At 43.0% G+C, this 72,089-nt stretch overlaps 2 protein-coding genes across 3 annotated transcripts in view; both read right to left on the reverse strand.

The window, feature by feature from the left end:
• Positions 1-945: 945 nt before the first annotated feature.
• LOC139376463 (proline-rich protein 12-like) lies at positions 946-59,533 on the reverse strand. Of its 2 annotated transcripts, XM_071119084.1 has the most exons (15): positions 58,646-59,533; positions 40,491-40,645; positions 39,987-40,151; positions 35,373-39,715; positions 34,576-34,806; positions 33,722-34,379; positions 24,525-24,973; positions 24,256-24,372; positions 23,322-23,452; positions 20,969-21,423; positions 17,543-17,662; positions 10,202-10,299; positions 6,545-6,676; positions 3,329-3,424; positions 946-2,446 (listed from the first exon to the last, which is right to left on the reverse strand). In XM_071119084.1, the coding sequence occupies exons 1-15, from the start codon at positions 58,726-58,728 to the stop codon at positions 2,312-2,314; spliced, it is 7,368 nt and encodes a 2,455-aa protein (XP_070975185.1). In that variant the 5' UTR covers positions 58,729-59,533; the 3' UTR covers positions 946-2,311. The 2 variants fall into 2 exon arrangements, 1 of the variants encoding a protein (XP_070975185.1); XR_011627932.1 differs by lacking the exons at positions 946-2,446; positions 3,329-3,424; positions 6,545-6,676; positions 10,202-10,299; positions 17,543-17,662 and adding an exon at positions 21,525-21,617 and having other exon boundaries at positions 21,256-21,423; positions 58,646-58,955.
• A 12,257-nt stretch (positions 59,534-71,790) lies between these two features.
• The window catches only part of LOC139376464 (26S proteasome regulatory subunit 8-like), a 21,706-nt gene continuing 21,407 nt past the window's right edge, over positions 71,791-72,089 (reverse strand). The window contains exon 12 of the mRNA XM_071119085.1: positions 71,791-71,991. Coding sequence (XP_070975186.1) covers positions 71,938-71,991 — 54 coding nt within the window. The 3' untranslated portion in view covers positions 71,791-71,937. The remainder of the gene's footprint in view (positions 71,992-72,089) is intronic.

The following is a 72,089-nucleotide window of genomic DNA, read 5'->3' on the forward strand; positions in this document are numbered from 1 at the left end:
CTAATAAGATTAGCATGAGGTTGTAAGTAATAAGAACATTTCCCAGGACATAGACATATCTGATATTGGCAGAAAGCTTACATTCTTGTTAATCTAACTGCACTGTCCAGTTTACAGTAGCTATTACATGGAAATAATACCATGCTATTGTTTGAGGAGAGACAGTTTTGAACATGACAAGTTATTAATAAACAAATTAGGCACATTTGGGCAGTCTTGATACAACATTTTGAACTGAAATGCAATAGTTCATTGGATCAGTCTGACACTTTGCACATACACTGCTGCCATCTAGTGGCCAAAATCTAAATTGCACCTGGGCTGGAATAATACATTATGACCCGTCTCTTGCATTTCAAAGATGGTACAAAAAAAAGTAGATTTTTTCTTTGTATTATCTTTTACCAGATCTAATGTGTTATATTCTCCTAAATTCCTTTCACATTTCCACAATCTTCAAAGTGTTTCCTTTAAAATGTTACCAAGAATATGCATATCCTTGCTTCGGGGCCTGAGCTACAGGCAGTTAGATTTGGGTATGTAATTTTCGGTGAAAATTGAAAAAAAGGGGCCGATCCTTAAGAGGTTTTTAATAACATTGACTTGGACGATAGCATCCAAAAAAAGTATTACCAAATAAAAAAAAAAGTAAAACATGCAGCCAGAAAAGACTGACATTGTAATTTTACCCACCCCATGACAGATGGGCTTCTTTGCTGGACATGCACAATCAGGACATGCGCAATCAGATAGCACATGTCGTGTTTCGCTTAACAGGTTGTACGAGGAAAGTCGCTGTATGTTATACCTGGTTTAAACGCCCCATGAGCAAAAATGCTGCGTCTTCAATTTATTTTTCCAGCTTCTACGTCACCAACAGCTCTGGGTAACTTCCCTTCTGTAATCTAATCTATTTCATATACATTAATGGACTTCAACAACAAATTGTTCTTTGCCGTTTTTATTTGTGTTTCAAATACAGGAGAGTTATTTAAGGTAGACTCAGCGATATGACGTGGATGCAGAAAGTAAACAGCATAGTGGGTCAATTTCCGCACCAACTAAAAGGGTTGAAGCGCGAGGCTCAACTTCTCCACTGTTTTGGTCCCGTGGCTACCAGGCTGCAACAGTGTGAAGCGAACCCGTTCACATGCTCAGATACTGTATATGACAGAGAGAAGTCTTGCATCTCACTGATCTCAATATCTGCGATGCTGCTCGTGGCAAAACATTTCGCTGAGTATCTAATGTATAAACAAAGATTTGTCAAGAACTGTACAATATTTACAGACTGTCTTTCCAAGGAAAAATGCCCCCCCCCCAAAATATATCATCGTAATATGCAAAACATCACACATAAAAATGAAATGACCATTTTCTCTTTAAATATTACTAATTTATAACCATTCCTGTAAGGGAACTTGATAATGTTTCTCTCTCTTTGCAGCTGCATGATTCTGATGACCTAAAGCACTACAATGTCGGTTTTAAATATACCCATTCTCTACAGACAAAGTTGATGCCACGTTTCCGTCTCATCCACCCATCTTTTGTGTCAAAGAAAAAAACAAGACAGCTCGGATATGTGGGTGTACGTACAATAGAACGTTTAACGTGAAAAATGTTAATGCTAAGGCGGCATCCCAGCACTTGTGAGAGTTTGTTAAAATCCTCCTCATATAAATAATTGAAATGGGTTTATATATTATCACATAGCTCACCGGTGCCGCTGCCTACTGTCGCATAGAACGAGTGAGAGAATTAACACCGTTATGTTGCATCCTTTCCACAGACAAGCCATATATTCACACCGCTCACTGCACTCCTCTAATGCAATGTTTAAAAACAAATCATTTATGTAAAAACAGACAGTAATAGATTCTCCGAAACGTTTCTGTCTGACGCACAGTTTTACGATGTCTGTGAGGCAATCCACGTGACTAGGTGCAATAGCTCCTCCTTCTGCCTTCGGTGTATTTTCTCACCTTGGTCTTTGCCTCCTGATTGGTCAGTACAATCAGGTACAACACCAGCTCCTGTGGGGTCATCATCCATTCTCAAGGTCAAGTCAATTAATTGCTAGATTTTTGTCAATGAACTAAGGAGGTCGCTCTCCAAGGTCACACCTACCGACCCTCTTGTTCCTCGAGTTTCAAGTTGTCCGTCGGACCCACACGACTCCAGGTGGGATGGGACCTCTTACCCCGTTCCCCTTGTTCGCCCACCTCACCGTTCCTGGGGCCTAGTTTCTGTGCCTTTTGTTCTTTCGCTTTCTCTTTTCTTTCTGTCTTCCATCCCCTCTGTCTGTGGCTCAGGCCTTGGCGCTGAGTGTGAGCAGCTCGATGAAGGAGTTGAAGAGGGTGTCCAGCCAGCCCTGGTTGGCCATACACTGCTGCACCACCTCCTCCTGCCCAGGGTCCTCAGCTGCCTGCTCTATAGTGTTGGTCTGCCAGGGAAACACAAACACAATATACAGTATATTTAGACTATGGTAACATGTCTATTTGGTAAAATAGAAGTACATGTGTCAAGGCTATGGTGTGTCTACCCATGGAATAAACATTATCTATGCTGGGTAAACACAATATTAATATAAACTAGAGCTGTCAAGGTTTATGTGTTAATGTGTTACAGCTTGTGACTAGTTCATGTTGAAGAACATGGATAACCTAGGCCTGGCTGATCTGTCGTCTTCTGTAGAACTGACAAACATAGTTGGACATGTTGATATGCTCCTCGTTTCAGAAATTGGGAGAACACTCATTTAGAATGCCTGAAGCTATAACAGTGTGTGTGTGACTATGTGTAAGTCTTAAACTTCAAGAACATTGATACGAGGGAGTAAGCCTACTGAAACATTGAGAGCATTTTGTTTCTGATACAAATAATTGTGTGTTTCTGGCACTTACAATCAAAGTATAGTATGCCTGTAACTCAATGAATGCCCTGCTTTTTAGAGCCAAATTTGATCAATTTCAAAAATTGCAATTAAATCGTGATTAACTACTGAAAGATCATGCAATTATTTGTGTTTGTTTGACAGCGTTAATATAAAGACAATATTTAGAATTCCTATCAACCATTGTTGATTAGCAAATAATTTACTCTGTCAGCAGGGGATTTCAACCACAATATATCTGGTGTGTTTAAGCAAGGATAAAAGAATAAAAGACATTTGGGTAATATTTCTGCTGGGTAAATTGAAACAATATTTAAATAAACCACAGTAGGGGGAGACACAAATAACTGTTCTTGATACAATATCAACAAGAGAAATATATATCAAATAGGTGTATCTAATACAATAATATAAAATACATGTCCTTACCTCTTTCTTGCAGTGTAAGAAAGTATGATATTTATAATGATGCAGGGAGTGATAGAGGCTGTAGATCCGACATGATTCTGTTGACAGTTTAAGGTCCTGGGGGAAGACAGATTGAGAATAAAATCCACCTATATAGTCAATGTTCAACAGTGCGTCATGAGAATGCACATGACACGCACACCTGCAAACACCTACAAACAAACTATCAACTTATGGGAGAGATGGGCAACACAACCTAGCAGCTGTTGAACTGATTGTTGGTAATGCCTTTAACACAAAACACCCACTCACTGCAAATACCCACAAACACACCCGCCCCCTCAAAAACACATACACACAAAATACTTGATTTGAATCCACAAATTACATTACAATTCAACGGACAAACAGTGCCTTCAGAAATGATCCACACCCCTCAACTTATTCCACATTTTGTTGCATTACGGACTGAATTCAAAATTGATTACATATATTGTTTTTCCTCTCACTCATCTACACACAATACCCCATAATGACAAAGTACAAAAATGTTTTTATTATTTTGTGCAAATGTATTGAAAATTAAACGCACATCTCAAACACCCCTGCCTCCAAACATGTTAGAATCACTGTTGGCAGCGATTACAGCTGTGAGTATTTCTGGCTAAGTCTCTAAGAGCATTGCACACCTGGATTGTACAATATTTGCACATGATTCTTTTTAACATTTTTCAAGCTCAGTCAAGCTGGGTGTTGATCATTGCTAGACAGCCATGTTCAAGTCTTGCCATAGATTTTCAAGCCGATTGAAGTCAAAACTGTAACTCGGCCACTCAGGAACATTCAATGACGTCTTGGTAAGCAACTCCAGTGTAGATTTGGCCTTGTGTTTTACGTTTTGTCCTGCTGAAAGGTTAATTTGTCTCCCAGTGTCTGTTGGAAAGCAGACAACCAGGTTTTCCTCCAGGATTTTGCCTGTGCTTAGCTCTATTCCGTTTCTTTTTTATCTTAAAAAACATCTCCATAGTCCTTGCCGATGACAAGCATACCCCATATCATGATGCACCCACCACCATGCTTGAAAATATGATGAGAGGTACTCAGTGATGTTTTGGTGTTGCCCCAAACATAAGGCTTTGTATACACATTTTCTGCCTTATTGCAAACAGGATCCATGTAGTATTTGTATTCTGTACAGGCTTCCTTCTTCTCACTCTGTCATTTAGGTTAGTATTGTGCAGTAACTACAATGTTGTTGATCCATCCTCAGTTCTCCTATTACAGCCATCCAACTCTAACTGTTTTAAAATTCAGCATTGGCATCATGGTAAAATCCCTGAGCGATTTCCTTCAGCTCCGGCAACTGAGTTAGGAAAGACGCCTGCATCTTTGTAGTGACTGGTTGTATTGATACACCATCCAACGTGTAATTCATATCTTCACCATGCTTAAAAGGATATTCAATATCTGCTTTTTTATTTCTACCAATAAGTGCCCATCTTAGCAAGGCATTGGAAAACCTCGCTGGCCTTTGTTTGAAATTCACTACTCCACTAAGGGACCGTACAGATAATTGTATGTGTGTGGGGTACAGAGATGAGGTAGTCATTCAAAAATCATGTAAGACAGTATTATTGCACACAGAATGAGTCCATCTAACTTATGTGATTTACGCACATTTTTACTCCTGAACTTATTTAGGCTTGCCATAACAAAGCGATTGAATACTTATTGACTGAAGACATTTCAGCTTTTTATTTTGAATTAATTTGTAAAAGATTCTAAAAACATAACTCCATTTTGACATTATGGGGGTATTGTGTGTTGGCCATGACACAAAATATCAAATGAATCCATTTTAATATTCAGGCTGGAACAACAAAATCTGAAAGAAGTCTAGGGTTGAGAATACTTTCTGGAGTCAATGTATATGGACACTCGGGGATACAGAAAGCACATTTCCAATACAGCTTAGCTGCCCATGACAGCTGACACAGAGCAGTATCTAGCTAGCTGCTTTGTCTGTCTTATGCAGGCCTGCAATCTGAAGGCCATGTACACGGCCGAGGCTCCCAAATATCAGTACCACCACTTTGCACTGGTAACTGGTGTACAAATTACCTCGACTAACCTGTACCCCTGCACATCGACTCAGTAGTGGTACCACCTATATATAGCCTCGTTCTTGTTATTGTGTTACTTTAGTTTATTTGGTAAATATTTTCTTAACTCGTTCTTGAACTGCATTGTTGGTGAAGGGCTTGTAAGTAAGCATTTCACGGCGCATGTGACAAATAAAGTTTGATTTGAACGTTTCAACAAAATTGGGATCCTTAACGTTAAGAAGAATCCCTAACCCAATAATCAAAAAATAAAATGTACGTAGATGCAGAAAGTAAACATCATAACATCACAACACAGTGGGTCAATTTCCGCAATTACTAAAAGGGTTGACGCGCAAGGCTCAACTTCTCCTCTGTTTTGGTCCCATGGCAACCAGGCTGTGAAAAGCGTGAAGCGAACCTGCACACATACTGTGTGTGAAATGTTGTATCTCAATATCCTAGCCTATTCATTGATGATAGGCCCCGCTTTACAGAAGTTGAGACATTGTGAGATAGAAACTGTGAGATACAGCTATTGATTGCCAATAGACAGGCCTAGTGCACAGTTCTGAATGTCTGCCTGGTGGCCGACCTGACTCTATCGTGACCCTCCCCTCTCTCCGTCCCTCGCTAGCTCGCTATGAAAGATGCAAGTATTTATGTTCTCGAAAGTACACCATCTAAATTTGCCTACTCTGTTAAACAAATACTGGATCTTGACACTTGGGAGTTGACGTCGGAAGGCGACGTGCAAGGAGTCGAGGAATCAATTATTTTGGAGACGACTCCACCACTACGTCATCGTCGGTAAGAGTTGGAAAAATGGCTGAGAAAGGCAAGCGACAGCAGCAAAGTCCTGTGTGGCAATACTTTTATACATTTCTATCGTTTTAATGGAAAACCGATAAAGCAGTTTAAACATTAAATAAATGTTTTCCATTTGTCACATCTCTACTGGTAATCAAGGCGGGTGATAATTCAGCAACTTGGCAGCAAAGGTCTGCTCCATATAGGAATCAAAAGAGCAACCCACCTCCAAAATGAGCAACTCCCTCTGGCCTCCCCACACAACAACATCTGGCATATTTGGCATGCAAAACCAGCCACATCAGAACTGCCGACAAACACACACCTGTGGTTTGGGTAGGCTCTTCTTGACTCTGTTAAGGGTCTTGCGGTTGTAGCCCTCCCCACTGAGCCGCATCCACACAGCTCCTGAATCCAGGGGGTCTGCCGCCATGTGAGGATACATGTGCAGGGTCTCCTAAGAGAGAAAATGGAAGGAAACCACACACACAACCAGTCAAAGGTCTGGACATAAAAACTATTGAATGAGTAGATATTTGTACTATTGTCTAAACTAGAATAATAGTGAAGACATCAAAACTACAAAACCCATGGAATCATGTAGTAACCAAAAAAGGTGTTAAACAAATCAACTAAATATTTTAGATTGGAGATTCTTCAAATTAGCCATCCTTTGCCTTGGCAGCTTTGCACACTCTTGGCATTCTCTCAACCACCTTCTTGAGGAATGATTTTCCTTCCGTCTTAAAGGAGTTCCCACAAGTGCTGAGCACTTGTTGGCTGCTTTTCCTTCACTCTGCGGTCCAACTTATCCCAAACCATCTCAGATTGGGTTGAGGTTGGATGATTGATGGAGTGCTGCATCAGATGACACTCTCCTTGGTTAAATAGCCCTTACACAGCCTGGAGGTGTGTTTTGGGTCATTGTCCTGTTGAAAAACAAATGATAGTGGGACTAAGAGCAAACCAGATGGGATGGCGTACGGCTGCAGAATGCTTTGGTAGCCATGCTGGTTAAGTGCGCCTTGAACTCTAAAAAAAAATCACAATCAGTGTCACCAGCAAAGCACCCCCACACCTCCTCCATGCTTCACGTGGGAACAATTGATGCGGAGATCATCCGTTCACCTACTCTGCGTCTCACAAAGACACGCGGTTGGAACCAAAAATCTCAAATTTGGACTCATCAGACCAAAGGACAGATGTCCACGGGTATAATGTCCATTGTTCGTGTTCCTTGGCCCAAGCAAGTCTCTTCTTCTTATTGGTGTCCTTTAGTAGTGGTTTCTTTGCAGAAACTCGACCATGAAGGCCTGATTCACACAGACTCCTCTGAACACTTGATTTTGAAATGTGTCTGTTACTTGAACTCTGTGAAGCATTTATTTTTGCTGCAATTTCTGAGGCTGGAAACTCCAATGAACTTATTCTCTGCAGCAGATGTAACTCTAGGTCTTCCTTTCCTGTGGCAGTCCCCTCATGAGAGACAGTTTCATCATAGCGCTTGATGGTTTTTGCAACGGCACTCAAAGAAACTTTCAAAGTTCTTGAAATTTTCCGTATTGACTGACCTATAATCTACTGGTCCATCATTTAAGCCGTCAATCATGTAATGTGTTGGTCCATCATAAAAGTAATGAAGAAGGAAATACATTTCACAAATTAACTTAAGGCGCACCTGTTAATTTAAATGCATTCCAGGTGACTACCTCATTAAGCTGGTTGAGAGAATGCCAAGAGTGTGCAAAGCTGTCATCAAGGCAAAGGGTGGCTACTTTGAATATATACATACATACATACATACATACATATACATACATACATACATACATACATACATACATACATACATACATACATACATACATACATACACACACACAGTTGAAGTCGGAAGTTTACATACACTTGGGTTGGAGTCAATAAAACTCATTTTTAAACCACTCCACAAATTTCTTGTTAACAAATTATAGTTTTGGCAAGACAGTTAGGACCTCTACTTTGTGCATGACACAAGAGGTTTTTCCAACAATTGTTTACAGACAGATTATTTCACTGTATTACAATTCCAGTGGGTCAGAAGTTTACATACACTAAGTTGACTGTGCCTTTAAACAGCTTGGAAAATTCCAGAAAATGTCATGGCTTTAGAAGCTTCTGATAGGCATCATTGACATCATTTGAGTCAATTAGAGGTGTACCTGTGGATGTCTTTCAAGGCCTACCTTCAAACTCAGTGCCTCTTTGCTTGACATCATGGGAAAATCAAAAGAAATCAGACAAGACTTCAGAAAAAATATTACAAGTCTGGTTCATCCTTGGGAGCAATTTCCAAACGCCTGAAGGTACCACGCTCATCTGTACAAACAATAGTACACAAGTATAAACACCATGGGACCACGCAGCCGTCACACCGCTCAGGAAGGAGACACCTTCTGTCTCCTAGAGATGAACGTACTTTGGTGCGAAAAGTGCAAATCAATCCCAGAACAACAGCAAAGGACATTGTGAAGATGCTGGAGGAAACAGGTACTAAAGTATCTATATCCACAGTAAAATGAGTCGTATATCGACATAACCTGAAAGGCCGCTCAGCAAGGAAGAAGCCACTGCTCCAAAACCGCCATAAAAAATCCAGACTACGGTTTAGAACTTTTAGGAAAAATGTCCTCTGATCTGATGAAACAAAAATAGAACTGTTTGGCCATAATGACCATCATTATGTTTGGAGGAAAAAGGAGGAAGCTTGCAAGCCGAAAAACACCATCCCAACCGTGAAGAACGCGGGTGGCAGCATCATGTTGTGGGGGTGCTTTGCTGCAGGAGGGACTGGTGCACTTCACAAAATAGACGGCATCATGAGGCAGGAAAATGATGTGTATATATTGAAGCAACATCTCAAGACATCAGTCAGGAAGTTAAAGCTTAGTCGCAAATGGGTCTTCTAGATGGACAATGACCCCAAGCATACTTCCAAAGTTGTGGCAAAATGGCTTAAGGACAACAAAGTCAAGGTATTGGAGTGGCCATCACAAAGCCTCGACCTCAACCCCATAGAAAATTTGTTGGCAGAACTGAAAAAGCATGTGCGAGCAAGGAGGCCTACAAACCTGACTCAGTTACACCAGCTCTGTGAGGAGGAACGGGCCAAAATTCACCCAACTTATTGTGAGAAGCTTGTGGAAGGCTACCCAAAACATTTGACACAAGTTAAACAATTTAAAGGCAATGCTACCAAATACTAATTGAGTGTATGTAAACTTCTGACGCACTGGGAATGTGATGAAATAAATAAAATCTGAAATAAATCACTCTACACTATTATTCTGACATTTCACATTGTTAAAATAAAGTGGTGATCTTAACTGACATAAAACAGGATTTTTTTTACTAGGATACATTTCAGGAATTGTGAAAAACTGAGTTTAAATCTATTTGGCTAAGGTGTATGTCAACTTCCGACTTCAACTGTAAACATATTTTTTTCGTTTTAGAACACCTTCATTCAAGGGTTTTATATTTTTACTATTTTCTACATTGTAGAATAATAGTGAAGAGACATTACAACTATGAAAAATAACGCACATGGCATCATATAGTAACTTTTACAAAGTGATAAACAAATCCAAATATATTTTAGATTCTTCAAAGTGTGTGCGTGCATGTATTCTTGCCCACTACCGTTCAAAGGTTAGGGGTCATTAAGAAAGTGGTAGGCATGCTGTGTAAATCAAATGATACAAACCCCCCCAAAATCTATTTTAATTCCAGGTTGTAAGGCAACAAAATAGGAAAAATGCCAAGGGGGTGAATAATTTCGCAAGCCACAGTAAAAACTATAGATTAGGGCCATTTATTTATTTTTTTTACTGATTTTCTTATATGAACTGTAACTCAGTAAAATCTTTGAAATTGTGGCATGTTGCTTTTATATTTTTGTTCAGAATATATACACATTTACAGTATATTCAGAGCAGGTTACCTGGTGCTGAGTACTCATGTTTACTCTCCTCATCAGTCTCCTCTTCTGTTCCACAATGATGCCATCAATCTTCCTCATTCCAGGGAGGTACAGCTCATCTGAGGGAACCAATGGAGATGGAGAGGAAAGCCTGATTAAATGGATATGTTTCAAATGACTGTCAATCATTCCAAACCTGGGGAGGCTAACCAGGGGCATATTCAGGTGATGAAATGTTTTGCTACATAGCGGAACGGTTTGTACTGAACCTAACGCTTTCCCACAATGCTGTGCACTGTTCAACATTCCTCAATGTATGTTTGCTCCTGTTTGGTGTGTGTGGCCTGATCAATATGGGTGTAGGGTTGCACATTTTGGGGAATATTCAGAGGTGGAAACTTTCCGTGGGAATATATGCAAATTAATATTAATACCATTTAAAATGTAGATGTTTTTTGCATTGGCTATAATTTACCTATATTAAAACTTTCCCTTATCATAAGTAGACAATTGCAAATAATTAAATCCTTCCAATAGAAATTAAAAAACAAAACAATTTAGCTACGTATTGAACTTTAATTAAATTAGTTGACTCTTCACATGGGATGACTTCACTGAACAACAACAAAGGGAATATTGAATGATACCCAATGATCCATCGCATCTCCCAAAAACATTTAACATACATCTGTAAAATGATAGTCTAGAAACTAAAGCTTTGGCTGTCTTCCTCTCAGGTTTCTATATCTTCTCCCTGGACCACCTCAATGTCCACCTCTTGAACATCAGACTCTGAGGCCTCATCTTCACTGTTACTTTCCAACCTTGTTGAGGATGGCTCGTTGTCAGGCTCAAAACAACTCAAATTTGCCCTATAGCCACCAATTTTTCAACCCTTGTATTGGTCAGCCTGTTGGGTGCTTTGGTGTGTGTTCCCAAACAAGGACCAGTTGCACTCTGAGGTGGCTGATGTTGGTGGGAATTGGAGGATGATGGAGGCAACAGGGGAAAGAGCCTCAGATCCACACAGTCCCTTCCACCAGGTGGCTGATGAGATACATTGGCCCGACTGCCATATTGCATCTCCATCCCAAAGCCCTTGCTTGGAAGTGTACTTCGCCAGACTGCCAAGAACATTGCCCTCATCCAGGCCACAGTAGTGATGACACCATAGGCCTTGGTGATCTCTGCACCAGACAGGATGCTCTTGCCAGCATATTTGTGGTCCAACATGTATGCATTGTTTATGGGCTTCAGGCAGAAGTCTTCACGCTTTTTGATCATTTCAGAACTGCAGTTTCCTCTGCTTAGAGCACCAGTGTAGTGGGCAAGGCAGGTATCTTCTCTTACATCTGAAAGCAGAGTCTGAACATCAGACAAGATGGCATTTTCTCCCTTAATCCGTGCAATGGCTACTGCTATAGGTTTCAGGAGTTTCAGGCTGCTTACCACTCTCTCCCAAAATACATCATCCAGGAGGATCCGCTTGATGGGGCTGTCCATATCGGCAGACTGATACAGCTTGGAGAGACTCCTTCCCCTCCAGGAGACTGTCATGATGACAACACCACCCCAACGGGTGTTGCTGGGCAGCTTCAATGTGGTGTTCTTACTCTTCCCACTTTGCTTGGTGAGGTAGATAGCTGCTATAACTAGATGACCCTTCACATACCTAACCATTTCATTGGCTCTCTTGTAGAGTGTATCCATTGTTTTCAGTACCATGATGTCCTTGAGGAGCAGATTCAATGCATGAGCAGCACAGCCAATGGGTGTGCTATGAGGGTAGGACTCCTCCACTTTAGACCAAGCAGTCTTCATGTTCGCAGAATTGTCAGTCACCAGTGCAAATACCTTCTGTTGTCCAAGGTCATTGATGACTGCCTTCAAATCATCTGCAATGTGGAGACTGGTGTGTTTGTTGTCCCTTGTGTCTGTGCTCTTGTAGAATACTGGGTGAGGGGTGGAGATGATGTAGTTAATTATTCCTCTCCCACGAACATTCGACCACCCATAATTGATGATTGCAACAGTCTGCTTTCTCTATCATTTGCTTGAACTCTGTTGAACTCTGTTGAACTCTGCGTCCAGCATATGAGTTGTTAAAGCATGTCTGGTTGGAGGAGTGTATGCTGGGCGAAGAACATTCACAAATCTCTTACAATACACATTGCCTGTGAGCAGAGGTGAACCAGTTGCATACACAGCTCGAGCAAGACATTCATCAGCATTTCTCTGACAACCTTCCTCCATTGAGTAAAAAACAACATCTGATTCAAGGAGGACCATGAGCTGTTGCTATCGATAAGGTGTCTGAGTCATCATTTTCACCTCGAATAGAAGTAGAGGGACATTTGTCAGAGGTTGGTTGTTGTGAGCACAGAGGGAACTTTATGCACTTGGCCAGATGATTCTGCATATTTGTTGCATTCTTCACATATGATTTGGCACAGTATTTGCAAATGTACAGTTTTTCCTTCTACATTAGCTGCAGTGAAATGTCTCTACACATCAGATAGTGCCCGTGGCATTTTCCTGTAAAGATTTGAAAAAAAAACAAGTAAAAAAAAATATATATACAGATAAAAAGTTAAGCAGTTAGATGAAACAACTCCTTTGTAAGATCTTTATTTTTTATGAAACATGTATGGAAACAGGTGAATTAACACTCAGTTAGCAGGCTCAAGCAAGCTAAAACCCACATAGTGGCAACAACTAACTAGCAGAAATTGTTAACAAGTTATAAATTATTTAAACACTTTGCTGAAGGCTACTATTTACTAGTTCACAAAAACAATCATGCATGTCGTATAAAATATATTCACCCCACCCAGTATTGTAATCAAAACTTACCCGAAAGCATGTAGTCCTTGGCTCAGACAGTGTAATAGTGTGGGCTCAATAGCATCTCATTAGTGTGCAAGATCTTGAGAATCAGCTGTACATGTGATGAAAGAATGCACTGTGCATGCAGAGGGTTGCAATTCCATTGAATTGGGGATAGTTTAACCAAAATATGCCACAAGACCTAGAATTGCCTTATGTGTATCCCACAAAAAAAGGTTCACTGTTATAATTTAAGCAACATTCCAGGGCTTAACTTCCCATGGAAAATTTCCGACCCTTTGCAACCCTATATGGGTTTGAGCATTTGAAATCTTAAAACCAAACACAATCACAACATTCACCTGGTCGTTCAAAACAGCACTGTTTCCATTCAAATGAACGTTGCACGTTTGGCACTGCCTTCCCTTATCAAACTCTTTACCGACATATTACAGCAGATATGACAACACTAGTTGCTTTTCAGAAATGAGCACGAAACAATCAAGGGAAAAGGTCAGAAACGATCCCTAACCTTATTTACACTGTATGGCCGACCCAAATAACACTGTGCTGACTCAGATACTTTCTTCTCGCCTTGTCCTTTCTAGAATGGTTCCAGCAGCTACGGTGAATGAGTAACCAGGCTAGCCCAGTTCAGCTCGGGTCTTTAGTGTGAATCGGGCTACAGTGTCCCTTTATATCAATTACATCTAACTCTTAACAAGAATGACTTAGGGCCAAACCCTCAACTTGGGATACGCACGAGGCAACTTGTGCTTGACAAAAAACTTTGACGTATTGCAAGATTAATGTCCATTGCTTCAGTGTTGAACCTTTCTCTGCCCCAAGGGGCATAGGAAAGTTAGGGTTTGTCCAAAGGGTGGCGGGTAAGTTAGACGTTCTGCACCTGTTCGGGACAAATCCTAACTTTAACTCTCTGGATGCCACTGGGATGTGAGGTGAATGAGGTGAAATGTTATGAATAGATCAGACATGATAGATCATCATATCTGAACACTAACTTTGAGCGCTCCTGAACAGGGCTGTCCGTGTTTATTAGGACACACCGAGATCAGTTCCAAATTGTCCCTACCCATGTCAGTCCAATTTCTTCCATTTGGAGCCAAATGAACATGACCTAGGCTAGGGCTACAAAAAATCGAATTGCTATTTATTTTACCAAATATAGCGGTCTGATTTGCGATATAGATCGAAACACGAGTCTACTGTTGGAATCATAGAAGTAGAATGGCATTTAAGAAGCAAAGTGGAAAGCAGCATTGTTCTTATTTGGAACAATCGGTTAACTGCATTTGACCTAACAGAGCAGCATGCTTATTTTGAATCTAACAGTGGGGAGGAGGAACTGCGCAGCTTGAGTGCGCTGCAAAGCTTTTTGTGTGTGGGAAGCAGCTGCAACAGGAGACAGGGAAAGAGACGACAGAATAAACTATGACGATATTGACAAAAATCCATATCACGATAAAATACATTTTTTGCAATACTGATAAATATTTTTTTGGGAAGGTGCTCTCTGCCTTTTTTACATAATCTCAAAGAAATGTCCATAATATAAGTAAGCCTAAGTAATTTGGTTATCAGGTGGATCCAGCAAAAGGCTGCAAAGGAAGGCATAATAAATATTTTCCCCAACTCAACTTTATTCAAAAAAGTGTCACTCACATTAAATTGAGATGTGGACAATTGACATGGACAAAGTTCCCAGCGTTATGTCAAAATCCTTCTGGGTAACTTTACCTTTCATTGTAAACAAAAAATACATTTTCCAAACCCCTGATTACAATCTCAACTGTATTAGTTCTTTAGTTTCAACCATTTGAAATGAGTAGCTAAATAACAAAAATATTAAAGCATTTTGAATAATAGGCTGAATATTATCCTAAATAATAAATATATCAGCAACAAAAAGCGCTTCTCTTAAATACACTGACCAAAAATATAAAAACACAACTTATGTTTTATGAGCTGAAATAAAAAAAGACTGCAGATATTTTCCAACAAAAATGAGCACAAATGTGTTTACATCCCTGTTAGTGAGCATTTCTCCTTTGCCAAAATAATCCATCCACCTGACAAATGTCAAGAAGCTGATTAAACAGCATGATCATTGCACAGGTGCACCTTGTGCTGGGAACAATGAAAGGCCACTAAAATGTACAGTTTTGTCACACAACACAATGCAACAGATGTCTCAAGTTGAGGGAGTGTGCAATTGGCATGCTGACTGCAGGAATGTTCACCAGAGCTGTTGCCAGATAATTTCATGTTCATTTCACTAACATAAGCCGCCTCTCGTTTTAGAGAATTTGCCGTACGTCCAACTGGCCTCACAACCACAGACCACGTGTAACCACGTCAGCCCAGGACTTCCACCCGGACAGCAGATGAAACTGTGGGTTCGCACAACCGAATCATTTCTGCACACTGTCAGAAACCGTCTCAGGGAAGCTCATCTGCTTGCTCGTCATCCTCACCAGGGCCTTGACATCACTGCAGTTCGGCGTCATAACTGACATTAGTGGGTAAATGCTCACCTTTGATGGCCACAGGCACGCTGGAGAAGTGTGCTCTTCACAGATGGGTCCCTGTTTAACTTCTTCGATATAGGGGGCGCTCTTTTAATTTTTGGATAAAAAAGTTCCCGTTTTAAACAAGATATTTTGTCACGAAAATATGCTCGACTATGCATATAATTGACAGCTTTGGAAAGAAAACACTCTGACGTTTCCAAAACTGCAAAGATATTGTCTGTGAGTGCCACAGAACTAATGCTACAGGCGAAACCAAGATGAAATTTCATACAGGAAGTGCCCCAGATTTTGAATGCGCTGTGTTCCAATGTCTCCTTATATGGCTGTGAATGCGCCAGGAATGAGCCTACACTTTCTGTCGTTTCCCCAAGGTGTCTGCAGCATTGTGACGTATTTATAGGCATATCATTGGAAGATTGACCATAAGAGACTACATTTACCAGGTGCCCGCTTGGTGTCCTCCGTCGAAATTATTGCGTAATCTCCAGCTGCGAGCATTTTTCCATTTGGTTCAGAGGAGAAACCCAACTGCCACAAATGATTTATCATCGAATAGATATGTGAAAAACACCTTGAGGATTGATTCTAAACAACGTTTGCCATGTTTCTGTCGATATTATGGAGCTAATTTGGAAAAAAGTTTGGCGTTGTAATGACTGAATTTTCGGGTTTTTTTCTTAGCCAAACGTGATGAACAAAACGGAGCGATTTCTCCTACACAAATAATATTTTTGGAAAAACTGAACATTTGCTACCTAACTGAGAGTCTCCTCATTGAAAACATCCGAAGTTCTTCAAAGGTAAATAATTTTATTTGAATGCTTTTCTTGTTTTTGTGAAAATGTTGCCTGCTGAATGCTAGGCTTAATGCTATGCTAGCTATCAATACTCTTACACAAATGCTTGTGTAACTATGGTTGAAAAGCATATTTTGAAAATCTGAGATGACAGTGTTGTTAACAAAAGGCTAAGCTTGTGAGCCAATATATTTATTTAATTTGCGATTTTCATGAATAGTTAACGTTGCGTTATGCTAATGAGCTTGAGGCTATGATTACGCTCCCGGATACGGGATTGCTCGACGCAAGAAGTTAAACTGTACCAGGAAGATGGCAGACAGCTTGTATGGTGTTGTGTGGGCGAACAGTTTGCTGATGTCAACGTTCTGAACAGAGTGCGCCATGGAGGCGGTGGGGTTATGGTATGGGCAGGCATAAGCTATGGACAACGAACAAATTGCATTTTATCAATGCCAATTTGAACGCGCAAAGATACCGTGACGAGATCCTGAGGACCATTGTCGTGCCATTCATCCCCCAGTCATTCATTTTACGAAATGAAAATGAAAGACAGGTTATCCTGCAAATTCAGCAGGATATGGTGGGAAATAGGCTATTAGAAGTGCCATCATTATTTAATGAATTATATTGTTAATGTGGTCTTTGGTGTGCTTATCAATGTCCTTTTCCCCCACTCTTAATTAAAATAATTATAATATTGATAGGAAAGTTTTACAGCGCATGAAGTTTCAAATGCATGTATTTTAATATGACTATTTTTAGTAACAAAAGAACACCTGACTAATAAAAATATTTTAAAAATCAGTCATCTTCCTCAAATATGGTCCAGAGAAAATGGCCCATTTTTTGCGAGAGTGATGGAATCTAATTTGAATGGTCCTCAACTCAAACCTTAAACACTTCATTCAGGATGAAGAGTTAGCAGGTTAAAGCTAAAGCATTCGTTGTCATAGAAATGTAGTAAAAGGTGAGCCACCTTCATGTCAACGGTTATCCCAAGTTAAACAAGGAATTGACCAAAAGTAAGCACAGTAACTTCTCTATCTTCGTGGTTCACCCCTCAGGGCTGTTTGTGTATTGTGTGGTGTGCGGGTTCTGCTCCCACCGTCTGTGTCCTCCAGGGTTTGGATCATGTCGAGGTCAAGGGCCGTGTGCATGTGTGTGTGTGTGTGTTGAGCGCTCACCTTCTGTATCCTCCAGGGCTTGGATCATGTCGGGATCCAGGGCCGTGCTGACCAGCATCTCCACATAGCTCCTGAACATCTCCCGCATGGCCCGGTTGTTCACCCTGCCTTGCACTGTCACTGCATAGAGGTTACACACACACACACACACACACACACACACACACACACACACACACACACACACACACACACACACACACACACACAGGGTTGTCACAATACCTGTAGCAGAAAAAACAGGCATAATGGTTTCTTATGTTGTAACTAGAGGTCGACTGATTAGGATTTTTCAACGCCGATACCGATTAATCTGCCAATTTTTTTAATTTATTTGTAATAATGACAATTACGACAATTACAACAATACTGAATGAACACTTATTTTTTACTTAATATAATACATCAATGAAATCAATTTAGCCTCAAATAAATAATGAAACATGTTCAATTTGGTTTAAATAATGCAAAAACAAAGTGTTGGAGAAGAAAGTAAAAGTGCAATATGTGCCATGTAAAAAAGCTAACGTTTAAGTTCCTTGCTCAGAACATGAGAACATATGAAAGCTGAAGGTTCCTTTTTAACATGAGTCTTCAATATTCCCAGGTAAGAAGTTTTAGGTTGTAGTCATTATAGAAATTATAGGACTATTTCTCTCTATACAATTTGTATTTCAAATATCTATGACTATTGGATGTTCTTATAGGCACTTTAGTATTGCCAGTGTAACAGTATAGCTTCCGTCCCTCTCCTCGCTCCTCCCTGGGCTCGAACCAGGAACAGATCGACAACAGCCGCCCTCGAAGCATCGTTACCCATGCAGAGCAAGGGGAACAACCACTCCAAGTCTCAGAGCGAGTGACGTTTGAAACGCTACTGGCGCGCGCTAACTAGCCAGCCATTTCACTTCGGTTACACCAGCCTCATCTCGGGAGTTGATAGGCTTGAAGTCATAAACAGCGCAATGCTTGACGCACAACGAAGAGCTGCTGGCAAAACGCACAAAAGTGCTGCTTGATGAATGCTTACGAGCATGCTGCTGCCTACCACCGCTCAGTCAGATACTTGTATGCTCAGTCAGATTATATGCAACGCAGGACACGCTAGATAAACTAGTAATATCATCAACCATGTGTAGTTAACTAGTGATTATGATTGATTGATTGTTTTTTATAAGAAAAGTTTAATGCTAGATAGCAACTTACCTTGGCTTACTGCATTCGCGTAACGTAACAGGCAGTCTCCTCGTGTACAACGAGAGGCAGGTGTTTATAGCGTTGGACGAGTTAACTGTCCAAGATTGACATTTTGATTAAAAATCGGCCCTAACTAAATCTGCCATTCCGATTAATCAGTCGACCTCTAAACAAATGTGACACTGGGTTACTACTAAACTCCACGCTATAGCACATAATGTAACATAACACTCCTAAATGGCCAAAGAGCTTAGTCTGCATTCTGTTTTCCTTTTTGCCATGGAAAATGTTGTACCGTATTATCATGACAACCCTACACACACAGCTCTACCTATCTGCCAAATACATTCCTGAAAGCTTCTCTTTTCACCTTCCCTTCTATTCACTGCCTGGCGCACCCAAACAAATATATTCACACCCCTTGACTTGTTCAATATTTTGTTGTGTTACAGCCTGAATTTAAAATTGATTAAATTGAGATTTTTGTCACTGGCCTACACACAATACCCCATGAAGTGTGTGTTTTGAAAAAAATTTAAAGCTTAAATTTCTAGAGTAAATAAGTATTCAATCCCTTTTGTTACGGCAAGCCTCACCCAGTCACTACAAATATACAGGCGTCCTTTCTAACTCAGTTGTCGGAGACAAAGGAAACCGCTCAGGGATTTCACCATGAAGCCAATGCAATAATAGTGTTTAACATAAATGTTGAATGACTAACTCATATCTGTAACCCGCACACACAGATAATTTTAAGGTTTCTCAGTCGAGCAGTGAATTTCAAACAGATACAACCAAAGACCAGGGAGGTTTTCCAATGCCTCGCAAAGAAGGGCACCTTTTGATAGATGGGTAAAATTTGTATAAGCAGACAATTAATATCTGTTTGAGTATGGTGAAGTTACTAATTACACTTTGGATGGTGTATCAATACACCCAGACAAAAATACAGGTGTCCTTCCTAAATCAGTTGCTGGAGAGGAAGGAAACCGCTCCGGGATTTCAGCATGAAGCCAATGGTGACTTTAAAAAAACTACAGTGTAGGATGGCTATGATAAGAGAAAACTGAGGATGGATCAACAACATTGTTGTTACTCCACAATACTAACCTAATTGACAGAGTGAAAAGAATGAAACTTGTACAGAACCAAAATATTCGAAAACATGAATCCTGTTTGTAACAAGGCACTACATTTAAAAAAAATGTTGCAAAGAGGCATTCAAATAATATTGCAAAAAATGGGGCAAAGAAATTAACTTTTTGTCCTCAATTGTTGTTTGGGGCAAATCCAATACAACGCATTACTGAGTACCTCTCTCCATAATTCCAAGCATAGTGGTGGCTGCATCATGTTATGGGTATGCTTGTAATCGTTAAGGACTGGAGAGTTTTTCAGGATAAAAATAAATAAACAGAATGTAGGCAAAATCCTAGAGGAAAACCTAGTCCGTCTGCTTTCCACCAGACACTAGGAGATGAATTCTCCTTTCCGCAGGACAATAACCTAAAACACAAGGCCAAATCTAAACTGGAGTTGCTTACCAAGAAGACAGTGAATGTTCCTGAGTGGCCGAGTTACAGTTTTGATTTAAATCTACTTGAAAATCTATGGGAAGACCTAAAAATGGTTGTCTAGCAGGGATCAACAACCAATTTGACAGAGCATGAAGAATTTTGAAAAAAATAAATGGTCAAATGTTGCACAATCAAGGTGTGGAAAGCTCTAAGAGAGACTTACCAGGAAAGAGTCTAAGCTTTAGTCACTGCCAAAGGGTGCTAATACAAAGTATTGACTAAAGTGTGTGAATACTTATGTAAATCAGATATTTCTGCATTTAATTTTCAATGAAATTTGCAAACATTTCTAAAAATATGTTTTCACTTTTTCATAATGAGATAGATGGGTGAGAAAAATATAAATGTAATCCATTTGAATTCAGGCTTTAAGAGTATGAATACTTTGAAGGCACTACGTTCCAATTGGCACCGTAATCCCTTTATAGTGCAATTGTTTTTTACGGGGGCCCATAGGGCTCTGGTCAAAAGTAGTGCACTATATAGTGTAACAATCAATAATCAGTACAAGACTGCTTCACAAAATAATAAAGTATTACAGTGGAAATAGCTTTTTACTCAGAGAATCTCCATTGAGAATGCGTTTTAGTCCTGGACTAGGCTTAATCTGTGTCTAAGAAACTGGCCCTACAGGCAAAAAAAAGCTTCTTACTCTCATCCTCGCTGGCTGCCTCCTCAGAGGAGTCAGAATCAGATGACGAGGGGACCCCCTTCAGCCACTTCATCTTTTTCGGAAGAGGTTCCGCCTTGACCTTGGCTGGCTTCGACTTGGGAGGGCGCTCTACCGTCTTCCCTTTCTCCACTCCCCCTTTCTTCTCCTTCCCTCGTTCTGTCGTTGTCACTGCGGCGGCCCGTTTCTCGGGCTTCTGAGACGGCTGCACCCTCTTCTCTTTCCCTCTCTGCTTCTCTTTCTCCAACTCCTCTTTCACTACCGCAGCCGCCTTCTCCTTCTCTCGCTGTTCGTTCTTTGCCCTTGTTCTCTCCCTGGGCTCACGCTGCACCGGCTCTCGCGCCGGTGCCACTCGCTGCTCCCTCTCCTCCTTCTCAGCTCGGGGCGGGGTCTGGGTGGTGAGAGGCGGAGACGCCATTTTGGGGAGGACCTGTTGCCTGTTGAAGAAGAGTAGAGAATTGAATAAAGAGAAAGCAACCATATTTCAGATGCCCAGTTCTATAACCACCCACTTCCAACCAAATAGATGACTACTAACCCTAATTTTGTGGGGGTCATGCCCTCTCACCCCCCTAGCTGGCAACTTTTTTCAGAATGCTGGCTACTTCAGATTTTTGGGAACACTGGATGGCTAGATGGAAGTACAAACACCATGTTAGCTCTTTAGGCTAGTATTTTCCTCTTATGCCTTGTCCTTGGACATTGAACAGGACAGCACGCTCTGAAAAGTAATACAATTTCGGACAACACTGTCCTATGAACTGTTCAATGACAAGGTGGAAGAAAACCTGAGAAGTGAAGGCATATACAATGTACAGTTGAAGTCGGAAGTTTACATACACTTAGGTTGGAGTCATTAAAACTTGTTTTTCAAACACTCCACACATTTCTTGTTAACAAACTAAAGTTTTGACAAGTCGGTTAGGACATCTACTTTGTGCATGACACAAGTCATTTTTCAACAATTGTTTACAGACAGAATATTTCACTTATAATTCACTGTATCACAATTCCAGTGGGTCAGAAGTTTACATACACTAAGTTGAATGTGCCTTTAAACAGCTTGGGAAATTCCTGAAAATGATGTCATGGTTTTAGAAGCTTCTGATAGGCTAATTGACATCATTTGAGTCAATTGGAGGTGTACCTGTGGATGTATTTCAAGGCCTACCTTCAAACTCAGTGCCTCTTTGCTTGACATCATGGGAAAATCAAAAGAAATCAGCCAAAAAATTGTAGACCTCCACAAGTCTGGTTCATCCATGGGAGCAATTTCCAAACACCTGAAGGTACCACGTTCATCTGTACAAACAATAGTACGTAAGAATAAACACCATGGGACCACGCAGACGTAATACCGCTCAGGAAGGAGACGCGTTCTGTCTCCTAGAGATTACTTTTTGGAGAAATGTCCTCTGGTCTGATGAAACAAAAATAGAACTGTTTGGCCATAATGACCATCGTTATGTTTGTAGGAAAAAGGGGAAGGCTTACACGCCGAATAACACCATCCCAACCATGAAGAACGCGGGTGGCAGCATCATGTTGTGTGGGTGCTTTGCTGCAGGAGGGTCTGGTGCACTTCACAAAATGGATGGCCTCATGAGGAAAGACAATTATGTGGATATATTGAAGCAACATCTCAAGACATCAGTCAGGAAGTTAAAGCTTGGTCGCAAATGGGTCTTCCAAATGGACAATGACCACAAGCATATTTCCTATGTCGTGGCAAAATAGCTTAAGGACAACAAAGTCAAGGTATTGGAGTGGCCATCACAAAGCCCTGACCTCAATCCTATCCTAAATTTCTTGCCAGAACTGAAAGTGTGTGCGAGCAAAGAGGCCTACAAACCTGACTCACTTACACCAGCTCTGTCAGGAGGAATAGGCTAATTGAGTTTGTAAACTTCTGTCCCACTGGGAATGTGATAAAGAAATAAAAGCTTAAATAAATCACTCTACTATTATTCTGACATTTCACATTCTTAAAATATAGTGATGATCCTAACTGACCTAAGACAGGGAATTTTTACTAGGATTAAATGTCAGGAATTGTGAAAAACCGAGTTTAAATGTATTTGGCTAAGGTGTAAGTTAACCTCCAACTTCAACTGTACATGTCTAAAATAAAGCCATTTTCACGCAAGACCGACGGCTATAGGCATGTATATTATTGTTCTGGCTTTATCTAGCTCTATTTGTGATTTTACCTTAACTGACTGGCTTGCTAGGTAATCAATCGTCTGACGATAACCATCTGATTATGTGTTAACTTGCACGAGGTGCATTTGAACTTTTCATGACGCAGTCAGGAAATAGGTGTATAGATGGGTACCTCAGTCCGGATGGTCTGTGCCAGGGTCGTCGAGAGCACACTCTCACATAGTCCTTCTTGTTGATGTTCTCCAGGAACTTGACGTACAGGCGCTGGTATCGCCTCTTGGCGTCACCAAAGTAGCCCAGATACTAAGAAAAAGAAAGAGCAGCCATTTTGTTTATTGGGATGCCTAAGAGCTACTTATTTAACAGATAGTCATCCTGGTGTCCACACAAATCAGTGGGTCTGCAGTTTATTTGGTTCTATATTCATAGTGTCTCAGAGTAGGAATGTTGACCAAGGACCAGGTTCCCACTGTCCATTTCTTATCATCCAAAACAAAAAATAGTCAGCATGCTGATCTAGGAACAGTTTTAGATCTCAGGAATCACGTTAATATGATATAGCACTCGTAAGATGCTCAGCGACTGCAATTAAGAAGACCTGAAACCTACAATCACACAGTCGGGGAAAGCAGTGATCTTGATGTGGAACGTCAGTGGAACCTTAGGCACTTAATTGTGGAAAGGGTACTGGGAGAGACTATCCGAACTTGTCCTATGCAACGCTCATTTTCATTTACGAAATGTTTAAGACATTTTCCGATGCGTGCCCGCCCTGCTGATAGACAGAAACATGCATTCTGTGTTGACATTGAGCAGTGATCTTCATGTGTTGGGTCAGTGGAACACAAAATTAAGAGTACAGATTATTGTATGGGAAAATATACAAAAGTTTCTGAGAAAGATCATTTGAAAAATACAATCGTATTGAGTGAATGTATTTATTGAGATGAAAATGCAATGAATTGATGGTTCTATGTTGATTTAAAAATATACATTTACAGATTAAGGTTGAGAGGTCTGGCGACAAGAAATTCTTTGAGGGGAAAAAAATGGGGTATGAATAGTATGAATACCACTGTGCCGGGTGGACAGACCGACTGACTCACATTGCTGGTGGCACAGAACTGCCTCTGTCCGTTCTTAATCTCAGGGCTGAACTTCTGCAGCAGGGCTTTCTGCACCCTCCAGATGGGGGGAGGTTCTCGACCGGTCTTCAGGGCCAGCTATGGAAAGAGGGGTGAGGGATTTAATGCATACTGAACACACACACAATCAACTTATGGAACAGATGGACTACATTGAGAAACAATCTAACTGTTGATCTGGTGGTTAGTGATGCCTTTATTATGTTAAAAACTGCAACACACACAAATACCTTCATAGTTCCGATGTCTTCTACGCGCACCACAAACTCGTCCCTCTCTCGGAAAATGCCTTCCCCTCCACTCTCGCTCTTGTCATCCTCGCTCTCTCCAGCAATGGCGGCGTCCTCCTGCTTCTGGGCCACGTGCAGCGAGGTGACCTGAGGGGCGGGGGCGTCTTCCGGGGACGCGGGGGGCTCCAGTGCTGGCTCGGGGGAATCCGAGGCCGGGGGAGTCTGGGAGGAGGGAGGGAGGGTGGCGGGAGCAGGAGGAAGAGAAGGAATGGAAGGAGGGAGGGGGCTCGGAGGTTGAGACTGCTTCTGTTGTGCCGCCTCTTGTGGGGGCAGGGGTGATGAAGGGAGAGAGAGGAGAAGTAAGGGGGAAGGTGGGGGAGAGGGAGAGAAGGACTGAGCAGGGGAGGCGGAGAGAGGTGAGGGACCGACTGGTGCCACTGGTGCTGAGGCTGGAATAAAAGGAGATAAGTGGTGATTTTTCTTCAAGAATCAAAATGCAATTCCACACCATATTCCACAAAATATTTTTCAGATCATAGAATATGAGGAGGGATGTTAAACATGCTTTTCACATTTGTAACAAACACACCAAAACAACTAAGAAAATCATGATGAAAGTGGCCATTTTAGGCCCTTTTTAGACCTCTACAGTGCAGTCGGAAAGTTCAGATCCCTTGATTTTTTCCACATTTTGATATTTTACAGCCTTATTCAAAAATTTATTACACCCCCCCCCCCTCAACAAACTACACACAACACCCCACAATGACAAAGTAAAAAACATTTTCTATAAAGTTTTACAAATGTATATTTTAAAAAAAATTCTGAAATAACATTTGCATGAGCATTCAGGCCATTTACTCAGTACTTTGTTGAAGCATCTTTGGAAGTGATTACAGCCTCGAGTCTTATGGGGTATGACGCTACAACCTTGGCACACATGTTTTTGGACAGTTAGTTTTTAAAATGTATTTAACTAGACAAGTCAGTTAAGTGCAAATTCTTATTTACAATGACGACCTACAATACCTCATAATGACAAAGCGAAAACACTACACGCTTGGCGCACCTGTAGTTGGGGAGTTTCTCCCATCCTTCTCTGCAGATCCTCGCAAGCCCTGTCAGATTGGATAAGGAGCGTTGCTGCACAGCTATTTTCTGGTCTCTCCAGGGATGTTCGATTCGGTTCAAGTCCAGGCTCAGGCTGGGCCACTGAAGGACATTCAGTGACTTGTCCTGAAGCCACTCCTGTGTTGTCTTGGCCGTGTGCTTAGGGTCATTGTCCTGTTGGAAGGTGAACCTTCGGACCAGTCTGCGGTCCTGAGTACTCTGGAGCAGCTTTTCATCAAGGATCTCTGTACTTTGCTCTAGTCATCTTAGCCATGATCCTGCCTATTCTCCCAATCCCTGCCAATGAAAAACATCTCCACAGCATGATGCTGCCACCACAATGCTTCACCAAAGGAATGGTGCCATGTTTCCTCCAGACGTGACACTTGGCATTCAGGCCAAAGACGTCAATCTTGGTTTCATCAGACCAGAGAATCTTGTTTCTCATAGTCTGAGAGTCTTTAGGTCCCATTTGGAAGACTCCAAGTGAGCTGTCATGTGCTTTTTACTGAGGAAATGGCTTACGTCTGGCCACTCTACCATAATGGCCTGATTGGTGGAGTGCTGCAGAGATGGTTGTCCTTCTGGAAGGTTCTCCCATCTCCACAGAGGAACACTGTCAGAGTGAACATTGTCAGGGTCAACTCCATGAATAAGGCCCTTCTTTGGGACCACCAGCTCTGTGTTCTTCAGGACCTTCAATGCTGCAGAAATGTTATGGTACCATCCCCAGATCTGTGCCTCGGCACAATCCTGTCTCGGAGCTCTACGGAGAATTCCATCGACCTCAGGGCTTGGTTTTTGCTCTGACATGCACTGTCAACTGTGGGACCTAAACACATGTGTGCCTCTTTCCAAATCATCTGAAGGATGAACAATGGAAACAAGATGCACCGGAGCTCAATTTCGATTCTCATAGCAAATGGTCTGAGAACTTATGGAAATTAGGTATTTTTTTAATACATGCAGTGGGGCAAAAAAGTATTTAGTCAAGTTCTCCCACTTAAAAAGATGAGAGGCCTGTAATTGTCATCATAGGCACACTTCAACTATGACAGACAAAATTAGAAAAAAATTCCAGAAAATCGCATTGTAGGATTTTTTATGAATTTATTTGCAAATTATGGTTGAAAATAAGTATTTGGTCAATAACAAAAGTTTCTCAATACTTTGTTATATACCCTTTGTTGGCAATGACAGAGGTAAAACGTTTTCAGTAAGTTTTCACAAGGTTTTCACACACTGTTGCTGGTATTTTGGCCCATTCCTCCATGCAGATCTCCTCTAGAGCAGTGATGTTTTGGGGCTGTTGCTGGGCAACATGGACTTTCAACTACCTCCAAAGATTTTCTATGGGGTTGAGATCTGGAGACTGGCTAGGCCACTCCGGGACCTTGAAATGCTTCTTACGAAGCCACTCCTCCATTGCCCGGGCAGTGTGTTTGGGATCATTGGTCATTGTCATTGCCAGCCTGGTGCAGGTCTACAATTTTGTTTCTGGTGTCCTTTGACAGCTCTTTGGTCTTGGCCATAGTGGAGTTTGGAGTGTGACTGTTTGAGGTTGTGGACAGGTGTCTTTTATACTGATAAGTTCAAACAGGTGCCATTAATACAGGTAACGAGTGGAGGACAGAGGAGCCTCTTAAAGAAGAAGTTACAGGTCTGTGAGAGTCAGAAATCTTGCTTGTTTGTAGGTGACCAAATACTTATTTTCCACCATAATTTGCAAAATCATACAATATGATTTTCTGGATTTTTCTCTCTCATTTTGTCTGTCATAGTTGAAGTGTACCTATGATGAAAATTACAGGCCTCTCATCTTTTTAAGTGGGAGAACTTGCACAATTGGTGGCTGACTAAATACTTTTTTGCCCCACTGTATGCAAAAAAATATTAACCGTTTTCATTTTGTCATTATGGGTTATTGTGTGTAGATTGACAACAAATGTGTTTTATTTAATCCATTTTAGAATAAGGATGTACCGTAACAAAATGTGGAAAAAGTCAAGGGGTCTGAATACTTTCCGAAGACACATTACATGCTTCCTGTAAGACACTATGAACCGTGACCGTACATGATACAGACAACATCTTTGTGTCGTTATAGTGTTTTCTAACATATGGAGTACATCTAGATTCGGAAATATAATTTATCACGTTCATTTATTCAACATTAAAAATATTAATATCTCAAAAGTACCCGATTTGATTCTGTTCATTTTATGGAACAATAAACTTTACGGGTACATCATTTCCAGAATGGGCTCTAATTTTGAAGTTATGATAAATGGTATGTGAACGGGAAAATTGATTAAAAGGAAACATCTTCTGTTGGCGATTTGCCGAATGTGCAATCCTAAGGGCTGTGACTGGTTAATGACCTATAAATGTCCATTTCTATGTATGAAATGGGTCATAAGTACCAGAGCCCACTTTAGAAATGGAGTGTTTGAAGAGTATATTGTTCCAAACAATGGTTTAAAAACGGTACGTCTGAGATATTAAATATGTTGAAAAAAATGAATGTGAAAAATTGTATTTCAGAATTAAGACATACTCCATTTTAGAGCCCACTATAAAGGCAGGATTCCCCAAATGGCAGCCTGAATTTGGCCCACTGGGGATTTTATTTGGTCCCCGCAAGTTTAGCAAAAAAGTATTAATTAGTTGTTTTTAAAAAATTGTTGGACAGAAGACTGTAAAAACAGCAAATCAGCTCCAAGTGATTAACATTTTGGAAATCTGCTCCAAAGTATTACGTTTTAGTCAAATATTAAAGCCGTTTGGACTTCTTGCAGTCAATTTGCGGTCTACAAATACATTTACATTTAACAGACACTCTTATGCAGAGCGACTTACATGAGCTATTAGGGTTAAGTGCCTTGCTTAACAGACAGCTCAGGGATTAGGTCCAGCAACCTTTTGATTACTTGTCCAACACTTCTAAATGATTGGTAATCATGTTCCTGCCCCCTGACCATCCGCTCAAGAAAAGGAACAGCTGAATCTAGTCGATGATCCTTGCTATAAGGAGTATAATTACACAAAGATGTCTGTATGATGTATGGTTCGGTTCACAGATCATAGGGTCTTACAGAAGGCTGAGGTCTAAAATGGGCCTAAAATAAACCATGTTTGTGACACAAATGTAAAAAGCATGTCAAAGATCCTTCCTCCCGATGAAGCTTCTGTGTGACAATTTCCAGAACAATCTGAGACACAAAACATATTTTTGGGCTGCCTTGGTGTGGAATAGCTCAGTGGGTATCTATCATTCCTTTAAATAACCAAAAACAGCTGTAAACATCAGTGGGTCTGATTTAGTTCAAGCTATCAGAAATATAACAATTGGGCTATCGTTTCTTTTAATCAGTTCTTTACTATGTGTGCACAGGAAATGGAATCAATGACTGAATTCTACAGCAACTGCTAAGCCAGAGGCTAAAATAATTATTTTTCATGAGCTGTGCCGTGAAATTAATTCTAAGAAAATTGGGGCATGAGCTGAAACAACAAGACTATGAAGAAAAGTATTGTAATAAAGAAATACTTTGTGGTTCCACAAAGAGATGCACAATGTAACAGCCTACATACATTCTCTTCCAATAAAACATATAGGCTATCAGTACCAGACGACAGTCGATATTATAGGACAGTTATGTATACTATTACATCTCAGACAAAATAGTGAATGTGGGGAATGTCCCAAAAATGACTACTAAGTGATCGTTTGCAACATCCACTACCTGAACAAAAGTAATGAAAAGTACATCTCGAACATCTGATTCCAAAATCATGGGCATTACTATGTCGCCGGTCGCCTCTTTTCTACCATAATAGCCTCCACTCTTCTGGGATGACTTTTCACTAGATGTTGGGACATTGCTGTGGGGACTTTCTTCCATTCAGCCACAAGAGCATTAGTGAGGTCGGGCACTGATGTTGGGTAATTAAGCCTGGCTCGCAGTCGGCGCTGAAATTCATCCCAAAGGTGTTCGATGGGGTCGAGGTCAGGCCTCTGTGCAGGGTGACCTTAGGCTTGTGTGCAGCTGCTCAGCCATGGAAACCCATTTCAGGAAGCTACAGACAAAAAGTTATTGAGCTGACACTGCTTTCAGAGGCAACTTGGAAATCGGTAGTGAGTGTTGCAAACGAAAAGACGATTTTTACACTCTATGGGCTTCAGCACTCTGCGGTCCCGTTCTGTAAGCGTCTGTGGCCTACCACTTCACAATAACAGCACTTACAGCTGACCGGGGCAGGGTAGAAATTACACTAACTGAATTGTTGGGAAGGTGGCATCCTATGACGGCGCCACGTTGAAAGTCACTGAGTTATTCAGTAAGGCCATTCTACTGCCAATGTTTTTCGATGGAGATTGCGTGGCTGTGTGCCCAATTTTATACACCTGTCAGCAATAGGTGTGGCTGAAATAGGCGAATCCACTAATTTGAAGGGGTGTCCACATATTTTTGTATATACTTCGGAAAGTATTTAGACACCTTGACTTGTTCCACATTTTGTTACATTACAGTCCAATTCTAAAATTGATTTTTTTTAAATACAATCTACCCACAATACCCCATCATGACAAAGCAAAAGCAGGTTTAAATGTTTGGCTAATTTATCATTTAAAAAAAAACAGAAATACCTTATTTACATAAGAATTCAGACCCTTTACTAGACTCGAAATTGAGCTCAGGCGCATGCTGTTTCCATTGATCATCCTTGTTTGTTTCTACAACTTGATTGGAGTTCACCTGTGGTAAATTCAATTGATTGGACATGATCTGGAAAGGCACACACCTGTCCATATAAAAAGGTGCCACAGTTGACAGCGTATTTCAGAGCAAAAACCAAGCCATGAGGTCGAAGGAATTGTCCGTAGAGCTCAGAGACAGGATTGTGTCGAGCTCGGCACAGATCTGGGGAAGGGTACCAAAACATTTTTGCATCATTGAAGGTCCCCAAGAGCACAGTGGCCTCCATCAATCTTAAACGGAAGAAGTTTGGAACCACCAAGACTCTTCCTAGAGCTGGCCGCCCAGCCAAACTGAACAATCAGGGGAAAAGGGCCTTGGTCAGGGAGGTGACCAAGAACCCGGTGGTCACAGAGAGTTCTAGAGTTTCTCTGTGGAGATGGTTTTCCTTCTGGAAGGTTTTCCCATCTCTGATGCACCAAATCAGGCCTTTATGGTAGAGTGGCCAGACGGAAGCCACTCCTCAGTAAAAGGCACATGACAGCCTGCTTGGCATTTGCCAAAAGGCACCTAAAGACTCTCAGACCACAAGGAACAAGAGACTCTGGTCTGAAGAAACCAATATTGAACTCCTTGCCCTGAATGCCAAGCGTCAAGTCTGAAGGAAACCTGACACAATTCCTACGGTGAAGCATTGTGGTGGCAGCATCATGCTGTGGGGATGTTTTTCAGCGGCAAGTACCTGGGAGACCAGTCAGGATCATGGCTAAGATGACTAGAGCACAGAGATCCTTGATGAAAACCTGCTCCAGAGTACTCAGGACCGCAGACTGGGCCGAAGGTTCACCTTCCAACAGGACAATGACCCTAAGCACACGGCCAAGACAACACAGGAGTGGCTTCAGGACAAGTCACTGAATGTCCTTGAGTGGTCCAGCCAGAGCCCGGACTTGAACCCGATCCAACATCCCTGGAGAGACCTGAAAAAAAAGCTGTGCAGCAACGCTCCCCATCCAACCTGACAGAGCTTGAGAGGATCTGCAGAGAAGAATGGGCGTAACTGTCCAAATACAGGTGTGCCAAGCTTGTAGCGTCATACCCAAGAAGACTCAAGAATGTAATCAGTGCCAAAGGTGCTTCAACAAAGTACTGAGTAAAGGGTTTGAATTAGGGATGCACGATATACCGGTGAACATACCAGAAATTGACCAATATTAGCTAAAAATGCCAACATCAGTATCGGCCCAATGTCTAGTTTAATGCCGACGTTAAAAACCGATGTCAAAGGTCCCATGCATACCTATATAACCTAACCTAGCCCACAAGATCTGCTGTGTGGATCGAGCAGTCAGCAAGTCATGCAGTCATTTGAAAGAGTAAGAACATTTCGGCGAGGCAACTCAAAGGCGAAATCCAATCAAGCCAAGATAATGGAATTCAGTTCTCTGTCGTGGGTGATGTTGACTTTCGCCGACTGGTCGAGCACCTGTACACACTACCAAGCACGCCATTTTTCAGATGTTGCCCTACCGGAGTTACACAGTAATCAGTAAGCGTCACTGGAATTAGTAAGCGTCACTGCAATTAAGCGTCACTGCAATTAGCTTCACAACATACATACATACTGTGGAATGCGTCACTGCAATTAGTAAGCGTCACTGCAATTAGTAAGCGTCACTGCAATTAGCTTCACAACATACATACATACTGTGGAATGCGTCACTGCAATTAGTAAGCGTCACTGCAATTAGCTTAACAACATACATACATACTATGGAATCCCATTTCTTTGTGTCTCAAAAAAGATACAGTAGCACTGTCAAAGCTGTACAAAAACGTCTGCAAACAAGCGAACACCGGCCACGAACTATGTGTTTACAATACCACGTTGGTAATAAAGTATAATTTGTTTGACTGCAACTTCTGGGGTAGCTAGCTTTAGCTTGGTACCTAGCTAGCACCAATACAACCAGCCTGAAAACAATGACCAGTAGAAACTGCAGCCAGTTAGCTTTATCTGGCTAGTGACGCTCGACCGGACCGGGTTGTGAAGCTAGCCACAATAAGGCACAATAGTGGAATTTGCGGTTTTGCTGTGAAAATAAAAGTACATCATTGACAGTGATGCAAATGAACACAAATTGTAGAATTATTTCATGCTTTTATTTTGAAGGCTAACCGCAAAGTCCATTATTGTGCCTAATCCTTATTGTGGCTAACTTCACATAGCCTGGGTCAGACCACCATTAATCAAATAAGAACTGTCTTATAAATTAGGGTTATTTTAGATTATACCTAGCTAACTATAGCTACTGAAACAGATTGTTTGCATCCATGAGCTAGCTGGCTTTTTTTTTTAATGACCAGCACTGTAGGTGTGTGAGACAACTTTACCAGCATCATAGCATAGATATCATTGTGACATATGAAATACGAGTGAAACTGTAATCAATGTGTAATAATTACGTAAAAAATTATTACCGCTTTAAATTATTGTGTGACGTGCAGTCATAGTCAGGCCGTGATTGGTCAACAAGCGTATTTGGCACGTCAAATAGTGTAATTTGACGTGTAGCTTTTTTGACACGCGAAGACCCAAACGGCGTTCCAAAAAAATTCTGGTTGAGAATGAAACGACTGAATAAATGAACAATGACACAGCACTGCAAGTAAGTGAAATAAATAGGTTTTGATTATGTTTTACTGGTAATGGGGGCACACGTAAATGCCAACGAAATAACTTTTTGGTCAGTGTGTATTTGACTAGGCAAGTCAGTTAAGAAAAAATTATTATTTACAATGACGGCCCGGACGACGCTGGGCTAATTATGCGCCGCCCTATGGGACCCTATGGGACCCTATGCCCTATGGGAACCAGGGACTGTAGTGATGCCTCTTGCACTGAGAAGCAGGGCCTTAGAATGCTGAGTCCATGTGTAGGTGATAACTATTTAACTGTACTAGAATGGTTAAAAGGCCACTAAATTTGTAAATGTCTATCGTTTTTTTAGGCAAGGAAAATATTGGATATCGGTCAAAAATGGCAGATCAGTGCATCACTAGTCTGAACAATTATGTAAATATGATATTTCAGTTTATTTTTCATAACTTTGCACAATTTTCTAAAAACAGGTTTTTCGTTTTTCATTATGGTAGTGTGTAGTGTGTAGATTGATGGTGAAAAAAACAATTTAATCCATTTTAGAATAAAATAACAAAATGTGGAAAAATCAAGGGATCTGAATATTTTCCAAATGCACTGTATAATAATGTATTTTCTGCTGCAATAACTTTCATTAAAAAGTTTATTCCCCTTTTGTAATACCTGTATTGGCAATCATCGACAACAAGATCATATGATCTGTATCGACCCGGTATTTCCCTTACCTTCCAATCTGGGCGCACCAAGCATCTCCAACTCTGGCTCCTCCTCTTCCATATCATTCACTTCACTCTCCTTATCACCCCCTCCATGGACCTTCCTCTCTTCCTCATTCTCCTCCATCTCCTGGTCCTCTCGCTGTAGTACTGCCGGCTCGGCCGCCTGGGGCTGGGAGTGAGGGTTGAGTGAGGGAGGCTGGGGGCTAAGGGCTGGGGGCTGCAGGGTGGTTGGTGTGAGCGGGGCCTGGCTGGGTTGGTCTTGGGACTGGGGTGGGGGAGAAGGTGGGGGCTGCTGAAGCGAGGCCAGCTGCGGCGTGTCGTAGAGAGCCGAGATGGCAGAGGAGATGCTTTTCTGCAGGTCCTGGTTCTTGCCCACCGAATCCTCCTCGTCTGAGGAGAACGAGGGCAGCGTCTCCAAGTTCCTCTTCAGCTCGTCGTCCAGAGTGCGCTTGCAGGGACTGGGGCAGCCCCCTAGGCCGCTGTTGCTCTTGCCCTCACCGAACTGAGGCAGTGTTGGAGGGGGTGCCGGGGACAGGGGACAGAGCCCGTCAGATTTGAGAGGGGAGACGTCACTGTTTCCTGATTGCATATCCAAACCCGGAGGTCTCTTTCCCGACTTGAGGAAGTCCATGAAGGAGGCCATGCAGCCTGATTTCTCATTCCCCTGAGAGAGACAGAGAGGGAGAGGTTACGGGGGGAAATAGAGAGTGAGAGAAAATAGACAATTCATGAGAGAGGGAAATACTGGTTTCCCTCTTCATTTGACAAGCTAAGGCTAACATTTTGTCACATACAACATGCAGGATTAACCATAATTGCTGACTGATTGAGTGGCCAAACAGAGAGTAATTGTCCCTTACCCTTCCATCCATCCCCTCGCCATCCACTCCGTCACTCTGTATCTGGCTCTTCTGCTTGCTCTTGTCCTGGGTCCTGTTGGAGTCGACCCCTTCACACAGGGGTCCAGGACTTAGGCCAAGGGAGGGAGCAGAGCCCACTGAGCCGTCTGATAGAGCGGGGTCCGTGCCGGACAGAGAGTCGGTCCTCAGCAGAGCTTCGGAAGAGGACATGGAGCCAATGGGCAGTTTGATCTAAGACAGGAAAAACGGCGGAAATGTTTGATTAAAATGCCAATAGAGTAAAGTACAATACAGAAAACGTGGCTATTCCCACCACCTAAAGGAACATTACACTCAAGTTAAAAGTTGTCAGATGTATTTGGAACTCAAACGGAGTCTGATGTCCTGATGCAATCGCATCCCATGTCATCGGTTATGTTGATCCATATTCACAAGATGTGGTTTAATCTTGACAGACTACTTTAAAGATCTGAAACCATTTGACCAACTTTGATTTAAAAGTGTAATGTCCCTTTAAGTATAAGCCTGCAATGACATGGGACAGAAGGTAGCCTAGTGGTTAGAGCGTTGGACTAGTAACCGAAAGGTTGCAAGATTGAATCCCCGGGCTGACAAGGTAAAAATCTGTCGTTCTGCAACTGAACAAAGCAGTTAACCCACTGTTCCTAGGCTGTCATTGAAAATAATAATTTGTTTTTAACTGACTTGCCTAGTCAAATAAAGGTAAAATAAAAAAAATGACATCTACATTTCCCCCTAAGGAATTAACAAAGTTCAGTTCCATTATCCACGCTCACCTTGAGATGCGGTATGGGCTCCTGATGCTGTGGGGGTGGAGCCTGGTGGTGAAGTTGATGCTGTTGCCGATTAAGGTGGTGTTGCTGCATCTGCTCCTTCCCAGTTATCTCCATAAACATGTCGTCCCTCCTCCCTCTCCCTCGGCCACCACCACGGCCCCTGCTCCGTTTAACCTCAATTTCTCCTCCATACCCACTTCCTGCTTCAGTTCCTCCTCCCATCTCACCTCCCATCATTCCACGGGGGGCGTGCTGCTCGGGCTGCGGGCGAATGCGAGGCCTACCCCTGGGCCTTGGAGGCCCTGCTCTCTTTGGCTTGGTGGGCTTACGGCCCCTCTTCTTGGGCCCGTCCTGCGGCAGGAGCTGGGGAGGGGGGCAGAGGGAGTGGTAGAAGTCGAGGTCGCCCATGAGGGGGCTGAGCGTGCCTCCTCCTCCGGCCCCCCCTCCTGTCTTACGGCAGCTGGAGACCAGGTCGGGGAGGTGGTCAGGGAGCCGGCGGCTGTTCAGACGGATGTCCGCTGGCTGGTTGTCCTTGTCCTCATCATCCTCAAACTCGTACTCCTGCGCGTAGCTCTTTTTGGGCAGTGTGTTGGGGTCTCGGCGCTCCTTGAGCAGGTGGAACGAGCTGGACTTGAGGAGCTTCTTGGGGCGCGACGAGCAGAAGATGGGCGAGGTAAGGCCTCCAGGCCCGGTGCCAGTTCCACCGGTGCACCCGCCTGGACTAGAGGACTGGATCAGGCCCAGCTGCGCCGTGTTAACAGTGGACGGCAGCTCATCCAGGTCCAGGGTGCGGTTGCCGGACTCGGGAAGCCTGTGGCAGTACTGCCCATAGCCCTGGTCGCCCAGCATTTCATACCCGACTCCTCCGCTTCCCCCTCCTGAATTATCCTTCATGGGCTCCTCATGGCTCCCTCCTGGTCCCTCCTGGTTCATCTCCTCCTGCACTGGGCCAGCGCCTCCGGCACAGCTCGACTTGGAGAAGTCGTCTGAGCAGAACATGTCCTCCATGCCGGGGAAGAAGGAGCGGTCCTCGTCCTGCAGGAGCGAGTCCGGGAAGCAGATAGAGGTGAGTGTGACAAAGCGGTTCTGGCTCTGGCCACAACTTTTCTCCACAGGGCTGACCGTGTCGAATGGGTGCTGCTCGGTGCGCTGATGCTGGTCTATTTGGACCTGCTGGCCTGGGGTGAGCTGGGACGGGTGGGACTGGGACTCCTGTTGCTGGGAGTGGGTGGAGGGAAGGGGCTGGGGGTGAGTATGAGCATGGGGGTGAGCGTGGCCATGGGAGTGGGGGTGATGCCCTGAGTGGCTTTGCTGGTGGTGGGAGTTGGGGTGTTGATGGTGTTGGGGGAGGTGGTGCACGTGCAAGGGGGCGGATAAGCCCATGTCGGGCTCAGAGAGGAACGAGTGGAGCTCCGAGGCGGAGTGTTGAGGGTGATGGGACGAGAGCCTCTGCTGCTCTTGCTGCTGCTGCTGCCTGTGGCGCTCTCCGCTCCCTCCACCTCTTCCTCCTGCACCACCACCACCTCCTCCTCCTCCTCTCCTCTCCCCCACTCCTCCTCCGTCCACACTGGAGGTCTGGGAGAGCGAGCGGTCAAGCATGTCATGGGAGGATACCACCGAGCTCTGCTGTCGCTGCTTGGACTGGCTCTGGTCTTGCCGAGGAGGTCCGTGGTTGTAGTGAGCCGCTGCCGCTGCAGCCTCCAAAGCCTGGGACTGGAGTTGTAGCTGAAGCTGGGAGGCCTGCTGGGTCTGGGACTGGTGTTTGCCCGCGCCCATTCTCCCTCCGGCTCCATCCATCATAGCTTGTTGCTGGCTCACTGAATGCTGCTGCTGATGGGGCTCCATCTTGTTGCGAGTGGTGTGGGCCAGCACAGACTGGAGCAGGTGGGGCGGCTGGTGGGACTGGTCCGTGGGGGAATCCATGAGGGAGGCCGAGGATTGAGAGTGCTGTTGCGCCGAGGATTGAGAGTGCTGTTGCACCTCGGGGTTCTTGCGAGGGTACACCAGCTCAGAGCGCTCTTGTGGATTCTTCTGCAGCTCCATGTGAGCATGGGACTGTAGGTGGGTGTGGGAGGCGGCGTGTTGCTGCTGCGTGTGGGAGGAGTGTTGGGGGCCCAGGGAGTGCTGGGAGTACGGGTCGCTCCGGCCGTAGTGCACCACCGACTCCAGGGAGTCGTGGTGGTGTAGATGGGGGTGGCTTTGCTCGGCACCTCCTCTTCCACCACTCCTGCCACCGCCTTCACTGTCATTCCTCTGTTGTTGATGTTTCTTGAGAGACATCTCCAGCTGGCTGTCTAGGCCCGTGACCGCGCCCCCAGATCCAGCACCGGCATTGGAGGTGGCGCTGTGGGTGCGGATGACGCTCTGGAGGTGGTACTTCTCCTCAGAGCTCTTGCCGAGCTCGTAGGACGACAGCCCCTTGCCGCCGTCCGTGGTAGAGGGGACAGGCTGCAGAGGTGCCTGTTGTTGGGCCGTCTGTTGAGGTTGTTGCTGCTGGGAGTGGTGATGGGACGCCTGGGGTGTGGGACTGGCCTGGGCTTGGAGAAGGTGCTGGATCAAAAAGTCGTCATCATCGTCCACATCCTCTTGAGACCTCTGGGAGCCCACACCTAGCATGCGGCTGGAGTCGGACTTGGTCTTGTTGGCGGTGGGGTGGTAGGACTGGGACTGGGGACCTCTGGTGTCGGGGTAGCCCTGAGGGGAGGAGATGAAGGTGGGAGAGAGGACAGAGGAGATGTATTTGTTGGAGGCTGTTCCTCCCGGGGACTGGGTGGGGCAGGCAGGGGTGGGGGAGTGCAACCCTGGACGGATGATCCCAGAGTTAGCCGACGGAGAGGGGATAGACTCAGGGATATGGTAAGGCCCTACTCTGGCGCCACCTCCTCTCTCATTGGCCATACTGCTCCCAGCTCCTCCAGAACCGGAGTTCCCGCTTCCTGCGGTGCTGCTACCACCGCCTCCTGAGGTTCCGCCCACCGACGACCCGCTCGACTGTAAAAGAGCTGGGGAGTGGCCTGGGCCGTAACCCAGCGATGGACATCCCGCTCCACCCAGAGAGGAGGGGACGGACCCATAGGCAGAGTCAGCCCCGTAGACCACATCAGCCGAGTACGACTGGCTTCGCCCTCCCAGGCTTCCGTAGCCTTTTCTTCCTCCGGCTGAGCTCAGGTCCTGAGCCTGAGGGGAGCTGAAACCGCCATAGGACTGGGGTAGGTGGGAGGGAGGGGGCTGGCTGGGAGAGTATGACTGGTTCTGCTGTTGTGGCGGGGTTTGGCCTGTGAGAGCGGTGGCGGGGGGTTTCACTGGGGGCACGGGGGAGCCGTAGCCTGAGAGGCTGTGTTTGGGTAAGGGCTGCTGGACAGATGTGGAAGAGGTAGGAGGGGGTTGCTGCTGGGGAGCTGGAGCACTCTGAGGGGGAGGCTGCTGTCTAGACGGGGCCGAGCTGGAGCTGGAGGGGGGGAGTGAGTTGGAGGGGTGGGCTCCCGAGGCAGAGGAGGAAGAGGAGGTCGTCGAAGAGCTGGAGGACGCAGAAGGGGGCGTGTGGGGGGTACGGGAGGAGGACGCCGAGCTGGTCGAGGAGTAGCCGTTGCTGGAGTTGCTCTTGGCGCCCTTTCCCGCTGCTGAAGATGAGGTGGAGATCGAGTAGGGGGGCTGGATGATGGGCCGGTACACCTGTTCCGTCCGGGAAGAGGCCTTGTGGTCCGAGGGGCTCTGGTCGCCCAGGGGGCTGCAAGAGAGTCCGGCCTGCCTGTGGTGGGCGATCTGCTGGTACCCAGCCCCGCCGCAGCTGAGGTAGTGCTGCAGGGAGTGGGCCGCTGAGGAGGAGAGCTGGGACTGGGACGGCGTGGGCCGCTGGTAGTGCTTGATCACGCTGTCCTGCCGGGGCACAGCCCTCTCCTGGATCGAGTTAGACTGGGCCTGAGCCTGGGCTGAGGAGAACACTGAGGCGTTGTACAACTGGGAGGACTGGTCCTGCAGCTGAGAGGACAGCAGGTTGAACTGGTGGGACTGTAGGTGCCGCGCTGATGAGGCCTGGACCGACGAGGCGCCTGTGGGGTCCTGGCCGCCCCGGTAGGCTGTGGCGGCGCCCTGGGAGGGCAGGAGGCGGTCAAAGCCCAGGCTGGACTGAGAGGGACCCTTGATATGCAACAGAGGGTCGTGGGGGGAGAGGAGTCCATTGGAGGTGGAGTTGAACGTGGGCGTGTCCTGGAGGGTGGGGAAGGAGCGGCTGGAGAAGGAGGCCGGGTGCTGATAGGCGGACAGGGCCGAGGAAGAGGTGAAGGAGCCCGAGCCGGGGAGGGGCCCGGAGATGAAGAGCTCAGCAGGGGCAGGGGTGTGTATCGCTGTCAGGGCCAGATAGAGACAAGACGACTATTATTCAAAGCCCATCAACAGAAAAAACTGACAAGCAAGACTAAATAATTGTACCCCCAAACCCTTAACAAGTAAAAAGCAAAAATAATCCAATATGCAAATGAAACCAACATAATCTCACCAATAATGCCGACATTGAAAGAGGAATGACAATTTGATAGAACCTGTGAGGCGTTGGAAATGTGAAAGACTTTTGCCACCCCGTTTTGAATGTCAACACAGGGCTGGTCACATGCTCACCCGTCTGCCAGGACGGCGTGCGGAACTGGGAGAGGAGGGAGGAGGCGGAGGGAGGAGCCTGGGGACCTCGCTGGGACTCCAGAGCGGAGATCAGATTCATGACCGAAGCATCTGGACCAGAGGGGTTGGCATGGTGCAGACCGGTTTCAAACAGTCCAGAGAGACCTGATGGGACAACAAATACAACCATGAGTAAACCGTGACCACCATTTCCCTTTTCACAGATTATGCAAACTCAACAGGGCATTTAGAGAGATTGCTATATCTACGTGATTAAATGGCATAACTGGGATGAATAGGTCAAGAAGTGTCCATTACAACATAATACAAGTCCAAACAGATGTTATAAATCTGACAAGTTACCAGGTAAAATACAGGTTTTTCCTGCACACACACAAAAGGGGTTTCCATAGAAACTGAATTTTTCAGTGGCTGCAACCTTAGTGCCAGCAGCATGGCCAATACTGTGGCGACACAATTAAAGGTGTGTGACATATCCCTCACCCAAACTCCGTCCTGCTCCCCAAGCCCCGCCTTGGCCAGAGCTGCCTGGGTGGTGATTGGTCGAATAGCCCTGCAGAGGATGGGGAGTGCCGTAGGTTTGTCGATGGAGAAGTTCCGACTCGGGGTGTGATGATCTGGAACTTCCATAGACGAGACTAGGGAGGAGAAGAGGTCATTTATTCAACTGTTCAAGTCCAATTGCCTTCATTTTCCTAAACCTTTGTTCAGAAGGTGACCTCTGGGAGACCCCATTAAATTTAAACAGATGCAAACCCTATGTAAATAGGCCTACAATGTAAATGCACTGAGAACACCGTTTAGCTTGAAGGTCATGACTAACTACAGCACACTCTTCAGAAAACTAAGATCTTAAAGTTATTCAGATGCATTAGTCAACTTCCATCCTAATAAAATTATTACTGTAGCTCATCATTCTTCAAATTCTAAGAATTTAGAATAGTAGACTATGATTACTCAAAATCAACTCCGAATGAATACTAAAATATGATTGCCATCTTAATGCCTGTTGTAGACTTACTTTACAATTCCTGTCCATGATATTTTACCAACACATTACTTTATGCATGGACCTACAATATGGAAGCCCATTAACACCACCCAAAAAATTACTTGATACCATCTCAAAAATGTTATACCATGTCAATTTTGAGGTAAATCATAGGCCTACATACAGGATATGTTTCTTCATTAGTAGCATTGTGTGGTGTATTCCAACTATCCACATTGCAGAGATCAGCACAGCAATCAAACACAAGCTGACAGAGCTTGCTTTATGCAGGGTTGCATCGTATAGGTCTACAGTGCATTCAGAAAGTATTCAGACTCCTTCCCCTTTTCCACATGTTGTTCCGTTACAGACTTATTCTAAAAAATAATTACATACGATTTTTCCTCATCAATCTTCACACAATACGCCTTCATGACAAAGAAAAAAAACAGGTTTAGAAATGTAGGCAGAAATACAATTTTTCCATAAGTATTCAGACCCTTTGCTATGAGACTCGAAATTGAGCTCAGGTACATCCTGTTTCCATGGATCATCCTTAATGTTTCTACAACTTGCTAAAAATAAAAATAAAACTATTTCACCTTCATTTAACTAGGCCAGTAAGTTAAGATCAAATTCTTATTTACAATGACGACCTACCGTGGAACTGTGGGTTAACTGCCTTCAGGGGCAGAACAACATATTTTTACTTTGTCAGCTCGGGGATTCAATCCAGCAACCTTTTGGTTTCTGGTCCAATGCTCCAACCACTAGGCTACCTTAGATTCCACCTGTGGTAAATTCAATTGATTGGACATGATTTGGAAAGGCAAACACCTTTCTATATAAAAAGCTCCCAAAGTTGACAGTGCATGTCAGAGCAAAAACCAAGGCATGAGGTTGAAGGAATTGTCCGTAGAGCTCCGGGACAGGATTGTGTCAAGGCACAGATCTGGGGAAGGGTACAAAAAAAATGTCTGCAGCATTGAAGGTCCCCAAGAACACAGTGGCCTCCATCATTCTTAAATGGAAGAAGTTCTATTGGCCAACGTGCAAACACTAGAAAACAAACTCGCTGATCTACAGTCGAGACTATCCTTCCAACGGGACATTAAAAACTGTAATATTTTATGCTTCACAGAGTCGTCGCAGAACAACGACACGGATAGATGGCTGTTTTTTCTGTGTATCGCCAGGACAGAGTAGCTACGTCTGGTAAGATGCATTTGTCAATAACTGCTGGTGCGCAATGACTAATGTTAAAGAAGTCTCGAGGTATTGCTCGCCTGAGGTAGAATACCTCATGATAAGCTGAACACCACACTATCTCTATTATTCGTAGCCGTCTATATACCACCACAAACAGATGCTGGCACTAAGACAGCACTCAGGCAAACAGGAAGATGCTCATCCAGAAGCAGCGCTCCTAGAGGCTTGGGGACTTACATCCGTTTATCTACCACAATATCACATGTGCAACCAGAAAAAAAAAAAGAGAGAAAATGTACTCCACACACAGACAAAGCTCTCGCTCACCCTCTATTTGGCATATCTGACCATAATTCTATCTTCATTCAATATGAAAGTGGTCCGTGCACGCACGCACGCACGCACACACACACGTGTATGTATGTATACAGTGGGGCAAAAAAGTATTTAGTCAGCCACCAATTGTGCAAGTTCTCCCACGTAAAAAGATGAGGCCTGTAATTTTCATCATAGGTACACTTCAACTATGACAGACAAAATGAGAAAAAAAATCCAGAAAATCACATTGTAGGATTTTTAATGAATTTATTTGCAAATTATGGTGGAAAAGGGGCCTCCCGGGTGGCGCAGTGGTTAAGGGCGCTGTACTGCAGCGCCAGCTGTGCCATCAGAGTCCCTGGGTTCGCGCCCAGGCTCTGTCGTAACCGGCCGCGACCGGGAGGTCCGTGGGGCGACGCACAATTGGCCTAGCGTCGCCCGGGTTAGGGAGGGCTTGGTCGGTAGGGGTGTCCTTGTCTCATCGCGCACCAGCGACTCCTGTGGCGGGCTGGGCGCAGTGTGCGCTAACCAAGGTGGCCAGGTGCACGGTGTTTCCTCCGGCGCATTGGTGCGGCTGGCTTCCGGGTTGGATGCGTGCTGTGTTAAGAAGCAGTGCGGCTTGGTTGGGTTGTGTATCGGAGGACGCATGACTTTCAACCTTCGTCTCTCCCGAGCCCGTACGGGAGTTGTAGCGATGAGACAAGATAGTAGCTACTACAACAATTGGATACCACGAAATTGGGGAGAAAAAGGGGTAAAATTCACAACAAAAAAATATATAAAAAAATAAACAAAAAATTATGGTGGAAAAAAGGCCAATACCGATTTTTGTTGTTGTTGAAATTGTAAAATAAAAATATTGACAATTACAACAATACTGAATGAACACTTATTTTAACTTAATATAATACATCAAAATCAATTTAGCCTCAAATAAATAATGAAACATGTTCAATTTGGTTTAAATAATGCAAAAACAAAGTGTTGGAGAAGAAAGTAAAAGTGCAATATGTGCCATGTAAAAAAGCTAACGTTTAAATTCCTTGCTCAGAACATGAGAACATATGAAAGCTGGTGGTTCCTTTTAACATGAGTCTTCAATATTCCCAGGTAAGAAGTTTTAGGTTGTAGTTATTATAGGAATTGTGTCCAAATTGTATTTATTTTTTCCTACACCTTTATTTAATCTTTATTTAACTAGGCAAGTCAGTTAACCTGTTAGAGCTCTAGGGGCGCTATTTCATTTTTGGATAAAAAACGTTCCCGTTTTAAGCGCGATATTTTGTCACGAAAAGATGCTCGACTATGCATATTCTTGACAGTTTTGGAAAGAAAACACTCTGAAGTTTCAGAATCTGCAAAGATTTTGTCTGTAAGTGCCCCAGAACTCATTCTACAGGCGAAACCAAGATGATGCATCACCCAGGAATTAGCAGAATTTCTGAAGCTCTGTTTTCCATTCTCTCCTTATATGGCTGTGATTGCGCAACGAATGAGCCTACACTTTCTGTCGTTCGCCCAAGGTCTTAGCAGCATTGTGACGTATTTGTAGGCATATCATTGGAAGATTGACCATAAGAGACTACATTTTCCAAGTGTCCGCCTGGTGTCCTGCGTCGAATTCGGTGCGCAATTGCCAGCTGCTTCTACTTTACCATTTGATTCAGGGGAGAAAGCATGTGTCCAAGAACGATGTATCAATGAAGAGATATGTGAAAAACACCTTGATGATTGATTCTAAACAACGTTTGCCATGTTTTCAGTCGATATTATGGAGTTAATTTGGAAAAAAGTTCGCGTTTTGAGGACTGAATTTTCGGATTTTTTTTGGTAGCCAAATGTGATGTATAAAACGGAGCTATTTCTAATACACAAGGAATCTTTTTGGAAAAACTGAGCATCTGCTATCTAACTGAGAGTATCCTCATTGAAAACATCAGAAGTTCTTCAAAGGTAAATGATTTTATTTGAAGGCTTTTATGTTTTTGTTAATGTTGCGTGCTGGATGCTAACGCTAATGCTAACGCGAAATGCTAACGCTAGCTAGCTACTTTTACACAAATGATTGTTTTCCTATGGTTGAGAAGCATATTTTGAAAATCTGAGATGACAGTGTTGTTTACAAAAGGCTAAGCTTGAGAGATGGCATATTTATTTCATTTCATTTGCGATTTTCATAAATAGTTAACGTTGTGTTATGCTAATGAGCTTGCTGATAGATTTACACAATCCTGGATACAGGGGTTTTTTTCATAGCTAAACGTGACGCAGAAAACGGAGCGATTTGTCCTAAACAAATATTCTTTCAGGAAAAACTGAACATTTGCTATCTGAGAGTCTCCTCATTGAAAACATCTGAAGTTCTTCAAAGGTAAATGATTTTATTTGAATGCTTTTCTGTTTTTTTGTGTAAATGTTGCCAGCTGAATGCTAATGCTAAATGCTACGTTAGCCATCAATACTGTTACACAAATGCTTGTTTTGCAATGGTTGAGAAGCATATTTTGAAAATCTGAGATGACAGTGTTGTTAACAAAAGGCTAAGCTTGAGAGCTAGCATATTTATTTCATTTCATTTGCGATTTTCATGAATAGTTAACGTTGCGTTATGGTAATGAGCTTGAGTCTGTATTCACGATCCCGGATCCGGGATGGGGAGATCAGAAAGGTTAAGAACACATTCTTATTTTCAATGACGGCCTAGGAACGGTTAGAACTACCTATCCCGGATCCGGTATATTTGTCATCAGCAACGCTGAATAGCATAGCGTAACAGTCAAAAAATATTCATATTCATATTCATGAAATCAAAAGTGAAATATAGCGAAATACAGCTTAGCCTTTTGTTAATCACCCGGTCGTCTCAGATTTTGAAATTATGCTTTACAGCGAAAGCAATACAAGCGTTTGTAAGTTTATCGATAGCCTAGCATAGCATTATGTACACTTATCATCAGGAAGCTTGGTCACGAAAATCAGAAAAGCAATCAAATTAACCGTTTACCTTTGATTGTAAATTGTCATTATTACAAATACATAAAAATAAAATACAAAAATAAAATAAAAAATGGGCCGATTAATCGCTTTTTTTAGTCCTCCAATAATCGGTATCGGCGTTGAAAAATCATAATCGGTCGACCTCTAAACCATATCTAGGAGAACCAAAGTTCCAAAGGCTGGGCATAATATAGTGTATAACAGGTCATACAATATGTTTTGTAGTGATTCATATGTTAATGATGTAAAGAATATTTGCTGGTCTGTGGTGGGTAAATGAGGAGCAACCAGACGCTGCACTTGACTCATGTATGAAACTACTTATTCCAGTTACTCATAAGCATGCACCCATTAAGAAAAGGACTGTAAAAACTGTTATATCCCCTTGGATTAATGAGGAATTGAAAAACTGTATGGTTGAGAGGGATGAGGCAAAAGGTATGGCAATTAAGTCTGTCAAATGTACTGCAAATTAAGAAGTCATGTGACTAAACTAAATAAAATGAAAAAGAAACTACACTGTGAAACAAAGATAAATTATATAAAGAAAGATAGTAAAAAGCTTTGGGGCACCTTAAATGAAATTTTTGGGGAAAAAGCCAACTCTGCGCCTTCATTTATTGAATCAGATGGCTCATTCATCACAAAGCCCACTGATACTGCAAACTACTTTAATGACTTTTTCATTCGCAAGATAAACAAACTTAGGGATGACATGCCAGCAACAAACGCTTACACTACACATTCAAGTATATCAGACCAAATTATGAAAGACAAGAATTGTACTTTTGAATTCCGTAAAGTTAGTGTGAAAAGAGGTGAACAAATGATTGTTGTCTATCAACAATGACAAGCCACCGGGGTCTGACAACTTAGATGGAACATTACTGAGGATAATAGCAGACAATATTGCCACTCCTATTTGCCATATCTTCAATTTAACTGATTTTTGTCCTCTGACGTCCTTGGGTAGGCAGAGGGAGTCTGGAAGGGCATCAAGGAATCTTTGAGTTGTCTGTGAATTTATAGCACGACTTTTGATGCTCCTTGGTTGGGGTCTGAGCAGATTATTTGTTGCAATTACAAACGTAATAAAATGGTGGTCCGATAGTCCAGGATTTTGAGGAAAAACATTAAGATCCACAACATTTATTCCATGGGACAAAACTAGGTCCAGAGTATGACTGTGATAGTGAGTATGTCCAGAGACATGTTGGACAAAACCCACTGAGTCGATGATGACTCCGAAAGCCTTTTGGAGTGGGTCTGTGGACCTTTCCATGTGAATATTAAAGTCACCAAAAATTTGAATATTATCTCAAATCAAATTTTATTTGTCACATACACATGGTTAGCAGATGTTAATGTGAGTGTAGCTAAATGCTTGTGCTTCTAGTTCAATGCAGTAATAACCAACGAGTAATCTAACTAACAATTCCAAAACTACTACCTTATACACCCAAGTGTAAAGGGATAAAGAATATGTACATAAAGATATGTGAATGAGTGATGGTACAGAACGGCATAGGCAAGATGCAGTAGATGGTATCGAGTACAGTATATACATATGAGATGAGTATGTAAACAAAGTGGCATAGTTTAAAGTAGCTAGTGATACATGTATTACATAAAGATGCAGTAGATGATATAGAGTACAGTATATACGTAGACATATGAGATGAATAATGTAGGGTATGTAAACATTATATTAAGTAGCATTGTTTAAAGTGGCTAGTGATATATTTTACATCAATTCCCATTATTAAAGTGGCTGGAGTTGAGTCAGTGTGTTGGCAGCAGGCACTCAATGTTAGTGGTGGCTGTTTAACAGTCTGATGGCCTTGAGATAGAAGCTGTTTTTCAGTCTCGGTCCCAGCTTTGATGCACCTGTACTGACCTCGCCTTCTGGATGATAGCGGGGTGAACAGGCCGTAGTCATCTGCTATGACTACAAGGTCCGATTGGAATTCAGGGAACTCAATGAGGATGCTGTATATGGCCCAGGAGGCCTGTAAACAGTAGCTATAAAAAGTGATTGAGTAGGCTGCATAGATTTCATGACAAGAAGCTCAAAAGACGAAAACGTATTTTTTGTAAATTGAAATTTGCTATCGTAAATGTTAGCAACACCTCCGCCTTTGTGGGAGTCAATGGATCCAATGGATTATTATGGATCCCTATTAGCTACTCTTCCTGGAGTCCAGCAAAATTAAGGCAGTTTATACAATTTTAAAACATTACAATACATTCACAGATTTCACAACACTGTGTGCCCTCAGGCCCCTACTCCACCACTACCACATATCTACATGATGAAATCCATGTGTGTGTGCCAATGTTTGTGTTGCAGTCCCGCTGTTCCGTAAGGTATTTTTTTTATCTATTTTTAAATAAAATTTACAGCTTGCGTTAGTTACTTGATGTGGAATAGAGTTCCATGTAGTCATGGCTCTATGTAGTACTGTGCGTCTCCCATACTCTGTTCTGGACTTGGGGACTGTGAAGAAACCTCTTGTGGGGTATGCATGGGTGTCCGAGCTGTGTGCCAGTAGTTTACACAGACAGCTCGGCGAATTCAACATGTCAATACCTCTCATAAATAAAAGTAGTGATGAAGTCAATCTCTCCTCCCACTTTCAGCCAGGAGAGATTGTCATGCATTTTATTAATATTATCACGCTGTATACATCCAAGGGCCATCTATGCTGCCCTGTTCTGAGCCAATTGCAATTTTCTTAAGTCCTTTTTTGTGGCACCTGACCACACAACTGAACAGTAGTCAAGGTGCGACAAAACTTGGGCCTGTAGGACCTGCCTTGTTGATGGTGTTAAGAAGGCAGAGCATCGCTTTTTTTTATAGACAGACTTCTCCCCAGCTTAGCTACTACTGCATTGATATGTTTTGATCATGACAGTTTACAATCTAGTGTTACTCCAAGCAGTTTAGTCATCTCAGCTTGCTCAATTTCCACATTACTTATTACAAGATTTAGTTTAGGTTTAGGGTTTAGTGAGTGTTTTGTTCCAAATACAATTATTTTAGGTTTAGAAATATTGAGGGCTAACTTATTCCTTGCCACCCACTCTGAAACTTACTGCAGCTCTTTGTTGAGTGTTGACATGTATAGAGTCATCCGCATACATAGAAACTCTAGCTTTACTCAAAGTCAGTGGCATGTTGTTAGTTAAAATTGAAAGAAGCAAGGGGCCTCGACAGTTACCCTGGGGAGTTCCTGATTCTGACTGGATTATATTTGAGAGGCTTCCATTAAAGAACACCCTCTGTGTTCTGTTAGACAAGTAACTCTATCCACATTATAGCATGGGGTGTAAAGGCATAACACATACATTTTTCCATCAGCAGACTATGATCCATAATGTCAACAGCTACACTGAAATCTAACAAGACAGCCCCTACAATAATTTTATCATCAATTTCTCTCAGCCAATCATGTAATTTGTGTAAGTGCTGTGCTTGTTGAGTGTCCTTCCCAATAAGCATGCTGAAATTCTGTTGTCAATTTGTTTACTGTGAAATAGCATTGTCCCTGGTCAAACACAATTAGAAGTTTAGAAGTTTACTAAGGGTTGGTAATAGGCTGATTGGTTGGCTATTTGAGCCTGTGAAGGGGGCTTTACTATTCTTGGGTTGCGGAATGACTTTAGCTTCCCTCCAGGCCTGAGGGCACACACTTTCTAGTAGGCTTACCTTTTGTAACTAGGGGGCAGTATTTTCATTTTTTTGGATAAAAAACGTTCCCGTTTTAAACAAGATATTTTGTCACGAAAAGATGCTCGACTGTGCATATAATTGACAGCTTTGGATAGAAAACACTGACGTTTCCAAAACTGCAAAGATATCGTCTGTGAGTGCAACAGAACCGATGTTACAGGCGAAACCCAGATAAAAATCCAATCAGGAAGTGCTGCATTTTTTTAAAACCGCCTCATGCCAATGACTCCTTATATGGCTGTGAATGAGCTACGAATGAGCTTACGTTTTCTACGTATTCCCCAAGGTGTCTACAGTATTGTGACGTCTTTTTACGCATTTATGTTGAAGAACAGCCGTAAGGGACCACATTTAGCAAGTGGTCACATGATGGCTCCCGCAGAAAATCTTGCGTAAAGTACACAAGTAGCCATTTTTCCAATCGCTTCTTATGAGAAACCAATTGTCCCGACGGATATATTATCGAATTGTTATGTGAAAAATACCTTGAGGATTGATTCTAAACAACGTTTGCCATGTTTCTGTCGATATTATGGAGCTAATTTGGAAAAAAGTTTGGTGTTGTAGTAACCGCATTTTCCGGTCGATTTCTCAGCCAAAAGTGAAGAACAAACGGAGCTATTTCACCTACAAAAATAATATTTTGGGGAAAAAGGAACATTTGCTACCTAACTGGGAGTCTCCTGAGTGAAAACATCCGAGGTTCTTCAAAGGTAAATGATTTAATTTGATTGCTTTTCTTATGTCCCTAGAATTTCTAAGCAAACAGCTGGAGGCAGGGCTTTCTCCTATGAGCTCCATTTTTATGGAATGGTCTGCCTACCCATGTGAGAGACGCAAACTCGGTCTCAACCTTTAAATCTTTACTGAAGACTCATCTCTTCAGTGGGTCATATGATTGAGTGTAGTCTGGCCCAGGAGTGTGAAGGTGAACGGAAAGGCTCTGGAGCAACGAACCGCCCTTGCCGTCTCTGCCTGGCCGGTTCCCCTTTCCACTGGGATTCTCTGCCTCGAACCCTATTACAGGGGCTGAGTCACTGGCTTACTGGTGCTCTTTCATGCCGTCCCTAGGAGGGGTGCGTCACTTGAGTGGGTTGAGTCACTGATATGATCTTCCTGTCTAGGTTGGCGCCCCCCCCTTGGGTTGTGCCGTGGCGGAGATCTTTGTGGGCTATACTCGGCCTTGTCTCAGGATGGTAAGTTGGTGGTTGAAGATATCCCTCTAGCGGTGTGGGGGCTGAGCTTTGGCAAAGTGAGTGGAGTTATTTCCTTCCTGTTTGGCCCTGTCTGGGGGTATCATCGGATGGGGCCAGTGTCTCCTGACCCCTCCGGTCTCAGCCTCAAGTATTTATGCTGCAGTAGTTTATGTGTCGGGGGGCTAGGGTCAGTTTGTTATACCTGGAGTACTTCTCCTCTCTTATCCGGTGTCCTGTGTGAATTTAAGTATGCTCTCTCTAATTCTCTCTTTCTCTCGGAGGACCTGAGCCCTAGGACCATGCCTCAGGACTACCTGGAATGACTCCTCCTTGCAGTCCCCAGTCCACCTGGCCGTGCTGCTGCTCCAGTTTCAAATGTTCTGCCTGCGGCTATGGAATCCTGACCTGTTCACCGGACGCTCCCTAGAGACAGCAGGAGTGGTAGAGATACTCTTAATGATCGGCTATGAAAAGACAACTGACATTTACTCCTGAGGTGCTGACTTGCTGCACCCTTGACAACTACTGTGATGATTATTATTTGACCATGCTGGTCATTTATGAACATTTGAATATCTTGGCCATGTTCTGTTATAATCTCCACCCGGCACAGCCAGAAGAGGACTGGACACCCCTCATAGCCTGGTTCCTCTCTAGGTTTCTTCCTAGGTTTTGGCCTTTCTAGGTAGTTTTTCCTAGCCACCGTGCTTCTACACCTGCATTGCTTGCTGTTTGGGGTTTTAGGCTGGGTTTCTGTACAGCACTTTGAGATATCAGCTGATGTACGAAGGGCTATATAAAACACATTTGATTTGACTCACTGATGAATAAAGATGATGAGCGATCGGCAAAGGCAATCTTCGGGCATCACGGCTCGGTAAGAAATGATTATACACACACACACACACACACACACACACATATATATATAGTTGAAGTTGGAAATTTGCATCCACCTTAGCCAAATATATTTCAACTCAGTTTTTCACAATTCCAGACATTTAATCCTAGTAAAAATGCCCTGTTTTAGGTCAGTTAGGATCCCCACTTCACTTTAAGAATGTGAAATGTCAGAATAATAGTAAAGAGTTATTTCAGCTTTTATTTCTTTCATCACATTCCCAGTGGGTCAGAAGTTTACATACACTCAATTAGTATTTGGTAGCATTGCCTTTCTGGAACTCCCCCTTCGACAGGCAGAGTCAACAAACAATACGGTTTTCGGTTCACCCTGACATTTCCATTCCTCTTCTGACAACAGAACGTGACCAAATGTTCACCAGGCACAGCAAGGGACGCCCGGACCGTTATGCTATTCCAAGCATGTGTAACCGAAGAGAGATACCACGAGTAGGCACAGAATACATAGCCTTCCTGCTGTGGGCGTCTATTTCAGCACCGTTTCGCGCTGCTCTGAGACAAGCCTGCAGAAACAAAAATGTTAAAATATTCCATTTTATGTGTTGACTGAATATAAGCAAGTAATGTCTGCTGAATAATCAAGTTAGATTTCTCCAGAAATATATAATTCTAAATAACAAACCGTCTTTATTTACAAATTAGTGAGAATGTCTCACCCCATGTTCAAGAATTGCCTTTTTCCTCACTCACTCTAGGTTAAATGAAAACAAAATCTCCAAAATGTTGTTACATTTTAAAGAAAGCGATTATTATTAATTAATTTAGAATTATATAAAAAGCCCCTCCGATATTCAGATATTCTCACAGATCCTAATGAAAAATGCCCCTTAGATATTGATAGACTCCTCCAATCCTCTAAATGTAATTGTTGGCAGAGAGTCAAATCATTGAAAAAAAAAAAATGTTTTGATATACTGTTAAAAATGGTGTAGGTCATTTATTTATAGAGCATATTGAAGTTAGAAGCAAAAGCCTACAACTATTTTACCACTGTTTCGCGTTGCTCTGAGACAAGCAAGACACAGGGATTCTTTAGCTAAATAACCCAGTGCTGTACTGCCGGATATCACGTTGTACAGCACATATGTCAGAGTCAAGGCCCGCGGGCCACATCCGGCCCGCAAGAAGGTTTTTTACGGCCCCTGGGATGATCTTGATTTATTATTAGAACCGGCCCGCAGCAAGCCGGCAGCCCGCAGATCTTTTACACGCACCAATACTACATTTCCCACAATGCAAAGGTGACGCACCGAGCAGTAGGCTGCTTCATTTCAATATTTATTGGCACAGCAGTCGTCAGCATCACAGTAAAATTAACTTTCAGATACCCATCAAAAATGGCAAAACGGAAGGTGGATACTGAGAACCGGGGGTTTCAAACAAGGTGGGAGTCGGAGTATATGTTCACGAAGGTAGCTGGAAAACCTGTGTGTCTTCTGTGTGGAGAAAGTGTGGCGGTACTGAAAGAGTATAATCTGAGACGACATTATGAAACGAAACACGCGGACAAAAACAAGAATATGGACATGGAACAAAGGCTACAAAAGGCAGAGGAATTAAAACGAGGCCTCAAATCTCGACAGGCTCTGTTCAAAAAAGCCAAATCACAAGGCCAGGCTGCTGTCAAGGCCAGTTTTATTTTGGCAGAAGAGATCGCTAAATCAGCCCGGCCATTTACGGAGGGGGATTTCATCAAAAACTGCATGATTAAAGTTTGTGACGAAGTTTGCCCAGAAAAAAGGCAACTCTTTTTAAATGTGAGTCTGAGCAGAAACACCATTGCCGAGAGAGTAGACCAGTTGTCCATCAATCTAAAAGAGCAGCTTGTGAAAAAGGGAAAAGATTTTATTGCATATTCCTTGGCTGTGGATGAGAGCACCGACATTTCTGACATTGCCCAGTTGTCAATTTTCATCCGCGGAGTGGACTCCAACCTAAGCGTGACAGAGGAGTTTTTGGCTTTACGTCCTATGCATGGCACAACTACGGGGCATGATTTGTATGAAGAGGTGTCAAGATGTGTAAATGAGATGGAGCTGCCTTGGGAAAAACTCGTGGGTTTGACAACCGACGGAGCACCTGCGATGTGTGGACACAGGAGCGGACTGGTGGCGAAGATACGGGAAAAGATGCAAGAGGAAAACGCGACAGGTGAGCTGACAGCTTATCATTGTATCATACACCAGGAAGCGTTGTGCGGTAAAGCCTTGAAAATGGAGCATGTAATGAGCATCATCACGCGCACAGTTAACTTTATCAGAGCCAAAGGTTTGAATCACCGCCAGTTCAAGGCATTTCTGACGGAGTTAGAAACGGAGCATGGTGATTTGCCTTATCACACAGAGGTGCGATGGCTAAGCCAGGGAAAGGTGCTTCAAAGATGTTTCGAGCTTCGTGAGGAGATTTGTCTGTTCTTGGACAGCAAAGGGAAAGACACAACACAACTCCGAGACAAAATGTTTCTGTGTGAAATGGCTTTTCTGTGTGACATTACGAGTCATCTGAATGCAATAAACTTGCAGCTGCAGGGTCGGGATCGTGTCATCTCTGATATGTACAGTACAGTGAAGGCATTTAAAACCAAACTGACTCTGTGGGAGACGCAGATGCGGAAAGAAAATTTGAGCCACTTTCCCAGCTGCCAGACCATGAAAGAGAAGCTCTCTACCAGTGCGTTCCCGAGCACACAGTTGGCTGATAAAATAGGTATGCTTGCCGCTGACTTTCGACGCCGATTTGCTGACTTTGAAGCACAAAAAAGCAGGTTGGAACTGCTCGGTAACCCATTTGCTGTTGACGTGGAAAGCTCACCACCAAACCTCCAAATGGAGTTGATTGACCTCCAATGCAATGATGCACTGAGGGCAAAATATGCGGCAGTGGGTGCTGCGGAGTTCGCCCGTTTCCTCCCCGGCACAATGCCCCAGCTGCGCATCCAGGCTGCTCAAACGTTGTCTATGTTTGGCAGCACATACCTGTGTGAACAACTGTTTTCTTTGATGAACCTGAACAAAACATCACACAGAAGTCGACTTACTGCTGAACACCTCCACTCAATTCTGAGGATTTCTTCAGCTCAGAGCCTTACCCCGAACATTGATGAACTTGTGGAAAAGATGGGACACCACCAAGTATCACCCTCAACCTCAAACAAGTGAACATTACTGTGCAATCACATATTTAGAGTTTTTACTCAGTTCAAGTTTAAAAGTTAAAATTTAATATTTGTTTTCACTGCATGTTACTTCTCCTTAAACAAAGTGTTGTTTTTGATTAATAGATTTTTGCACTTTATTTTTTTGTATTTCAATCCAATTATATTTTAAAAATATTTCAGTTGAGTGGATGATAGAAAATTGCTATTATTGTTTTTTCTTTGAAGTAAATTTAGCCCACTTTTGCTAAAATAGAAAATATAGTCTACTGATGGTGCCTTGAATACCGGTTTCTTTCATTTAATGTTCATGTTATGGGGATATTTATATAAAGGAAATTTGTCTTTTGTGTCTGTTGAAAATTAAAGATTACTGACAGAGCCATAAGAAAATATTGCTTTATTTATCTGATCATATTGTAATATATTTGTTAGGTTTTCAGTAGGTTCAATTAGGTTCACTAGACTATATGCGTCATTTAAAAATTTTTCAATGAACATTCGAACAGTCCGGCCCTCGTCTTGTAGCTGATTTTTTTATTTGGCCCTCCGTCCATTTGACTTTGACACCCCTGTTGTACAGCGCCATATTCTTCGTTCCATCCTTTAAGTTTTTCATGGAATAGAAACACCATAATATGAATCAAATTAATTAAGTACCAGTCTAAAGTCTGGACACACCTACTCCTTCCTGGATATTTCTTTATTGTTACTATTTTATACATTGTAGAATAATAGTGACGACATCACAACTATGAAATAACACATATGGAATCAGTTAAGAACAAATTCCTATTTACAAGAACAGCCTACTCCTTCCTCCCCAACGGGAAACCCCGGTCTCCCGCGTGCCCCGCATTCTGTAGTACAGACATGGTCTGCTCTCCCTAATGTAAGGAATTAGGCACTTTCCCATGTTTACTACAATGCGTATTGTAGACTGCACAGTAGCCTAATAAACAATTAAACACATTTCGTTAACAAAATGTTACAATTGTAAAATAATCAGTTGGTCACCGGTTGAGCTGATTCTACATTGAATTTAGCATTTGAGATGCTCAAACAAATGTGTTTATCTGTAGTTGTTCTCCAACAAAAACACAGCAGGCAAATGCATATGCTGTCCCAATGTCTAAATAGTGAAGGTAGGGATAGTTTAAACTGCAGTAGGATGGTTCTCACAGGTGAGATAATCAGCCCATGCTTGGTGAATAGCACTTGGTTGGCACCTTCGATACCGATAACGTGATAGGCAGACGTGATCAGCAGAGAAAGTACACAAGTTTTGATTGGTTTACAGTTTATTACTCAGCTGCGTTTGCCTGTCCAGCAAGCGAAAATAAAAGTATTTTGAAAAGAATTACAAGAATTGACATGTGTTCAGAAGGAATAAATATAAACAATATGTAAAAACCAGCTTCTCGAGACAGATTGATCATCTCAAAAACTTAAGCAGATAGCTAGCTGAAGGGTTGGGCGTATCCAGATTTTCATAGGCATACCATCCTTCTCTCATCCCGGGATTTATGGTATTACCAGCGTAGTACACAAGAGGGTGCAACAAAAAAAACTCAGACCCCCATTGTGTGTCTATTACCAGAATGCTAACAAAATCTGCACAAGTAATAGCAAATATCAATGGAGGCTGCTAGCTAAATATGCTAATGAGCACAAACAAAAATAAACTAATTGCAAAGACAGGCAATCCAGCTCAAAGTTATACATATGTAGGTAGGAGCTACCGAATGTCATTGTTGGCGAGTTTGGATATTGACAAGCGAATGTGAATGAGAGACATTGTTGACACAAGCTTGTCTGAAGTAAAAACTGTACTGGCGCTAAAACAGCATGTGTCTGTGTGGAGTCGCTAGGGTAACGGGCCTGCCTGCTGGCCAAGAACAGAGGAGAAAAATGGCAGCTGTTCAGATGTCAAAGCACTTTGGATGAGTTCTCAAACACAGCAAGAAGCAAACACTATATGATGCCCCGTCACCTTATTAATTCAGCCACTTGCTTAGATATCTGAGGAGTCGCGTCAACACAGAATTCTACATTTTTCCACGCAATAAATAATTATAAAATGCATTGGAAATATCATGATGCATTTTGTAAACGGAGATCGACAATTCTTCTTGTAATTTTTTGCTTCAGTTGTAATTCTCCACTCGGCTAAGAATTCACAAAAGGCCATTCTATCAGCAGACAGCGCTCTGACTGATGTGTAGCTACTTTTCTTGGTGTAGCCAGCCTACTTTTCTCTAGTAGATTTAAAGATGAACTTTAAGCAAATCAGTATGAAATGTAGCTGGCTACATTCTTTCTTTTATAAACATGATGTCCATGCATAGTTTTTGCAAAAAAAATTGTTTTCATTGTAAGCTAATTTACTGGTTGCCATCTGTTGCCATCTGATGATAATGACATTTTCTGCCTAATGTGTTGCACTAATGTATTTTCTGTGAAGTAAAACTATAGTGCACGTCCCCGATCATTATATTTAAGCAACAAAAAAAACTTGCCTTTCAATATAAAACTCGACCACTGTCAATACACAGCAGGACTCTGGCTTTCTCTCGTTGCGTTATTACCAAATAAACACGTGACTGGTTCTGTGGAACTACGGTAAACTTCATAGTGTAACGACCCTGGGTTTATAACCACGGATATCGACTCTGCAGCTGAGCATGCTTTTGCGGCACGGTCGATAGCGCGCTGGACTTCGGCTAGAAGGTCGAGGGTTCGAGGCCTGCTCCCTGCTGTTTCATTACATTGGTGTCAGAAGGGATCGGACCTTGCATCCACGACAGTGCGTGTGCTTGGCCGGTGAGCGCGTTCCTGTAAGACGTAGAGTCGCAAGCTAGCGCGAGGACGCGCTCTTTGAAAGCAGGGAGTAGTGTATGAACGCGGATATCGACTCGGCCGCTTGAGCATGCTTTTGCAGCACGGTCGATAGCGCACTGGACTTCGGGCTAGTTCAAGACCTGCTCCCTGCCTGTTTCATTACAATACTGTAAAATAATGTGACATGAAGAACTCAATCTGCTTTATCTCCTAACGTATTGCACAAGTTGGCGGCAGGTATTTACTTAAAAAGTAACTACAAATATTTAAATGTATTTTAAAACTTCAATTAAATAGTTAACGGTATTGACAGTATTGAAAAACCATGCCCATTTCTAAATAACCCAGTATATGGTATATAGGGTGTACCGCCCAAGCCTACTAAATAGCCATGATCCGACCATGTACCATGCTAGCTTTTGTCATTAGCTAGGTAGCCTACTAGCTAGCAAACCAAATCATATCATGGTAGATATGGTATGATGGCAATATGTTGAAAACACTGATAAGATCAATCAAAATAAAGACTTAGCTACCTAATGTATTTGATCTGCTATCAAGACTGGATGGAATGCATTTTAACTTAACTATGCACAACAACCTAGAGTTGTGCTGTTATTTTAGGAGCCAATGTGTTGACTATCAACCATTATCGTTCTTCACAGCACCAGAGCTGGCAACATTCGACGACTGCCACCTCGCGCTAAATCACTGCAAGCAAACAATTTACATTGTAACAACTTTGCTACATCACAGGCGGAAGCATCTCAGTTAATATGTGAAACTAACGTATCAAGCTATGTCACAGGAGGAAAAACTAGAAAGATACAAACTGGGCATTGTAATGCCAGTTTCTTGCAAATGCAATAGTCTCGTGTGCATTTACCTATGAATAAGATATGGGCTGTTTTCACAATCAATGTGTCAAACTATTCTAAAAGGATATACTACTATAATTATTCTAATGGTCCAGACATATACTCCAACCCACCCCCCTCTTTAATCTCGTTCCCTCCCCCTTGGTCTACCTAAAACCATGCTTTTAGTCTGTCAATCGCATTCTATACATTTTCAAGAGCCCTACAAGCTAGTCCACCACCCCCACACGGCTTGCTCCAATCCATTTATAATACTGGTAACAACGCGATGCTGCCTGTAGGCAGGTTACAGATCGATGTCAATGTACCAAATGAACAACCAATCGATTACATACACGCAAAGAGAATGCAATATATTAGCTAGTGTGCAAACATTTGCAGGACTGGATCAATTGCTTACCTTGCTTTCGCTGATCTCTCATAACTCCATCCGGCTCCTGCGCCCAAATCACCGAACCCTGTTCCCGGGTAATTTCTATCCATTTTTCATTTATGAGAAATGTGTTACAAGGACGAAAACTCGAAGTATTAGGAATTTTCACAGACTTGGGGTATCAGTCTTCCCCGTGATCGATTTGACTATTTTCCCCGTTTCATTAGAAAATCATCGGGATTGGAAAACAGTGTATTGAAAGAGAAATGGAGGGGAGGAGAAAACTGGACAAAAAGGGGGGTCAGGGTATGTACTCCAACCACCTCCAAAAATCAGTCTCTCCTTTCCTACACTTTCCTCTAAATATAATTTCCACAACTGCCAAATTGCAACGACGCTATACACGATCATGATAAATTATCGATAAATTGCAGAGAAACATTCATGCCGTATACCATTCCCTTTATTGCTAGAGCAAATGCATTGATCCGCGACTGAAACGATTAACATCGATATCTCACGACTGTTCCAAATAGGATCAAACGATAAATGATCATAGAACAGTAATCGTGATTTATTTAGCATGCAAAATGCCTTCCCATCCTGAAATCGTTGTGGGCTAGCAGATGCTACTAGTTAATAGCTAGCTAGCCCTGTCGACGCATCAAAATAAAACTGGGTTGCTATCTATATAGCCTTCTACCATTCCTTCTCCTTTTTTACATTACAAAATAATGATTACGACGATATCGCGACATCTGGAAACCATCCTCTAAATTCCAAAAATCGATGAAGACGGAAAGTAGGCCTCGTTTTCTATATTTTTAGTCTTTTTCCTCGGAAGACGCCATTTTTGAAGGCGGCTGGCTCTCAATCCTTTCTCCCTCCCCTCACCCACCCACGTCGCTCAAACACAGGCGCACTGGGTCTGTTGTGTCCTCCATCCACCGGTTCTCACGGCTCGCCACTAGTTACCACAGCGGCAAAGTCAACACCCCCGCACATTTCCTCTTCTTCAAATCCTAACCTCAACCACACTGCTAACCTCATGCCAAACCTTCAATTAAGACCAAAAAGCACGTTTTTGTTTTCATGATTTTCTACGATAAATCCCATTTCGACTTTGTAGCTGTAGGAACTAGTGGAAACCGTTCTCGTGAGAAAGGGAGGGGCTATACCAGTAGGGGCTGGATCCTCTGATGTTACATCCAGTATGGCATCCAGCTCAGAGTTACAACTTCCTGCAAAGCATCCGGATGAGTTTTACATACAGCACAGAGTTACATCCAGCAGGATGTAACTAGGAACTGAGATACCTACTGCAGCCCTCATCCTCCACCCGTTCTGCCAGTCACATTCTGTTAAAGGTCCCCAAAGCACACACATCCCTGGGTCGCTCCTCTTTTCAGTTCGCTGCAGCTAGCGACTGGAACGAGCAGCAACAAACACTGAAACTAGACAGTTTTATCTCAATCTCTTCATTCAAAGACTCAATCATTGACACTAACTGACAGTTGTGGCTGCTTTGTGTGATGTACTGTTCTCTCTACCTTCTTGCCCTTTGTGCTGTTGTCTGTGCACAATAATGTTTGTATCATGTTTTGTGCTGCTACAATGCTATGTTGTTGTCTTAGGTCTTTATGTAGTGTTGTGGTGTCTCTCTTGTCGTGATGTGTGTTTCGTCCTATATTTTTATTTTTAATCCCAGCCCCGTCCCCGCAGGAAGCATTTTGCCTTTTGTTGAGCCGTCATTGTAAAATACGATTTTGCTCTTAACTGACCTGCTTAGTTAAATAAAGGTAAAAAAATAAAAACATAAAACAAAGCCGGATGTAACACTTCAAAATAAGAATGCCCCTACATGTCAAGCTAAAATAAAAAATAACAGTCCTTCAACTTCTCATGCCAAAATAAATCCTGCGAATTCGATTTCAAGAGTCCCTCGATTTGTCATGCCAAAATAAATCGTTGTTTCTAATTTCAAAATTAAAGTCCCTCGATTTGTCACGCTAAAATAAATCCTGAAACTCCCATTTCAAACAAAGTCTCGCAATTTGTCATTCCAATATAAAAGTTCTGCGATTTCCAATTTAAAAATAAGAGTCAAATCAAATTTTATTTGTCACGTGTTCCGAATACAACAGGTATTACAGCGAAATGCTTACTTATAAGCCCTTAACCAACAATGCAGTTAAGAAAAATACCTACAAAAATAAATAAATAAAAGTAAGAAATAATTAAAGAGCAGCAGTAAAATAACAATAGTGAGACTATATCCTGGGGGTACCCGTACAGAGTCAATGTGCGGGGGCACCGGTGTCAAGGTAATATGTACATGTAGGTAGAGTTATTAAAGTGACTATGCAGAGATAATAACAGAGAGTAGCAGGAGCGTAAAGGGGAGGGGGCAATGCAAATAGTCTGGGTAGCCATTTGATTAGATGTTCAGGAGTCTTATGGCTTGGGGGTAGAAGCTGTTTAGAAGCCTCTTGATCCTAGACTTGGCACTCCGGTACCACTCGCCATGTGGTAGCAGAAAGAAAAGTCCATGAATAGGGTGGCTGGAGTCTGAATATTTTTAGGGCCTTCCTCTGACACCACTTGGCATAGAGGTCCTGGTTGGCAGGAAACTTGGCAGCGGTAATGAACTGGGCCGTACGCACTAGCCTCTGTAATGCCGAGCAGGAGGCTGAGCAGTTGCCATACCAGGCAGTGATTCAACCCGTAAGGATGCCCTCGATGGTGCAGCTGTAGAACCTTTTGAGGAGCTGAGGACCCATGCCAAATCTTTTCAGTCTCCTGAGGGGGAATAGGTTTTATTGTGCCCTCTTCATGACTGTCTTGGTGTGCTTGGACCATGTTATTTTGTTGGTGATGTGGATGCCAAGGAACTTGAAGCTCTCAACTTGCTCCACCATAGCCCCATCGATGAGAATGGGGAGGTGCTCGGTCCTCCTTTTCCTGTAATCCACAATCATCTCCTTTGTCTTGATCACGTTGAGGGGGAGGTTGTTGTCTTGGCACCACATGGTCAGGTCTCTGACTTCCTCCCTATAGGCTGTGTTGTCATTGTCGGTGATCAAACCTAACACTGTTGTGTCATCGGCAAACTTAATGATGGTGTTGGAGTCATGCAGTTATGAGTGAACAGGGAGTACAGGAGGGGACTGAGCACGAGGGGCCCTCGTGTTGAGGATCAGGGTGGCGGATGTGTTATTACCTACCCTTACCACCTGGGGGCAGCCCGTCAGGAAGTCTAGGATCCAGTTGCAGAGGGAGGTGTTTAGTCCCATGGTCCTTAGTTCAGTGATGAGCTTTGAGTGCACTATGGTGTAGAACGCTGAGCTGTAGTCAATGAATAGCATTCTCACATAGGTGTTCCTTTTGTCCAGGTGGGAAAGGGCAGTGTGGAGGGCAAAAGAGATTGCATCATCTATGGATCTGTTGGTGCGGTATCCAAATTAGAATGGGTCTAGGGTTTCTGGGATAATGGTGTTGATGTGAGCCTTTCAAAGCACTTCAGGGCTACAGACGTGAGTGCTACGGGTCGGTAGTCATTCGGGTAGGTTACCTTAGTGTTCTTGGGCACAGGGACTATGGTGGTCTGCTTGAAACATGTTGATATTACAGACTCAGACAGGGAGAGGTTGAAAATGTCAGTGAAGACCCTTGCCAGTTGGTCAGCGCATGCTCAGAGGACACGTCCTGGTAATCAGTCTGTGAATGTTGACCTGTTTAAAGGTCTTACATCGGCTGCGGAGAGCGTGATCACACAGTTGTCTGTAACAGCTGATGCTCTCATGCATGTTTCAGTGTTACTTGCCTCGAAGCAAGCATAGAAGTAATTTAGCTTGTCTGGTAGGCTCATGTCACTGGGCAACTCTCCCTTTGTAGTCTGTAATAGTTTGCAAACCCTGACACATAAGATGAGCGACGGAGCCGGTGTAGTACGATTCAATCTTAGTCCTGTATTGACGCTTTGCCTGTTTGATGGTTCGTTGAAGGGCATAGCAGGATTTCTTATAATCTTCCGGGTTAGAGTCCCGCTCCTTGAAAGCGGCAGCTCTACTCTTTAGTTCAGTGCGGATGTTGCCTGTAATTCATGGCTTCTGGTTGAGGTATGTACGTACATTCACTGTGGAGACGACGTCATCGATGCACTTATTGATGAAGCCAGTGACTGATGTGGTATACTCCTCAATGCCATTGGAAGAATTCCGGAACATATTCCAGTCTGTGCTAGCAAAAAAGTCCTGTAGCTTAGCATCTGCATCACTTGACCACTTTTTTATTGACGAGTCACTGGTGCTTCCCGCTTTAATTTTTGCTTGTAAGCAGGAATCAGGAAGATAGAATTATGGTCAGATTTGCCAAATGGACTGCGAGGGAGAGCTTTGTACGTGTCTCTGTGTGTGGTGTGAAGGTGGTCTAGAATAATTTCTCTGGTTGCACATTTAGCATGCCAATAGAAATGAGGTAAAACTGATTTATGTTTCCCTGCATTAAAGTCCCTGGCCACTAGGAGCATCACCTCTGGATGATCGTTTTCTTGTTTGGTTATGGCGGTATACATTGAGTGAGGTTTTAGTCCCAGCATCAGACTGTGGTGGAGTCCCTCGATTTGTCATACATTTTTATTCATGTATATTTTATTTCATTTCAATAGTAATATAAAACACCAGGGGGGAATATCATAAAATTCATTATCAAGGCACAGATATACATTAAACACAAGGTCATGCTGTTAACCCACCCATTTTTGTTAGCTCAACTCATGTTAAGTGGCTTCTGAAATGAACGGACACATCTATTTTGGCTGCCGATCCATATACAAAGTACCCATAATCCAAAGATGACCTGATCAATGCCTGATACATATACAACAGTGTTTGTCTATCCAACCCCCAATCATATCCTGCCACTGCCCTCATTATACTTTATTTCAATATACTCAACATGTCTCTTCCACGTAAGTCTCTTATCAAACCTCATACTTAAACTCAGACACCCTACCTACAGTGCCTTATAAATGTATTCATCCCCCTTGGCGTTTTTCCTGTTTTATTGCATTATAACCTGTCATTTAAATTGATATCTATTTGGATTTCATGTCATGGACAAACTCAAAATAGTCCAAATTGGTGAAGTGAAAAAAAATACTTGTTTAAAAAAATTCTAAAAAAATGTAAACAGAAAAGTGATGTGGGCATATGTATTCACCCCCTTTGCTATGAAGACCCTAAATAAGATCTGGTGCAACCAATTACCTTCAGAAGACACATAATTAGATAAATAAAGTCCACCTGTGTGTAATCTAAGTGTCACATGATCTCAGTATATATATACACACCTGTTCTGAAAGGCCCCAGAGTCTGCAACACCACTCAGCAAGCGGCACCACCAAGCAAGCGGCACCACCAAGCAAGCGGCACCACCAAGCAAGCGGCACCATGAAAACCAAGGAGCTCACCAAACAGGTCAGGGACAAAATTGTGGAGAAGTACAGATCAGGATTGGGCTATAAAAAAATATCTGCAACTTTGAACATCCCACAGAGTACCATTAAATCCATTATTAAAAAACTGAAAGAATATGGCACCACAACAAACCTGGCAAGGAGGGCATTAATCAGAGAGGCAACAAAGAGACCAAAGATAACCCTGAAGGAGCTGCAAAGCGCCACAGCGGATATTGGAGTATCTGTCCATAGGACCATTTTAAGCCGTACAATCCACAGAGCTGGGCTTAATGGAAGAGTGGCCAGAAAAAAGCCATTGCTTAAAGAAAAAAATAAGCAAACATGTTTGGTCTTCGCCAAAAGGCACGTGGGAGACTCCCCAAACACATGGAAGAAGGTACTCTGGTGAGATGAGACAAAAATTGAGCTTTTTGGCCAACAAGGAAAACGCTATGTCTGGGGCAAACCCAACACCTCTCATGGTATGACTTAAAGATTGCGATACACCAGCAGAACCAATCCGACTTGAAGGAACTGGAGCAGTTTTTCCTTGGTGAACGGGCACAAATCCCAGTGGCTAGATGTGCCAAGCTTATAGAGGCATACCCCAAGAGACTTGCAGCTGTAATTGGTGCGAAAGGTGGCTCTACAAAGTATTGACTTTGCTGGGGTGAACAGTTATGCACGCTAAAGTTTTTTTTTGTTTTTTTTTTGTCTTATTTCTTGTTTGTTTCACAAAAAAAAATATTTTGCATCTTCAAAGTGGTAGGCATGTTGTATAAATAAAATGATACAAGCCCCCAAAAAATCTATTTTAATTCCAGGTTGTAAGGCAGAAAAATAGGAAAAATGCCAAGGTGGGTTAATACTTTCGCAATACTTTTCCTGTCCGTATATTTGCAGCCTAACATCTTTGACCTTCCTCCTAGAAAACACCATAAAGCAGGACTTGGCCACAAACATACTAAACCCTCACATATTTCACATTCCCACCTATCTTCCATACAGCCCCATCATCAGCATACAAGGCAAACCCACTCACTGTTCCACCTCCTTAAATATGTAATCTATCATGACAGTGAACAACACCAGACTAACCACACTTCAAATCAAATCAAACTTTATTTGCCACATGCGCCGAACACAACAAGTGTAGACTTTACAGTGAAATGCTTACTTACAAGCCCTTAACCAACAGTGCAGTTCAAGAAGAATAAAATATTTACCAAGTAGGCTAAAATAAAAAGTAATAATAAAAAGTAACACAATAAGAATAAGGAGGCTATATACAGGGGGCACCAGTACAGAGTCAGTGTGTAGGGGTACAGGTTAGTTGAGATAATCTGTACATGTAGGTGGGGGCGAAGTGACTATGCAGAGGTAACAAACAAACAGCGAGTAGTAGCAGTGTACAGGGGGTGTCAATGTAAATTGTCCAGTGGCCATTTTTATGAATTGTTCAGCAGTCTAATGGCTTTGGGGTTGAAGATGTTGAGGAGCCTTTTGGTCCTAGACTTGCCACTTTCTGTGCAGTAGCAGAGAAAACAGTCTATAACTTGGGTGACTGGAGTCTCTGACAATTTTATGGGCTTTCCCTATTATATAGGTCCTGGATGGTAGGAAGCTTGGCCCCAGTGATGTACTGGGCTGTTCGCACTACCCTCTGTAGCGCCTTATGCTCAGATGCCGAGCAGTTGCCATACCAGGAGGTAATGCAACCAACATGCTCTCGATGGTGCAGCTGGAAAACTTTTTGAGGATCTGGGGTACCATATCAAAAATTGTCAGTCTCCTAAGGGGTAAAAGGTGTTGTCTTTCCCTGTTCACAACTGTCTTGGTGTGTTTGGACCATTCTAGTTTGTTGGTGATGTGGACACAAAGGAACTTGAAACTCTCGACCCGCTCCACTAGAGCCCCATCAATATTGATGGGGTCCAGTTCAGCCCGCCTTTTCCTGTAGTCCACAATCAGCTCCTTTGTCTTGCTCACATTGAGGGAGAGGTTGTTGTCCTGGCACCACACTGCCAGTTCTCTGACCTCCTCCCTATAGCCTGTCTCGTCGTTGTCGGTGATCAGGCCTAAAACTGTTGTGTCGTCAGCAAACTTAATGATGGTGTTGGAGTCGTGTTTGGCCACACAGTCGTGGGTGAACAGGGAATACAGGAGGGGAATAAGTACACACTCCTGAGGGGACCCAGTGTTAAGGATCAGCGTGGCAGACGTGTTGTTGCCTACTCTTACCACCTGGGAAAGGCCCGTCAGGAAGTCCAGGATCGAGTTGGAGAGGGAGGTGTTTAGTCCCAGAGTCCTTAGCTTAGTGATGAGCTTTGTGGTGTTGAACACTATGGTGTTGAACGCTGAGCTGTAGTCGATGAACAGCATTCTCACATAGGTGTTCCGTTTGTCCAGGTGAGAAAGGGCGGTGTGGAGTGCGATTGAGATTGCGTCATCTGTGGATCTGTTGGGGCAGTATGCGAATTGGAGTGGGTCTAGGGTGTCCGGGAGGATGCTGTTGATGTGAGCCAGGGCCAGCCTTTCAAAGCCCTTCATGGCTACCGACGTAAATGCCACAGGGCGGTAATCATTCAGGCAGGTTACCTTCGCTTCCTTGAGCACAGGGACTATGGTGGTCTGCTTGAAACATGTTGATATTACAGACTCGGTCAGGGAGAGGTTGAAAATGTCAGAGAAGACACTTGACAGTTGGTCCACGCATGCTTTGAGTACACGTCCTGGTAATCCGACTGGCCCGGCCTATTTCTCAGGACCAGATGCTAGAATATGCATATAATTGACAGATTAGGATAGAAAACACCCTAAAGTTTCCAAAACTGTCATAATATTGTCTGTGAGTATAACAGAACTGATATTGCAGGCGAAACCCTGAGGAAAATCAAAGCAGGAAGTGGCTTCTATTTTGAAAACTCCATGTTCCATAGCCTCCCATTGCTCCATTTAAAGGGATATCAACCCGATTCCTTTTCCTATCGCTTCCTCAAGGTGTCAACAGTCTTCAGACATAGTTTCGGGCTTTTATTTTGAAAAATGAGCCAGAACGATAACATCGCGTTAAGTGGTCACATGAGTTTTGCTCGCGCAACAGAATTTGGACAGCTATTGTTTTTCCCTCTCCTACTGTGAAAGACATTTGTGGTTGATATATTATCGATTATATACACTGCTAAAAAAAATAAAGGGAACACTTAAACAACACAATGTAACTCCAAGTCAATCACACTTCTGTGAAATCAAACTGTCCACTTAGGAAGCAACACTGATTGACAATACATTTCACATGCTGTTGTGCAAATAGAATAGACAACAGGTGGAAATTATAGGCAATTAGCAAGACACCCCCAATAAAGGAGTGGTTCTGCAGGTGGTGACCACAGACCACTTCTCAGTTCCTATGCTTCCTGGCTGATGTTTTGGTCACTTTTGAATGCTGGCGGTGCTTTCACTCTAGTGGTAGCATGAGACGGAGTCTACAACCCACACAAGTGGCTCAGGTAGTGCATCTCATCCAGGATGAGCCTGCGCAACTGCGAAAAACAATTGTAAACGGGATGTTTACATGCCACTGTATCCCGTCTAAGATCAGCCTATCCCAGGCATCTTATCCGGGTTTCTCATAATTGGAATAGAAGCCTTTTCGGGTTATTATAAAACGGGTTGTTTACATGCCACTGATCAGCCTATCCCAGGCATTTAATCCGGGTTTCTCATAATTGGAATAGAAGCCTTTTCGGGTTATTGTAAACGGGATATGATGTTCATATGCGTCAACTCAAAAATAGAATACTTCGGGATTCTGAATAATAATGGAATATTGGTGTGCATGTACTGACTGACCTATGCAAAGCTTCTTCCGGCATCTCACCATACCTACTGCCGGTAGTTATCGAACTCAACCTGCAGGAGGTTTGTTTGTTGTGATTGAGTAGGGGTTAACAGCTGTGGGCAAGGTTCTGACAGATTGGTGTGTCTTGATGGTGGCAAGGACACACCCAAGGAACACTCACATCAACCCATACCCCCAAGCCAACTCATGTTTGGCTTCTGTCATGGCCACCAGCATTTCTTGAGGAGCAAGCCCAAAAATGAGGCCAAGTCTGCGGGTGCAGTTCCCTTTAAGTCAAACTCAACCTATGGGGACACGCCCACCCTCATAGGGACAGCAATCGCATCCTATTGACATACATACATTGAAAAAGGGAAAAGCAGCTCAGTTTCACAATTTGAGAACAAAATAGGCTAAATTCATTGAAATGGACAAGATAATACCTACGTACAGGTAGCTGCCAAAATAAAGGAAGCATCAACATAGGGCGTTGAGCTACCATGAGCAAGAACAGCGTCAATGCACCATGGCATGTATTCTACAAGTGTCTAGAACTCTATTGAAGGAATGTGACACCATTCTTCCGCAAGGAATTCCATAATTTTGTGTCTTGTTGGTGTCTCAGGCACAAAATCTCAAATGGGTTGAGATCTGGTGACAACCATATTGCATGGCTGTCTTTCTTTCTTATGAAACCATGTGGAGGTCCTGGGCTGGCGTGGTTACACGTGTTCTGCGGTTGTGAGGTCGGTTGGATGTACTGCCACATTCTCTAACTACGTTGGAGGTGGCTTATGGTAGAGAAATTAACATTCAGTTCTCTGGCAACAGCTCTGGTGGTCAGCATACCAATTGCACACTCCCTCAAAACTTAAGACATCTGTGGCATTGTGTTGTGTGACAAAACAGCACATTTTACTGGCATTTTATTGTCCCCAGCACAAGGTGCAATGATCATGCTGTTTAATCAGCTTCTTGATATGCCACATCTGTCAAGTGGATGGATTATCTTGGCAAAGGAGAAATGCTCACAAACAGGGATGTAAACAAATGTGTGCAAAAAAGTTCAGAGAAATAAGCTTTTTGTGCATAAGGAACATTCATCGGATCTTTTATTTCAACTCATGAAACCAACATTTTACATGTTTCGTTTATTTTTGTTCAGTATACATGAACCTAAGCATGATGGGATGTTAATTGATGAACTAACCCGGGAACCACACCTGTGTGGAAGCCCCTAGTTTCAATACACTTTGCAATCCTCAGTTACTCAAGTGTTTCCAGAAGCTACAGTAAAAACAATACTTTTAAAACATCTGATACTCCTGAATCTCTCGCTCTCCGCTCACTCTCTGTTCCATGGCTAGGAGGACTTTCAGGAGATGAGGCAGTCGGTCGAGGGTTATGGCCACCTAATTGACCGGGTTCTAGTGAAGGAGGACTTAGACAGCGCCCATGTAAACTCAGCAAAAAAAGAAACATCCCTTTTTAGGGACCCTGTCTTTCAAAGATAATTCGTAAAAAGATCTTAATCGTAAAGGGTTTAAACACTGATTCCCACGCTGTTTCCCATGAACCAAAAACAATTAATTAATAAACATGCACCTGTGGAACGGTCGTTAAGACACTAACAGCTTACAGATGGTAAGCAATTAAGGTCACAGTTATGAAAACTTAGGACACTAAAGAGGCCTTTCTACTGACTCTGAAAAACACCAAAAGAAAGATTCCCAGGGTCCCTGCATATCTGCATGAACGTGACTTAGGCATGGTGCAATGAGGCATGAGGACTGCAAATGTGGCCAGGGCAATAAATTGCAACGTCCATACTGTGAGACGCCTAAGACAGCGCTACAGGGAGACAAGACAGACAGCTGATCTTCCTCGCAGTTGCAGACCACGTGTAACAACACCTGCACAGGATCGGTACATCCGAACATCACACCTGCGGGACAGGTACAGGATGGCAACAACAACTGCCAGAGTTACACCAGGAACGCACAATCCTTCCATCAGTGCTCAGACTGTCCATAATAGGCTGAGGCTGGACTTAGGGCTTGTAGGCCTGTTGTAAGGCAGTGTTGCCTATGGGCACAAACACACCATCGCTGGACCAGACGAGTCGCGGTTGTCCCAGAAATGTCCGGGAACTTGCAGGTGCCTTGGTGGAAGAGTGGGGTAACATCTCACAGCAAGAACTGCCAAATCTGGTGAAGCCCATGAGGAGATGCACTGCAGTACTTAATGCAGCTGGTGGCCACACCAGATACTGACTGTTACTTTTGATTTTAACCCCCCCCCCCTTTGTTCAGGGACACATTGTTCAATTTATGTTAGTCACATGTCTGTGGAACTTGTTCAGTTTGTCTCAGTTGTTGAATCTTGTTATGTTCATACAAATATTTACACATGTTAAGTTTGCTGATAATAAATGCAGTTGACAGTGGGAGGACGTTTTGAACTCCGGGACATACTGCAGAGGGTTGAGATTGAGGTCCACTGGGTCCAAAACACCTAGCATACAATCCCTGGAGCTACAGAGGGGCTATTATAATACAATAAAGCTCCATTACTGTAAACCATGAAAACTAGCTGGTGACTGAGATAATAGGAATGGATTTGGACTGAAGTGTTTCTCTGCCATAATCTCAGAAACCCGAACAAAATCCCATGCATTTACGCTAAATCACGAGAGACCACCACTGCCAGAGTGATGGTGTTGGTGGTGGCAAACGGACATTAAGATGAGTGGAGAATAAAGAGGGAACTTGGGAACGGGACCTCTCCACAAGGTGAACAGCTATCGGTGGTGACTCAAGTGAATACAGTGGAATCAATTTAAACTGCGTGGGTTTGCTTAGCTCTTGACAATGGACGTGTGTTTGTGAGATTTGTCATTGCCATTTCAAGTTGGATCAGAAGTATTGGATGTTGTCACCTCAAGATCAATTATTTTGCATTGTGGACTGTTTAAAAAAAATTGTACTGCTCATTCTTTCTCATTGTATGAGCTTGTCCAGTTTACTTAATTTATTTAGTCTCTCTGTGCAATTTGGGAGTTGTGGATACTGGCTGGACTTGTAGTGCATAATAGGCCTAATCCTAATTGGCAATGTGACGACCATGAAAAAGCATGTTGGACAATGGTCTTGAAAACCTAGTGTATATACGATTTATATATATTATTTAACAGAGCTATACCCTCTATAATAATCTAGAATATGTAGATTAATCTAGTAAGTATCAGTATTGATTTAAATTAAACATGTCGACAAGATGAAGATATTGATTAATAAATGATCAATTATTAATAGTAAGAAATAACACTGACTGATTGTGAGATCTCAAATTTAACCAAACCATCCAAGAAAATCTCTTCCATAAATATACAAGGTGACCCTGTTTATTTGGCCTCACTTGTCATTGACCTTCTAGCCCCGGTTATACCTTGCATTAAGATGTGGTTTTCGTAATCTGATGATTGGGTTGTGGGCGTGTAAAAAGTGGTTCACGACTTGTTGTTACAGCATAGGGCTCTACTAGGCCCTGCACAAACCAATGGATGAGATCTATTGGATGAGAGTGGTGAGAAGATGGATTAGAGGATTAAAGGAAAGAAAAGATAAAAAACCCTGGAATTCTGCTAAGAGGAGTATTCCTTATTCAGGCCGGGATTCAATCAGAAACCAGGCTATATATAGCGCGTGACATTTAAAAGGTAATTTCCAATTGAGCCAACATCTGCAGTATTTACCTTGAATGCGGGGGGAGAGAGCCTGTATAGCCAACTCCTATAGTTGTGTAACCAAGCACAAACAGACCTTGGATCAGGCTACAGGAGAAGAGGGTGGGAAAAAAATGGAAATGGAGGACTTGTTTCTCAGTGGGGAGACACCATTTTATTTTAGACTTAATTTTGGGTAACAATTATAAACCAATCTTAAAACAAAAGAGTAAAAATATACATGTTTGACTTTGCAGGTAAATATCTGCGTTCGGGTCCCAAAAAATCCCAAAGGTCTACTTCCAGAGTTTCTTGATGGACATGTTCTTCTCGCTGTCCTTCTGCATCACCTGGAAAGACACAGGGCAGGGGTCGTTAGCCAGTGATAATGGACCTCGTCATAAGGAGCCAAATTAAAATCAGTGATCAACAAAACAACAAACTCTGG

This window comes from Oncorhynchus clarkii, chromosome 20 (genome assembly GCF_045791955.1).
Source record: "Oncorhynchus clarkii lewisi isolate Uvic-CL-2024 chromosome 20, UVic_Ocla_1.0, whole genome shotgun sequence".
Lineage (NCBI taxonomy): Eukaryota > Metazoa > Chordata > Actinopteri > Salmoniformes > Salmonidae > Oncorhynchus > Oncorhynchus clarkii.

What these genes read in the sequence shown, in the direction of transcription:
- LOC139376463 (XM_071119084.1), bottom strand. Translation starts at nt 58,728, where the DNA reads ATGGATAGAAATTACCCGGGAACAGGGTTCGGTGATTTGGGCGCAGGA. An exon ending in AAGACATCGGAACTATGAAG is followed by an intron (nt 24,373 to 24,524) that starts GTATTTGTGTGT and finishes CTCTTTCCATAG; the next exon opens with CTGGCCCTGAAGACCGGTCG. An exon ending in AGTTCTGTGCCACCAGCAAT is followed by an intron (nt 23,453 to 24,255) that starts GTGAGTCAGTCG and finishes TCTTTTTCTTAG; the next exon opens with TATCTGGGCTACTTTGGTGA.